Here is a 72,089-nt window from a genome sequence, read left to right on the forward strand (position 1 = left end):
AAACTGGCACCGGTTCTTAAACTGCTGCCCTGTTACTGCGTGCATGCTGTGCTTTTATAGCTGGCCAAAGCCACCTGAGGACAGTTTTATGCCTTCAATTACTGAGTGCTATTCTAAAATTAAGGCCTGCAATTAAAAGACACACCACTTACCCAAATTATATCATTGACTAAAGGTTAACAGCCAGCCCAGCCAAATGTAGTTCAACAGAAAGCGAGTTGAGAAAAGCTGAACTCTATAAGCGCTTTCATATTTTTTTTCCCCAGCGCAGTCCCCCAGCATTCGCCTTACATCGTAAGGCCATAATATATCCAGTTAACCCTCTGCCCAGATTTTATTGCACATATCCCCCAAGCAATGATCTATATCAAGCAGAGCCTCCTCACCTCCATTAGCACAAACACTTGATGAATTAAAGAATATGGTCTTCGTTATGCCCTACTTTTAGAAAATTAGTGTGTATGCATGTGTTAAGGGGTGAAACTGAAACTAAAGCTTGTTCTTCAGTGTACTGGTTGGTCTTCACCTTTAAAAGGATATATTCATACATGTATGCAGAATCACGGTCGCAGTGGACAGTGTTGTTGGTTATGAGAGTCTTTGTGGTGTCCATTGTCAGTTTGCTTATAGCTTATAGTCCATGCACAGTTGCGAGTCTGTATGGAGAGCAAGCTCCAGATCAATGGCAGCTATTTGATGTTGATGATGTATACAAAATGAGTAGTGCATGGGGCAAAGGATGAGTGACATATGTATGACGGGGTGGTGAATTAATTAGACAGTTATGCAACTAGACTATGGGATGTCTGTTATTGTGACCAATCATCATTTTGTATATTCCGCCACATGGAAAGCCCGGGGGTTTAAAACTGCAGTTAATTGTACGACCACTTGAGACTGGCTCACAAAGACTCCCATGTTCAAACCCCTGACTTACAGCAGTCTGGTAAACAAAATAATTTTGACTTTGCTCATCAAAATAATTCTTTATTGGGTGGATATTGTTATATCCCATTTATATGGAACACAAAACGCCAACACAGTCATGGCTATGGCTATGCCAGTCTGTTATACACTGTTTGTGTGCATGATAGGATAAGACTTGTTCTGAATGGACAATGTCTGCATATTTAAAAAAAAATAGTGAAATTATTTCTTAATAAATTATTCAACTTTTTTTTCAGATCTGTGAAGACAGAAACAAATCATAGGCTCACACAAAGACACCCGACAGCTGTGTGACCATCTTTGTCAGGCATTGCTTTCCAGCAAAGCCTTGCTTCAGATTTACAGCCCGTGAGTGAACTGTAAATCTCAAAGCTGTTGTTGCAGCTCGAGTCAGATCTTGATTCTTGTCATTTCTTATTTCAAGTGAAACAGTCATCCGATCATTTGTACACTGTGAGTGCCTTTCAGTCTGCGTGTCACCACTGCGACAGCACACTGTATCGTTATCGGTGAAATACCTTTATTCTCCATTACTAAGATTTCTCTCTGGACTCTGAGTCGGAACTGAGTTATCTTTTTTGAGAAGAGAATTTGCTTTTCTTAGCAGCAAACAGGTCTTCTTTCAGCAAACTATCCCTCCCACACACCTCCCATGAATACTTTTGTTGAGAAAAGTGGTATAAACTGCTTTTCTATATTACCAGAAGATTAAAGGACTTTGAACCTCTGGTCACTTTATCCATATTTGACAAAAATACTTTGGCTTTTCAACTTCCTTGAGACACTGAATTTCAAAATTTTGTGTATTCACATTCTGATCAATTCTAAATACTGTTTGACAAGACACTGTACATTTACTGACATCTCTCTCAATTTTTCTGTTTCATTGTTGTAAACAAGTGTATCATAAACAACTCTGCTCAGACAATTTATCTCACACAGTCGTCTTTTTTCTAAAAATGACCAATTGCTCATTTCTAGTTCCTCCCCGAGAAGCTGAGCGATAGAGAGACTTCCTCTAACTTAAAGATATATATCAGGAGTCTTGCAGACATGGAAATCTCTGGTAAACCATATGACAGACAGCTTGTCATTCGGAGGTTTTTACCTGCTGTCTGCCAAGACCCAAGTACAAGTTGGGACAGGCTCAAGCCCTGACCCAAAAATAATAATAAAATAGGGAGTCCAGAAACCCATGAATACTACCTTCCCCATGAGAGTGGATGTATATGCATCATTTTTATTCAGCAGCACAGTGAGAACTTGTGCAAAGTGTCACTGGGGTGATGTGACACTCAAGACAGAGCTATGCACCACCGCAGACAACACTTTCCACCCACTCCACAATGAGCTGTCCTCAGTGAGGAGCAAAGTTGAAAAGAACAAGTCAAGAGGTGTTACTCTGTGTCTTCTTGCAATAAATTCTCTATACAGGATGGTTTGTGCTAAGCATGAAAATAAACGCCATGCCCTTCCACTTTGGGTGACATGTGAATGTACCTGTCAGTACAGGTAATTGCTGGCTGAAATGTTCTCTATGTGTTCAGTTAGTACTTTTTTTTCTCTTATCTTTTCTTTCTGTTGAAATAGCATTTTCCATAATATACCATACACTGTCTATATTTGTCCAAGTCTTAAAAGTAATGAATACCCATGTTTTAACTGATTAGTGATCATGTTAGGCCTCAGTCTCATAGGCCCAGAGACCACTGGCCACTAGGGGGGAAGTGCGCATTGGTTGTGAATAGGGATGGGTATCGAAACCCAGTTCTTGTTGAGAACCATTGACTGTAGAAAAGATGGACGACGCGACACCGCCTCCTCCCATTGTGCAAAAATAAAGCCAAAATATCCCGCTTGTGGAGGCTGCCATCTTCCAAATTTGGAGCCAGAGTCTGCGCAGTAGTGACTTGAGGTGGAGTGACTGTGTAACACTCCCGCCCACACACCCGCTGGACGTAACCGCAAACACACCCCCCTACACTTTTTACATAGCCTGGCTGCTCGAGTTTTTTTGCTGGTTTACCGCGACTGACGACTCGTTAAATTAAGGTAAATACAACCATGTCACTGTTATAAAAAAAGACACACCTATCATCTTATAGTTCTAAAATCACTCTGTTGTTAATTCGTTAGTTAGATTAGCCGCTAGCATACACACAGTGTTGGAGGCTTGTTGCTAGCTAGTTAGCGATGCTATACACCGAATACTCTAATAGTCTCTGTTATTGAAGGATTCAGCACTTATGTTTTTTTTTATCCATTTTTAGACAGCGATGAGTTCATCTGCACACTCTACAGAGGCCCAGAATTACTGTTAATATCAAAAATATAATGCTGTCCTTTGAGATTTTAACATAAGACTGTGAGTGTAATGGATCTAAAACTGTTTAAATCTTCAGAGCCCTCTACATCCTGGTAACATGGAAACTTTAAAAACATCAGCAGAACGTTTCAGTAGTGTAGTCTAATTTGTTCTTTTCATTTAATAATAAAGTCCATATTATATCAACAGCTACATTCACCCTGGAGAGAAACTAGTGAGGGAGACCATCAGGACCAAGCTGGGTTTCCTGGGTCCAGAGGTTTGGAGAAACTTCTTCCCTTTCTTTCATCACAGCTGTCCTGTGCCAGAAGTTCTGTTGACCCACTGAAAGAGGCATCATTTAAGAAACACCAGGAACACTGAAGCTCATCACATTGATCAAGCAGGACTCATGATCTTCACCAGCAGCTCCCTCACAGGGAAATCTTCAGCACTCCTCCGTAGGCCCGCCCCAGGAGATGGATAAACCCAGCATTTCATGAACACTGTGATGGAGACCTTTGGTTTGTGTAATCTTATAAATACTCGGATACTCCCCAGAGGCTCCAGACCTTTACATAAAGATATTATATTCAGTCCTGTAGAAAGTTATATATTTATTTAAAAATATATGATCCTCTCTGGTTACTCTGGTATGAATAACTCTGAATCACTTTATGGTAAATAACCCACTATGTGCAAAAACTGTGAAATAATTCCAGATGACAAGTTTGTAGTTCAGCATACAAGTGATGACCTTTGACCTTCATCAGGTTTTATTTAATTGTGTTAGAGAAAATCTCATGTGCTCTTCATGCAGCTGAGTACATCGCCTCTGTCAGTGCGCCCCAGGGTGGCTGTGGCTACATTGTAGCTTGCCATCACCAGTGTGTGAATGTGTGTGTGAATGGGTGGATGACAGGTTGTGTAAAGCGCTTTGGGGTCCTTAGGGACTAGAAAAGCGCTATACAAATACAGGCCATTTACCATTTACATCAAGTGTTTAAAACGGAAGCTGTGCAGGTCTGAGATCAGCAGCTTTGTGAAACACCAAACTGAGGTCCTGTTAATGCTGATATATAGTGACACAGTTACATGGGTGATTAATGCTTTTGCTTTTTTGTCTTTAACTTTATCAATAAAGCTGCAGCTTTCACTGCAGCACGTGTTGTACTTTAACCTTTGCACTATTTTCATGGGGGGGCGATAGAGACGTTTTGGCTTCATTTTTGGGAAGCTGTCGCGTCGTTCATGTTTTCTACAGTCAAGCTGTGTCCCAAAACGTCGGCTGCATCCTCCAGAGGCCGCATTTGAAGGCCGATTACTCCAGAGCGACAATGAGCAACTGTTTACCGGTGCCAAAAACTCAGCCACTGTGGGTTGGAGGTACAGCAACAATATGCCGCTTTTAATCTGTTAGGTATAAGGGAGAGAGCTTAATCTGTCTTTTAGTCGGAAGTGTGTACATTTTGCTATGTATACTGTTCAGGAATTAAGAAGATTGATATGCTCTATTATTTTCTGTCTGTTAAGGCCATTCTTGAGAAGATGGGCCTGCAGGGTAAAGTCACCCCTTTGCAGGCGAAAAATGGGACAATTTAAAAAAAGAAATACAAAGTATGTATAGCTGTATTCAAATATGTTTTTTTTTTAGCAAGTTAAAAACTTATTCATGTAAACCTGTACTGTTGCTTTTTTTGTCAACTGCCACTTTTTATTTCCTTTGCCCTTAGGACTTCAAGTATCCAGGGTCAGGCGAGGGAGTGAGTGGGAAGCCCACTGCTGCTACATGGCCCTGGTTTGCCCTCATGGATGAGGTGTTAGGACGGAGGCCTTCTACCAAGCCTCCAGTGCTAATTGCTTCCATCCATGAGGACACTCCAGGGCCCAGTTCAGCAGTGGGCAACCAAGTGTTGGATGAGGAAGAGCAGGAAGATGAGGGCCAGGTGGAGCAAAGAGGGGCAAAAAGAAAGAAGGACAGGGATGAGTTTTTGGATTAATCAGAGAGGACATGAGATTGCAGAGGGAAATGGAGGAAAGAAGAGCACAGGAGGCAAAAGATAGAATGGACAGACTGTTTGGTTTGCTTGAGAAACTTGTTGAAAAAAAAAAGGATTAAATTTCTGTAAATGCTTCACCTTTATTTGCATTGTTTTTCCTTTTTTTTTAAAAAAAAAAAAAAGAAACTATGTACAACATAAATTTTATCGACACAATTAATTAAAATGTCTGAAAAAAGTAACAATAGAAAAAACAACAAAAAACATGAATTCTTACGAATTATTATTACAGTTAGGATTAACCTGAGTGTCCCAGTAAGCACAGGTACTTTTAACCAGGTCTGATCTTTGGCTGGGCAGGAAGGAAGTCTCGGGCAGTGCTGCTGAATGTGCTGCTGAATGTGCTGGACCAGGACCAGAGAGATGGAGGAGGTGCCACAAGCAAGACCTTGGTTTGTATTTCCAGCCAGTAAATGGAACATCATACAGGGTGATCTCCATAAGGTCTAGGGATGCTCGTTTCCACTGTCCACCGCATCATCTGTCACTTAGGTTTGTAGGGCTGATGTAACTGACGGCTGCCATGTCACTAAGATGTATTCAGAAAGATGCAAACAATCCTGTTAATAAAGATCTAACAAGTAATATCTAAAAAATGCTCTACTAACAGAATACTTGCCTGTTTAAAAATATTCATTGGTCGTGTCCAAATTCATGGGCTGCATCCTCCTGAGGACCCGGCCTTCGCGGTCTACGTGGGTCGGGTCCTCAGAAGGTCGGGTAGGCCGGAAGTAATTGGACGGTTTAGCCTTCTGATTAACGTCACCGCTGTCTCGGTGGAGTTTAATAAACTCAGCCGTCTGCTCCTTGCTATCTAAAATATAACAGGACACTGGTGTAAATTCTCGACCGTCTCATACTTCTGTTTAATCAGTTTTCTATTTGACGTTTTGTCACGGTTTGCCGGGGCAAGCCGTGTGGAATATGAAATAGGACCCAAAATGCGGCAGCTCTGGTGCAGATGAGTGTTTATTTGACAACCGAAAATACAAAAAGCAATGGTGTGGGTACCATGAAACAGGAAAACCTAAACTGGGTAGAACTAATAACACAAACCAGAAACGAGGATGCAGGGAGGTCCGGGGAAATACATACGGGAAGACGCAGGGAGACCGAGGGGAAACAACACAGACGAACCAGCGATTACTAAGACAGAAAATACAACTTAAATACACTCAGAACACAGGGAGATTACACACAGGTGGGAGACACAGCTGGGAGTGATTAACATGACGAGACCAGGGAGGCAAACTGAAAACACTCACATAAGACGCAGACCTTCACAATAAAACAGGAACACACGGGGGGGAACAGGGTAAACACCAATTAGAGGAGAACAGAACCAAAATCTCGAAGAGAAAACACAAAACGCTGGGTCAAAAGGACCCAGGATCATGACAGTACCCCCCCCCCCTCAAAGGCTGGCTCCAGACAGCCCAACAAGAAACAAAACAGCCAGAAAAAACAGAAAACAACCCGACCAGGGCGGGCGGCGGGGGCCCAGGAAGGAGGGCTCGAAGCAAAACAAAACCGGAGCACCAGAAGGCCAAAAGACAAAAACAAAAAACGAGACCAAAACCAAAAGAAACGAAGCACACCAGAACACAGGAAAAAACAGAGCCCAAAACAGAAGAGTTCAGGGGGCCGACAGCGCAGGAGTCCAAAACAGTTCAGGGGGCCGGCCAGGGGGCCGACAGCACAGGAGTCCAAACAGTTCGGGGGGCCGGCCGTGTGGAAGGCAACGGCGGCCACTCAGGCGATGGCGGTCCGGGGGCCGGCCGTGCGGAAGGCAACGGCGGCCACTCAGGTGATGGCGGTCCGGGGACCGGCCGTGCGGAAGGCAACGGCGGCCACTCAGGCGATGGCGGTCCGGGGGCCGGCCGTGTGGAAGGCGACGAGGGAGACGACGGAGCAGTTCAGGGGGCCGACCGCGCGGAAGGCAACGGCGGCGACTCAGGCGATGGCGATCCGGACCAGGCGAGGCTGCAGAGGCTGGACTAGGCGAAGCACAGGCTGAAGCCGGACCAGGCGAAGCACAGGCTGAAGCCGGACCAGGCGAAGCACAGGCAGAGGCCGGACCAGGCGAAGCACAGGCAGAGGCCGGACCAGGCGAGGCTGAAGGCTCTGAGGCCGGGCCAGGCGAGGCTGAAGGCTCTGAGGCTGGGCCAGGCGAGGCTGAAGACACGGAGGCTGGGCCAGGCGAGGCTGAAGACACGGAGGCTGCAGCAGGCGAGGATGATGATGGAGCTACAGCAGGCGGCTGGACGGGCTGAACGGGCCCCTCGGACCCTCCAGCGCAGGCAGGAGGCTGAACGGGCCCCTCGGACCCTCCAGCGGAGACAGGAGACGAAGGCCGGAGCGGTCCCTCGGACCCTCCAGCGGAGACTAGAGACGAAGGCCGGAGCGGTCCTACGGACCCTCCAGCAGAAGTCACCACTAAGCCAGCAGTCATGGAGTCCTCTGGCAAACACGAAGGCGACTGGCGATGCACTGAGCACTGGCTCTGCCCAGGCAACGCTGACATGGTGCAGTTCTCAGGTGGCTGCATAAACTTCAGGGGTCCAGAATCAGCCGGGGACTGAGACCTAGCCTCTGGGGAAGCCCTGGAGCGGCAAACTGTGCCAATGGCGGCTGAACCATGAAAAGCACCTTGAGGTGAAATTAGACTTTCTCCCTGCATGGAGTGAATGAGTGAAACCGGTGATACTGGAGCCAGAGCTACGGGTAGCGGGGGCACTGGAGCTACTGGGGCCTGCGCTACAGGCGGCACTGGAGCTACTGGGGCCTGCGCTACAGGCGGCACTGGAGCTACTGGGGCCTGCGCTACAGGCGGCACTGGAGACTGAACTGAGGGTGGCACTGGAGACTGAACTGAAGGGGACACTGGAGACTGAACTGAAGGGGGCACAGGAGACTGAACTGAAGGGGGCACAGGAGACTGAACTGAAGGAGGCACAGGAGACTGAACTGAAGGAGGCACAGGAGACTGAACTGAAGGAGGCACAGGAGACTGAGCTAAGAGGAGCACTGGCTGCGGGGGAGCTAACTGAGCTGAGAATGGCTGCGGGGGAGCTAACCGAGCTGAGAATGGCTGCGGGGGAGCTAACCGAGCTGAGAATGGCTGCGGGGGAGCTAACCGAGCTGAGAGTGGCTGCGGGGGAGCTAACCGAGCTGAGAGTGGCTGCGGGGGAGCTAACTGAGCTGCCGGTAGCTGCACAGGCGATAAGCAGCTCGCGTTGACATCCGCCACACAAAACGCAGCCCCTGAATGAACAGTCATGCAGTCCGAAAATGAAAAAGAGTCCTCACTCACCACAGCCGGCGATTTAGAAGCCCGAACGTCCGGCTGTGGGGTGGCGCGCTTGCGGCGCGATTGGCGTCTCCTACCCGCAGACGGCTCCGACGGGCCGGGCAAGATCACATCCGGCGAGTCGGGCAGCGAGGCAGGAGTGGCTGAGAGAAGGTGCGGTGTGAGCCGGAGAAAAGCCTGCATGGTCGGAGGAAGCGACTGCAGAAGCCATGGCAGGCCAGAAAAGAGCCGTTGTAGCCGACTTTCCACGGCACGACGAAGCTCCTCTGGAGGGTTCTCCAGCCATAGCCCGAGGAGAATCTCCACATTGTACGCAATGTCGTCCTGGAGCTCCTCGGACGGATTCACTGCTGCTGGGTCCATGGTGGCTGGTTCGTACTGTCACGGTTTGCCGGGGCAAGCCGTGTGGAATATGAAATAGGACCCAAAATGCAGCAGCTCTGGTGCAGATGAGTGTTTATTTGACAACCGAAAATACAAACAGCAATGGTGTGGGTACCATGAAACAGGAAAACCTAAACTGGGTAGAACTAATAACACAAACCAGAAACGAGGATGCAGGGAGGTCCGGGGAAATACATACGGGAAGACGCAGGGAGACCGAGGGGAAACAACACAGACGAACCAGCGATTACTAAGACAGAAAATACAACTTAAATACACTCAGAACACAGGGAGATTACACACAGGTGGGAGACACAGCTGGGAGTGATTAACATGACGAGACCAGGGAGGCAAACTGAAAACACTCACATAAGACGCAGACCTTCACAATAAAACAGGAACACACGGGGGGGAACAGGGTAAACACCAATTAGAGGAGAACAGAACCAAAATCTCAAAGAGAAAACACAAAACGCTGGGTCAAAAGGACCCAGGATCATGACACGTTTAGTCAGCTGTGTAAAAACCAAGGAGGAACCCACCCGGGGAATTAATAAGGTTTTATTTTATCTAATCTAATAACTTTAATCTCAGCCAAACCGATTTACTCACGAACAAACAAAACACTGAAAAAAGCCCAACAATAACATTTTTAGGTTGTCTAAGTGACTTATATATTTCGTTTAACCTGAGTAGCGAAAGAACGCGGTGATCTGAAAATGATGTGCCGGGAGTTGTGCCGTCCTCGGCCGCATCAGTAACCCTCGAGCTCCTGGCTCGCTATCGAGCTGGTGGGTAGCAGACGTCTCCGAAAATGTTGAAGCACTTTTGCAAATATGCGATATCTTGATAAACCGAGCAGATATTTGATGTTTACACAGCTACTTTCTCGCCTGAAAATATGTTAAAAGTGTAAAAGTGAGTAATTTTAAAACTTAGTAGCGGCCGCCATTGTTGGAAACTGGAGTTTGACTGGGCCACGCTATGAATTCTGGGATATGGTGGGCCACGAAGGACACACCCGACCCATCCTTCAAATTCGGGGAAAAGGAGGACGCATTTGTCGGCTGCATTCGGAGGAGTCTACGAATTTGGACAGCCTTTGGCGCGTCGCTGTGACGTAATTGGTCTACAAATGCAGCCTCAGGAGGATGCAGCCCATGAATTTGGACACGACCATGGTCTTGAGGTAGCTCCTCCAGGGCAGACACCTCAGCAGATAGCTGGTCACGCCAGGGAGCACCACTGACTGCCTCCAATACATATTTATCAACGTGTCAGAGCACTCCTTACGTTGTGGTACATCTTATCTCATGTTGCACATCATCCTCAGGTGCATCCTCCGGGTCCATAGCGTCACGAGCACCAAGGCAGATGTTGTATAGGACAGCACATGCTGTCATGACCTGAAACAGATGTTTTTTGTTTTTTTTAAAAGAAACAAATAAGGTGTTTATAAATGTACATACACTAAAGTTCCCATTACATCATTATAATTATTTGAAAAAGAATGGCACTATATTGTAATGACTTACATATGGTACAAAGGTGTGGTGCACCTCCAGCACTTGAAGGAAGATGGCCCGGAACCTCGTCTTCATCATTCCAAAAGCACTCTCTATAATAGAGCGTGCCCTGGAGTGATGAGAGTTGAAGCGCTGGGCTCCCACACCTTGAACTGGCCTCTTGTACGGAGTGATGAGGAGAAGTGGATGCTGGAGACATGGGTACCCTCCATCTGCTAAGATGAAATGCCCTGGAGGAGGGTAAATGGCCTGCCGGTACAGTGGGCTGTTGCATAGCACCCTGGAGTCATGCACTGACCCAGGCCAGCCCACATATGTATCGATGAAGCGGCCCTGATGGTCACAAACTGCCTGCAGGAGTATGGATGGGAACAATTTCCTGTTTCTGTAGCACTGACCATCAGGGCCGCTGGGAGGCTTGATGCGGACATGGCAGCCGTCAATTGCACCAGCAGCCTTTAAAAAGGCTCTGTGTCTTGCTAGCCCTGCAAACCCATGAGACAGGACATCTAGGTCTTCAGGAGTCCGAGGGAGATGGATAACCTGATGGTGAATAGCCACCACCTCCTCTGTGACCCTGTGAACGATGTGGTGAACAGTGGAGCGAGGAATAGCAAACACTCTGGAAACAACTCTGTAGGATGCTCCACTTGCCAGCCAGAAAAGAAACACAAGGACCTCAATAGTGGCACCCCAACCATGTGGCCGATCCTGGTTAAGGAGGTTCAGCAGCACTTTCAGAGACTCCCTGCTCAGATGAAAATCAGGCCTAGTGTCCTCATTATTAAAAAACCTGTCCAGGACTGGAACACTCCTTAATCCTGTTAAGCCGGCAGTACTGTGGTCTCACCTGGTGAAGGAAAATAAGGAAAATGTTTTATTCTTGTCATATGAATGTTGCGCTTGTTCTTTAAAAAAAACGTGTCAAAACTTTATTTTGATTATCATACTTAAGTAAAATTCACTGGTTAACTGATAAAAGAGTGAATAAAATCACTTCTACATCAGAGTTTTATTTAGCTAGTAAACAGATTTCAAATACACACATAAACGATGGGGAAAAAAACTCTTGATTTATCTCTTAGTCGGAGATAAATCAGTCGTCTGCGACGGCTGATTTGTTGTAACTCTTCGATTAACAAAAATAAGAGAAAAATACAGAGAGTTTCAACGATATCCATTATTTCACAGAGGGGGAGAAAGTGGTAAGGGCGGGAACAGCTGGTGACGCAAATCTGAAGGCTAGACCGTCCCATTTCACGTAGACCGCGAAGGCCGGGTCCTCCGAAGGATGCAGCCGACGTTTTGGGACACAGCTTCAGTGTTGAGAACCGGTTCCCACTGTTTCAATTCCTTGGAATTGTTTGTCATTTTTGCAAACAATTCCCTTATCGATTCCAGTCGCCCCGAATGACGTCACCACGTTGCAGAGCGTCATTTACCTGGGACGAAACATGGCGGCTCAAACGCTCAAAAGTTTGGTTATACTTTACGAGAACGGATGACAACAGGGCAACTTGCAATACTTTCAAAGTAGATATTTCATTTAAGGGAGGAAACACTATGAATATGCAAAAGCATTTGCTCACAAAACACACGATAACCTTAAACGAATGTCGTGTTTTTAATTCCGTTTCGGACTCGTGAATCTCAACCCAGCAGCAGCGGTAACGTTTGCACGTCCTCTCCCGTTAATGCGGCAGGTAAATCATCAACTAACAGTGCATATTATGTTAGCGCAATCTGCCTTATTACAAAACCTGCCATTACTGTGCATTTATGTGACCATGATGAGAGAGACAGACAGAGTCTGGCTGGCTCAGATGCTGGCACTTCTCGCTGCAGTCTACCGGTAGCGTCTCCTTTCAGGCCAGGATAGACGAATGTCACCGAGCAGTGACTAAGTCTGTGGTAAAAGGCTTGCACCCATTTGCCACAGCAGATGCCCCCGATTTTCAGTAAGTGAATGTGTTTAATTGTAGGCAGGGACATTACTGGATATTCTTGTGTAATTGCTACAGAATAATTTATGTTATACTTTGTTATTGCTACAGAAGATTTTTTTTCCTGGGCAAAAAAGAATCGATAAGAGAATCGATAAAGAATTTAATTGAATCTGCTTAGGCCGCTGCCCCCGCGACCCGGCCTCGGATAAAGCGGATGAAGATAGATGGATGGATGGATAAAAAATTGAATGGTTAAACAGAATCAAAAATGGAATCGGAGTCGTGAAAATCTTATCAATACCCATCCCTAGTTGTGAATGGCTGCTGAAAGTTGCTGGCAGTCTTCCATGTAAAGTACGTGGATCGTGGTATTCTGACAGCCACAAAGGGATGACTTTATGAATGATTTCACCAAGACAGCAACCTCCAACTACCACCTGGGAATACATATCTTTTCCTAGCAACCTCTAGTTGCAATGGGATTATCAAGTTGTCTCTAGGTCTGTGTGACTAAGACGTTAAGTGTTCCACATTCTTCTCGGCATTTATAAGCCATCTTTGATTAAAAAAAATAATAATAACGTAAGGAAAGAAGTGTGATCAAAAAGTGCTGGGAATTGTCTCATAACAATCAAAAACTACACCTGATTTAAAATTGGACAGTTTCTCCTTCAAGGCCACTTCAACAAGTATGTCTGGATAGCTTTAATCATAACTGCTATTTTTAGATCACACAGGTACTATTCTGTCTTATTGTACTTGTACCTCTATGATGCTTGCTGGACCTCATTCAAGGTGGCAAGACAGCAAGCCTAAAACTTATGTGGAGGTAGACAATCTGACAGTCAAAGTAAGTGATGTGAATGAATAAAGCCTGATCGGGTGTGGATAAAAATCCATGCATTTTCAGTTATTGGTACACAATGATGGATGCTACAGTTTTTGTCAAATTTTTCTTTAAAGGTTCTTCCTTGGAAGCTCCACAACATTATGGTCATACTCGCCAATTAATGATACCACTGTCAAGGTAATCAATGGTATCACAACTGGCATTTTTGAAATCAAAGATTGTTGAAATCAAAACACATCCATCCTTTTAGATCCATATTGAAATGCGAGCCACTCAACCTTTAAGCAGCCATCTAAAAAAAAAAAAAAGCAGTAGTGCTAAAAGCCTCCAGTTCCACAAAAAGTCACCTTTTCCAGAACTTTTGGATCACTCCTTGTATTTGGTATAGTTTCACTATTTTGTTGAGATCTAAAACGCTCAATCCCTTTCAAGCATTTTGAAGCATGTTGACGTGACTGTCTTCTGTTTGGTGACATCTGTATTGCCTCTACAAAGGGCCTCAAGGACAACCTAGCTGCTTAGCTGCTTCTTTATAGTGCATTTGAGTTCTCTTATCTAGCAAAAGATATAAAGAAAACTCTGTAGACAGATAAGCTTAAGAAATCCTTACAATACCTGTTATATTATGTTCTCATCTCTCTTTTTGCCTCATATCAAGTTGTTCCATAATAACTGTATCTATATTTCACACTATTCATCTGAGTCTCCTAAAAGATTACTTCTGCATGAGTCATCACAATTTCCACAGCACACGCCACATTTTTTTGTAATATGGGTAGGGACTCTCCAAATGTCTGAATAGATTTGTGAATTTGCTGCTATACAATGTAACAATAGATGGGCCCTATTTCAGAGTATTTCTCTTTTGTAAAGGTGAATATAAAGAAAAGGCAGTGCATGTCAGTTTCATTGTGACCTTCCATATTACATCACGCTGAGCTGTCCAAGTTTTCAGTGTGTTTCATCATACATTCATGGGATTATGTACATTTATGACATTCTTATTTATTTATTTTCAAAAGAGTGCAGTCCTAATTGAGTTTTTAAATCTTTGAAGCAAAAAAAAAGTCAAAATGTTGGATCAAAGAGGTGGAACATCATTCATCTCATGTGACATCTAGTTATAAGGTCTACCATTTGCCAAGCTTTGCACAGAATGTTTGCCATGTCATTCATCCATTCTGCCTTGGTACCCATTCATTGTACATGGGGACTTGGAACATTATCATTATGTCTCCGTGCTGTTCTCCTCAAGGCTATACAAAGCCTTTTTTGAATTTTTAAAATTTTTTTACTACTTCCAACTCATTCATTTTTCATCAGCCCAGGCTTGTTAATTAAAATGCTGAATGGCACACTTTAAGTTGCAAACACAAAATTTTGTTGTTTGACCTTTTCTTTTTGCCAATATGTGACGCTGCCTGAGTATGACGTGTTGATGAATGGATAATGTACTATGCAAGCTGACAGGACTCTTTGGGAAAATTAATGAGAACATAGTGAGCAAGAAAGGAGACTGTTGAAAAGAGTGAGTTTCTTTCTCTCTCTCTCTCTCTCTCTCTCTCTCTCTCTCTCTCCCCCCCCCCCCCCCCTTTTTTTTTTTGATTTACTCTGCAAGGATTATGTTGGTACTCTCACTCGCAACTGGTTAATGGATATAATGTTGTTATGTATCATGTGGACACTCAAAAGAGTGAATGATAAAAGAGATGGCTGAGAAAAAAAGGTAAACTCAGGCATGTCTAAATGACAAGAAATGGAGAAAGCTTGCCAGAGACAGGTAGAACAGTGCTAACCACCATGGATGTCATCTGTCTTTGCTACATTAGTGCTAATGTTCGCTGCACCCCCGTTTGTTCTGCTGAACGTTAAAATTAAATATGCAAATTGTGACACAAAAACAGCATTTCTGAAATGAATCGTTGTCAGACAGTGTCATTTATAGTACCTCGTCTGAGCAACAAAACAATTTCTTCCATCCAATTAGCTGCATGCTGTTTGAAATTCAGCTCCCTTCATCTAAGTGCTAGGACTTCTTTGTGAAGTGGGATTTCACTGACTCACGAACTGATTAATGAATTAACTGATTCCTTTCCTGTTTCCTTCCATCCTTTCTCTCGTCCTTCATTCTGTCAGGGAGCACTACCAAAATGAGGGGCTAAAATGGATAAAATCTATTATCTGGTGCAAATTAGTCAAGCCTTCTTGACTATCTCATGACTCATTACTGAAAAGGTGAAAATGATTCTCCAGTAGATTAACACATCTTCATGAAATGTAATAAATGGTCCTTAGCCTTGATGATGACCACATGTTTGGCAGATGAAGACTTTCTCCGAAGTCCCAATGGAAATGTGCGATAGCTTACTATATGTGCGGGAGCTTATAGCACTGATGTGCAGCATTAGAGGACAGACTTATTGGACAACTCTTTAATGGGGGCTCCTGAAGAGTGTAGTGTCGAGTTTGACATAGCCAGGTTTTCTTTGTGTTAGTCAGTCAAAAATACCGTTCAGTGCTCACTCTTAGTTATTGTGTTATTCTTTGCCAGGTGAAACTAGCATGTCAACATTGCTATGCACACTCAAGTTTTCAGATTTGTACTTTTCAAATAGGTTTATTTGCCATGGTAGACTGCTGCCACCTGCTCTCAGCAGAGGCACATACATTCTACCAGGTAACAGTAGTACTTAATATATATAAACTATCTTTGAAAACAAGAAGAAGTCAGGACCAGGTTGGTTGGCATAAGTTACTATGGTGAACTAGCTAGGTCGGGTTGTTGTATTTTTGCCCTACAATATAAAGCGGATGTTGTTGTGATTTAGAGCAGCGGTCCCCAACCTGTTTTGCGCCATGGACCGGTTTATGTCTGACAATATTTTCACAGACCAGTCTTTAAGGTGTCGCGGAAAAATACAGCAAAATAAAACTAGTACCAAACAAAGAAGATTTATTCCTAACACATGGGAAAAGACCCAGGGAAACCGAGTTAACGATAAAAACGATTAAAAAAAAATAACGCTAAAAACCGATAAAACGCCTGAAAACCATGAATTTCACGCCCGAGCCTCAACTCTTGCAGCTTGGTACTAAACGAGACCGGTCCATGGCCCGGGAGTTGAGGACCACTGATTTAGTGCAATAGAAACAAAACCGAAAACTGAGATAAAAAGAAAACATCTTTTTGTCACAATGTTATCTCAGACTCAGCATATAGTCACTCGCCACACTAGGTACAAACCTTTTATTATGGGGTTGGACAGTTACTTCAGATGTGTCAGCTGTACAGCTATGATGTGAATCTCCTGTTTAACCAGGTCCCAAAGGTCCTCTATTGGACTGCCATCAGGTAACTATAGAGGCCAGTTAAATAGTGAAGGTGATATGGTACTAAGAGACCTAAAGTAAGCCAATATCTCCCACATTATTAACCTGTCTTCTTCAAGGTTCATTCTCTTCTGCATGCCTTTTTTGTAGCGAGTAGCTATTTGAGTCACAGTTGCATTCCTATCAACTCATAGGAGTCTGGCCATTCTCCCTGACCTCAGCCTGTCAGTCACCAGCAACAAAACAAGCTGTTCAAAGTCATTTACAATCATCTTTCATGCCCGGTTTCCTTTCATCAGATTGTCTTGACCATGTCTTCGTGTTTAAATGCATTTGGTTGGTGCCATCTGATTGGCTGATTAGATATTTGCATTAACAAGTAGTTTTTCAAAATGTATCCCATAAAGTAGTGGGGAGTGTACTTTGCTAAACCATCAGTGGGTTCACATTCAAAATGGAAATCCAGTAGTATGAAGTAATATCAAAAGTCAGCATTAGTTAAATCCAATTCCTCCTGTGAATAGTTTACACAGAACATTATGGGGAAAATGGTAGGAAACAAATGATATCTTTAGAACTTATTCTCAAACCCAATCCAGAGTCAGTATGACTCCAGAAGCTCATTCACTGGAGATACTTTTCATATTGCTAAGGGCTTTTTAGTACTTATGAGCTTTGATGAACAATATATTCACTTGTGTCTTGAGGTTGTTAAGTTAACATTATGCATATGCTGAGGATGCTGACTATCTCAAGACAGCCTTGAAAATGTAGTTTTCATGCAGCAGGGTTTTAGCTTACATTAAGGGCACCAAGATCATGTACATATTTCTCAGTGGATTTGATGTTGGAGAAATCCATCGACTTGTATCTTATCTTCTTTAAAACTAATCATAACTATCAGCACCATTTGGGGATTTTAATTTTAGTAAAACTTACCCATAGTCTCACCTCTTTTGTATGTGGAGCAAACCGTGACAAGTTTAGTGAGTGCATACAAAAGAGTTTGTATGAGCAAATCCAGGAAATTCAGGTCACATTAAAGAAAGAGTGCACACAGCTGTGGTTAGCCCTAAGGGAGGGAACATACAGTCACTTAGTCACCACTACACCGCTAAAAGCAACTTAAACTTCTTCACACAGCACTTGAGAAAGTTTCTTTCTCCGATTTCACTAAGGTGGAGAAGAAGAGCTGTGACCAGGGATGGAGAGTGAAGCTTTTGTTGTTTACTCAGTGCTGTGCTAATCAATGCTGTTAACTCCACACATGCATAGGAAAGATGTTATTTTGCCAGGGCAATCCACCACTGTGGAGAATCAGAAGGTCCATAGAGGAGTTCTAGACTGTGGAGCACCCTTCATCTTTAATTAAAGCACCAAGAATATGTAGAGAAAATGGTCACTAATATTGGTCTAATTTACTTCTTGATTTTTTCATTCAAAAACAAAAAAAAAAAGAAAAATGAAAGAAAATTATTTTGTGCTAATGTAGATGAATGGGCGCCATGAAGGAGGACTGTTACACAAGCTATTACTGTGCTCTATTTAAAAGGGCATGACTGTGACAGCGCTAGAGGAGTCATTTAAAGTTCACTGAACCACAGTGAATATCACTGGTTAGTGCTCGGACTACTGGACTGTGTAATCACCTGAGATCTAAGCTAATCAGACCCTACAATTTTCTGCAACCAGCATGCTAACTTTCAGAAAACATTTGATTGATTGCTGCACAGTTTGTCCTTGGAAACAGATAATTGCCTGTTTTAGTTTTCTGTATACATTGAGCTCACTGACATGAGAGGCGTGGGGCGTTTGAACAGTCGCGGCCATTAGCTCTTTTCTCTCCGTGGCTTTGTCATCCGGTCGTGTCATTTGCCTCAGGCAGGGTTGAATGTGCTAATTGGTTTAACAAGTTTGAATGTCACTTTTAAATTGCAGTTGACAAAGATGACATTCTTTCAGCTCTCACACACATTATTGGTTTTATTTACTCTTCCGTACTAAAAAAAGGGGTCTTTTCTTTTATCCATCAATGTCTGTTCACAAAATTCCAGTTCAAATCAAGTGCAATCAAATGAGTTACTCTGTCTTCACTGTAATATCACCATACCGCAATGTTTACAGCTCCATGGCAGGTGAATTTATTGGACAACAATAAACATTGGTGCATCTGCAGTATCAATCATACTGTCATCTGCTCCTGATTGTATGTGTTTGTGCCTTCAAAGATCATCAGTGCTCCCGGGGGGGAAATGAAGTTGTTGTTGAGTTTGCCTCCTCGGGGGCCATCTTCAGATTTTGAAAGATCACTCATTTGTACAAGAAAGACAAAATGCATTGAGGAGGAAAAATAGAGAGTACCACTCAAGTAGGTGTGAGGTATTGATTTACCATTAAGGTTCAGGCTGATTGTCACGCAGTTCGTAGAGTACATTTGTGCCACCAAAAAGTGAGCCACTTTGGTCTATTATAACTAGGAGTTTCTTCAGTGTTCTTCACCTTGAGACTGCAAAGAAAACAAAGGATGCTTTCAGCAGCTGAACGGCAGTTATTATCCTTTTATTTTTTTATTTCTTATTTGAACACTAAATACATTTTAAAGAAATGCACTGAATAACATTACGGATTTTTCACCAAATTTAGATATGTAATTTGAGTCATTTTCAAGTCCACTTAAATTCAAAGATTCAAGGCATATCATCATGTGTGCAAAGAAAAAGCATCAAAGGACTAACTTTCTATTTATCTTTTCTTATTGCACTTAAAAACCAACATGAAAACTTCAAACTAACACCAAACACCCTACTGACTGGGATCCTGAACCCTAAAGCTGTACTTTGTGTGACATCTTACAGATATTTCCATCATTCCAGTTTTTCAGGTTTTAATCACACAACCTGCCAGTAGTAACTTTTGGTTCTCTCGTTGTGATTTTAATAGATGAAAATATGTATTGGGTACAGTCTCTTGGTCATTTTCAAAGACAGACAAAGATGCACCAAGCTTAGCCAAATCATATGCTGTAATTGGCTCTAGTGTGGTGGTCACAGTTTAGCGTAAACACAATTCATTTTGTTCATGGACAAATGAATGAGCAACTTAGAAACTTTAGTATACAAGTGTGTTGTCTTGTCAGCATAGAGAAAGTCCTGTGTAAAAATGTAAAAAAAAATGTTACATTTAAGGTTTGACTTCTTTTTTAAGTCGATTGATCTGAAGGTCACAGTTATAATAATGGTCTATAGAGTTATTACTACCATAGCCATTGATGATATATAGGCATAAAGGGAATGATATATAGGTTTGCTACATATAATAATATAGTTTACATCCAACTATCGTGTCACATTAGACCTGTTATTGGATTTGACCTCTGATCATCTTGTCTTTCTCCCATAACTGCAACCGATCGTAGCAGATTGCTGCCCCTCCCTGAGTCTGGTTCTGCCAGAGGTTTCTTCCTGTTAAAAGGGAGTTTTGTCTTCCGAACTGTCGGCAAAGTTTAAGCGAGGGGAAAGGGGAGCGGGAGATCAGCACACAGATTGGTTCTTCAGCTGAAGTGATGCGGACACTGTACCGGTCCGTTGTGATGAAAAGAGCTGAGTGCAAAAGCGAAGCTCTTGATTTACCGGTCGACCTACGTCCTTACCCTCACCTAAATCATGAGGTCTGGGTAGTGACCAAAAGAATGAGATTGTGGATACAATCAACTCCCAAAGGTCTGTGGCCTCTACCTTAAAGATAGGGTGAGGCACTTGGCCATTTAGGAGAGGTCCTGAGTAGAGTAGCTACTCCTCCACATCAAAATGAGTCAGTTAAGGTGATTTGGGCATCAGACAAGGACACGTGCTGGGTGCCTCCTGGGTGAAGTGTTCCTGGCATGTTCTACCAGGAGGAGGCCCCTGGGCAATCCCAGAACATTCTAGAGAGATGATATCTCTTGGCTGATCTGGGAATGCTGTGGCATTCCCCTGGACAAGCTAGAGGAGGTGGTTCAGGAGAGGGAGGTCTGCTGTTCAGGCTGCTGCGGCCGTGACCTGGGCCTGGATAAGCAGAATAAAGTGGATTGATGAACTTTCTCTGTTTTCTTTGTTTTATTGTAGGGTCTTTACTAGGGCTGGGCTATATCATACCGTTCACGGTAATACTGTTGTAATTTTGGGCAACGATAGGAAAATGAAATATCGTGATAGAATATGGGTAAAACGCGCATGCGCAGTGCCTATGTTTACATGCGCACATGGCGGTGACGCAGAATGAGAAGAGCGAAAGCGAATCGTTAAATGAAACGGATGAACCAGAATTGGTTTGTAAAAATGCTGCAACTTCAGTGGTGTGGCACTGGTTTAGCTTTCGTACGTCAGATACACAACAAAGCACTATTTTTGGTAGAGCATGCTAGCGGGCCGTCGTTATTACCGTATTGTTTGGAAAATACGGCACACTTAAAATCAATCCTTTGATTTTTCTGAAAATCGACAGTGCCCCTTATAATCCCGTGTGCCTTATGTATGAATTCTGGTTGTGTTTACTGACCTCGAAACAATTTTATGTGGTACACGGCGCTCGAAAATCTGTCAAATGTTTTATCATCATCATCATCATCATCATCGTTTATTTGTATAGCACTTTAAGAACACACCAGGCAGACCAAAGTGCTGAACAACACAGATCAAAACAACAACCAAATTAAAAATACCATAAAATCATTACAAACAATAAAATAAATAAGAAGGTGTCAGTTTCCTACAGAGTTAAAAGCCAGGGAATAAAAATAGGTTTTCAATCTGGACTTAAAGACCTGCACTGATGACGCTTGTCTAGTACGACTAGTTTTAGTACGACTTTGCTAAGCTACGAACCCGCACCGCTTGATGGATTGTCGGAGCATTACGGCTACCGTAGGCAGGAGCCTCGCGGAGTGATACGTACTGTGCTTCAACATAATATTACCGTATTGTGTATGTATAACCTCTTTTTAAGTTTTGTGGCTATTATACATGGTTATGCTGAGGATATGTCGGCCAATTTCCACTGGAAATGCCTTTTGGTTAAACTGTCAGCAAGGAATTTGCACTGTTACATTTTTATATAACTTTAATGCACATAAAAAACAGATGCTTGTTTAAGTTAAAATACATTAATGGGGTTTTTTGCACTAATAAAGTTGTGGAGTTGTAAAGCATTTTGTCTAGTGTCAATTATATCGTCAGTTATATTGTTATCGCAAATGTTCAAATGTATATCGTGATAAATATTTTTGGTCATATCGCCCTGCTCTAGTCTTTACCTTATAATATAACGCGCCTTACTTTTAAGTTGACCCCAAAATGTGCTGTTTTTTTCTGCAGTACAAAATTATTAAATAAAGCTTACAAAGAACAAAGAAAACAAAATGAATATCAGCAAAATACAATACTGTTACCTTAAAAGTAAATCCTGCACAGACAGTGATTTGCCTCGGTTGAGATTTGCACTCTCTGAGTACTTCTTGTTATCTTTATTTATGTGCAGAAACGTCTATGACGTTGCAGAACATATTATTTATATAAATTAACAAAAACAAAGTACAAAAAGAAATGCCTCTGAAGAATGTTGAGAAATTCCGTATTTAGTTTAGATAAGCAAGACCTTTTAGTAAGAAATGCATAGCTTGTAAATTATGTTTGTTTAATATTGCCGACTCTTTCGACGCTCATAACATTTAATTTTTTACTACCTTCAATCATTTATTGGTATTGAAGTCGAACCAGGTCACAGGTCTACCTAACCTGGTGCTTCCTCACATGAAGTCCTCAAATCTTATCTGATCACGATGGTAACACTTGGAAATCAACAGAATACACATTCACTGACATCTCTGCTCTGTGCCATGATCTGCCGACGTATGAGTCATGATGACTGAAGTGCTTTAGTCACTGCAATACTTAATGTAATGCCTGTGCATTAAATCATGCATGAGATACCGCTTACCCTCTGAGATCTAAACCTCACCCTCATCTCAACCCTATCACCAGATTTTCTGGAGAAAGTAAACAAAACAAAATTAAATTACTTACTTAAAACTAATGTTTTCTATCCCACGATGGCGAAGATTTGGGAGAACAATTTTAAAATGCAGAAATTCACATATTTGCTTGACGACTTCCACCTCAGGCTTAATTCGAGAGCATTTCTGATACTTCATAAGGCTTTCCATGAATTTATGAGTGTAAGAGTCCTTGATTTTGTTCTATAAGAAGTTTGAACAATGAATGCAATTTATTCAGAGTAAATGAAATGATGATAGGTAGGTATTTAGGTTCCAGTGTGAATTGTGGGATACTGACTGCAATTTGTGTGAAAGAAATGTATAGCTTTTAAAACACACACACACACACACACACACACACACACACACACACACACACACACACACACAATATGCAAGCTAACTGTGAGTAACAACATTTTAAAATGCAGTAATGTGATGTGATGTGAGAAGAAAAAAAGTTTAATTACTTTACAGTTTCTTACATTAGTTCAGTCAGTAGTCTTTGCACAGTACAATTGTAAGTCAGATGAAGGTTAGACATGTCACATGCATATATAGCCTTCTTATGAGAGTAGAACATCTTGATCAATCATTACAAATACAGACTCCAAACCAGACCGTGTTTGCAGTGTAACCATGACATTTTTAGGAGAAAGCCACCGACCTTTTTATTGGCTGCACAATAGCAAGAATGAAGATCTGGTTGCCAGGAGGAAGGATTGACGATAAACATGAAAAAAAATAGGGCTGGTGTATTAACCAGAACCAACAGAAACACACAGAAAATGCATAAACAGTGAGCAAGTGGTTGGGTGCTCCACAGGATAACAGGTTCAACTCCCACAAGCCAGCTCAAGTGAAGCAACACCACAGGAGCATAGTATGACTCACTAGGCTTTAAGTAAGATGTGCAACTTTTATTTGACATTCAATGTTACTGCCTTTAAATACTGTAGTTATATACTATATTATGTATAGCTTGCAATATAGTCTAAGTAAACAATGTACAACAAGTGTACAAACGGCTTTGAAAGAGTATTGCCACTATAGAATCAGACCAGATAATAATAAAAAAAAAAACCTACAAAAAATATGAAATGTATTTTGTAGAACACAGAGCTGGGATTGAATAATGGTCTTACGTATTTTACAGTGTACTGTATATTAGTTTCAACTAGGACATTATCCAAGAATTACTGGACTGCACAATATGAAGCCTCAGTGTCTGTCACGGTCTGGCTGGCAGACCGTGGGGATGTGGGGAAAGGAGGACCCAGGCGCGGTGCTCTATGTATAAACAGTGTGTTTATTTACAGAGTGGAACAAAAACAACAATAAATCCCCGTGTTCTCCTAGACTCCCGTGTCGTGTCTCTGCGTGAATAGTTCGTGTCTCTGTGCTCTCTGCTCCCGTGTCAGCACCCCCCGGTGCTCGCTGCTCTTCGTGCCTTCCACGCTCCTCCTGCGGGAAACAATAGACGCAGCCGTCAGGACACAAATAACCGCGGGCATACACTTACACACATTAACTCAATTCAATGGGACGACTAACGTGGAGTCTCAAGGAAATGATCCCGCGTCGGTGGGAGCTCCAACTCTCTCCTAAGTAGCTCCCCCGACGAGGCCTGATCAGCAGCAGGTGTGTGACTTCAGGTGTGGCCAGTCCTTCCGCAGGGCCACACCCCTCAGGCCTGCAGGTGGCTGAGCTCCATCCTCCAAGCATACCCGCAGACACACACACACACACACTCACATCTACAAGCATGGAGAAGAGCAGCAGCAACACCAAAATACATATAATAATAATAATATAATTCATAACTGCTCAGGGATCCTGGGTTGCTCAGACCCAGGACCCTGACAGTACCCCCCCTCTAAGGGTCGGCTCCCGACGACCCCAAAACCAAAACAAAAAACAGCACAACCAACCCAGGGCGGGCGGCTGGGGGAACCAGGACGGAGGGCCAGAACCAAAACAAGCAAAAACAACAAAACAACAAACCGACCCAGTCCACAGTCTCAGAGTCAGACCGCGCATCCCGCAGCGGTGCAAAAAGAAAATGAAAAGACGCCACAAACAGTCACAGGCGGCCCATCAACACAACAAGAGAGTTCAGGGGGCCTACCTCGAGCCCAACGGCGGCGACGTAGCAGCTCCGGCGGACGGCCAGCCACGGGTCCGGTGGCGGCAGAACGGTTCTGGTGGCCTGCCACGGGTCCGGTGGCGGCGGAACGGTTCTGGTGGCCTGCCACGGGTCCGGTGGCGGCGGCGCTGCTCCTCCGGCGGCCTGCCACGGGTCCGGTGGCGGTGGAACGGTTCCGGTGGCCTGCCACGGGTCCGGTGGCGGCAGAACGGTTCTGGTGGCCTGTCACGGGTCCGGTGGCGGCGGAACGGTTCTGGTGGCCTGCCACGGGTCCGGTGGCGGCGGCGCTGCTCCTCCGGCGGCCTGCCACGGGTCCGGTGGCGGTGGAACGGTTCCGGTGGCCTGCCACGGGTCCGGTGGCGGCGGCGCTGCCCCTCCGGCGGCCTGCCACGGGTCCGATGGCAACGTCGCTGCTCCGGTGAGCAACAGCGAGGCGTGGCAACAGGTCCATGACGCGCCGATCGCTGACGTGGACGCACCGGACGTGGACGGCGAGGAGGCCGCGCTAGACGTGGAGGTCCCTCCGGTCCGCTGACCTCCTCGGCTGGCAGCGAGAGCTCCTCCTCGGCCGGCAGCGAGAGCTCCTCCTCCGGCTCGCTGAGCTCCTCAGCTGGCAGAGCGGGCTCCTCCGGCTCGCCGAGCTCCTGCTCGGGCATGCTGAGCTCCACAGCTGGCGATGCGGGCTCCTCCGGCTCACTGAGCTCCTGCTCGGGCATGCCGAGCTCCTCCGGCTCGCTGAGCTCCTCAGCTGGCGGTGCGGGCTCCTCCGGCTCGCTGAGCTCCTGCTCGGGCATGCTGAGCTCCTCCGGCTCGCTGAGCGCCTCAGCTGACGGTGCGGGCTCCTCCTGCTCGCTGAGCTCCTGCTCGGGCATGCTGAGCTCCTGCTGCAGCTGGACGAAGTCTGAGGTTTCCCGAGCTTGCACTACCCCCCGGGCTTTACGCAGGGTGCAAAGGCAGGCGGAAACTCCCTTGAGCTGGCCGAGGTAGGGGTTTCCCTCCAGGATTGCCTCGATGGCGTTTAACCCCACCACTCTTGCCCTTGTGTTGGTGGTGTGAGTTACCCAGTCCATCAGGCGTTGGACGCGGGTGAGGTCGCTCTCTCCGGACAAGGCCGCTGGAGTGGGCAGTGGAATGGAGGCTGCTGCTGGTGGAGAAGATGGCTGAGCGTGTGATGTGGATGGTGAACAGGATGAAACGGTAAGCGGTGAGGTAGATGTCGCGGGGCATGATTCAGCAGGTGACGGCTGGATCACTAGCCGGGCGATAGGCTGAGGTACAGCGACCAGCTGGGCCGCGGGCTGCGCTTTGGCTACCGGCTGGGCAGCTGACCGTATAAACATAGCCCCAGAGTAAACAGTTGAGGTGAGTGACGATGAATTGTCCATATGACTCACCACAGCCGGCTGTTGAGATGTCTGTGGATTTAGCTGCGGTGAGGAACGCTGGCGGCGCGAACGTCGTTTCCGTGTCGGCGTCGGGGCCGGCGTCTCAGGCAGTGAATCCACCAGCTGTCCGAGCTGGTGGGCAGCCTGAGGAGGAGAGTGGAGGTGGAGGGTGGAAAGTAGGAAGTCCAGGACCACCGCATTAAGGGAGTCCACCAGCCAGGGGAATTTAAAAAGCATCTCCTGCAGCCGCCTCTCCACGGCGTGACGCAAACCTTCCGCAGGCTTCTCCCACCATAATTCACACATGCGGTACACTTTGTCCATAATTTCCCTCCTGAGCCTCTCCTCGGAGACCACTGGGTCCATAAGTGGCGGGATCATTCTGTCACGGTCTGGCTGGCAGACCGTGGGGATGTGGGGAAAGGAGGACCCAGGCGCGGTGCTCTATGTATAAACAGTGTGCTTATTTACAGAGTGGAACAAAAACAACAATAAATCCCCGTGTTCTCCCAGACTCCCGTGTCGTGTCTCTGCGTGAATAGTTCGTGTCTCTGTGCTCTCCGCTCCCGTGTCAGCACCCCCCGGTGCTCGCTGCTCTTCGTGCCTTCCACGCTCCTCCTGCGGGAAACAATAGACGCAGCCGTCAGGACACAAATAACCACGGGCATACACTTACACACATTAACTCAATTCAATGGGACGACTAACGTGGAGTCTCAAGGAAATGATCCCGCGTCGGTGGGAGCTCCAACTCTCTCCTAAGTAGCTCCCCCGACGAGGCCTGATCAGCAGCAGGTGTGTGACTTCGGGTGTGGCCAGTCCTTCCGCAGGGCCACACCCCTCAGGCCTGCAGGTGGCTGAGCTCCATCCTCCAAGCATACCCGCAGACACACACACACACACACACTCACATCTACAAGCATGGAGAAGAGCAGCAGCAACACCAAAATACATATAATAATAATAATATAATTCATAACTGCTCAGGGATCCTGGGTTGCTCAGACCCAGGACCCTGACAGTGTCAGCATTTTGGGCTGCACCCTGTTATGATTTAGGCCCAGACGTTATCATTATTTGGACTGACAGAAGTTTGATTAGCATGTTATACTCACAAACACCAGGATTGGAACATGTGCATAACTGCTAATCACTACTATCACTACTCAGTCCACCTCAGCATTATCCAAATGAATGATTTATATTAAAAAAATGAGTACTTAACTGTTTTATTTTATTTTTTATTTTTTGGTAAGGTGTAACTATCGATTTTTGTTTAGAGAACAATCCTTTTTGGTTGTTTTTTAATACCAGGCTGGGAGTTACTGTACCTGTGTTTAGTAGTGGCTTTTTTGGCCAGCCTTAAGGGGATATTTTTTCGGCACTACATGACACTTCAGTGGAGGTTGGATCCATTGCCTGTAATACAGTATAAGTGTCAATGTGACTACAGTATATATTGTAGTCACATAGTGCAATATGTATCGCAATATGTAATTGTAAAATACTTATTTTATAATCTTACATTTATTCAAGATTAATAAAAAAACCATTTAATAAAAGTACAAGCTTGAATTTATACTTACTATCGTTTCAAGAACTCAACATTTACAAACTGCAGAATTGGGACATTCTGCACATCTGGTGTATTGTTTATTATAAGAGCCAAATCAGCAGCAATATCAGAATTACCAGAGATGTTGATTGTCTCTGAGGGTTGCTTTCTAGTTTGTGCACTTACATTTGTTTCATTTTGTTTGTTTGTTTGTTTTTTTCATTTCTCTATGTGCATAAAATCGTAGGCCTGCCACCAACCCCTGCTCTCACACACTGTGAATCATAAGGACTGTGGGATTTAATAATAATAATAAAAAAAGCAACTCTCCTGAAGGGGGGGACTGCTGTGTTTGCACATGCATGTGCACATCTGTGTGTATCTGTGTATGGGATCTGACTCCTTCTTCTTATCCTTCTTGTTCTTTCTCTTGGGAAGCTGTTTGGATTTTCATGTCGCTTTTCCAAGTTTTCCCTTTTTGAAAAAAAAAGTAGGACACTGCTGCCTGCTTGATGTTTGAATTGTGGGTGGGGGTGGAGGGGTGCGGGTGCTTTAAGACACTGCTGTGCCTTCTGTTTTTGGAGGAACTGAGATATGATTCAAAGCCCTGACAATCGGATGCTGAGGAGAACAACAACAACTATTTCGGGTACAATGGCGGCACACCGAACACAGGATGATTTGTGTAAAAAAAGGGAACAGATCCTTTGCTTATTGCACATTAGAAGATAGAGTGAAGCGGGGGGATCAGGAGTTTGGGTTGCATCGTGGGTGGGCATGTATCAATGCACAAGCAACATAATCTGAAAGCATCAGTCACAGAAAGGAAACCACTGATTCAAGAAAGGATGGACTGAGCCAGAGGTAGAAGTCAAATTAGTGGCCGACCCAAGGAAGTCCCTCGCCTTCAATTCAATTCAATTCAATTTTATTTATATAGCGCCAAATCACAACAAAAGTCGCCTCAAGGCGCTTCATAGATACAGAGAAAAACCCAACAATCATATGACCCCCTATGAGCAAGCACTTTGGCGACAGTGGGAAGGAAAAACTCCCTTTTAACAGGAAGAAACCTCCGGCAGAACCAGGCTCAGGGAGGGGCGGCCATCTGCTGCGACCGGTTGGGGTGAGAGAAGGAAGACAGGATAAAGACATGCTGTGGAAGAGAGACAGAGGTTAATAACAGATATGATTCAATGCAGAGAGGTCTATTAATACATAGTGAGTGAGAAAGGTGACTGGAAAGGAAAAACTCAATGCATCATGGGAATCCCCCGGCAGCCTACATCTATTGCAGCATAACAAAGGGAGGATTCAGGGTCACCTGGTCCAGCCCTAACTATATGCTTTAGAAAAAAGGAAAGTTTTAAGCCTAATCTTAAAAGTAGAGATAGTGTCTGTCTCCCGAATCCAAACTGGAAGCTGGTTCCACAGAAGAGGGGCCTGAAAACTGAAGGCTCTCCCTCCCATTCTACTTTTAAATACTCTAGGAACAACAAGTAGGCCTGCAGAGCGAGAGCGGAGCGCTCTAATAGGGTGATATGGTACTACAAGGTCATTAAGATAAGATGGGGCCTGATTATTTAAGACCTTGTATGTGAGGAGCAGGATTTTGAATTCAATTCTGGATTTAACAGGAAGCCAATGAAGGGAAGCCAAAACAGGAGAAATATGCTCTCTCTTTCTAGTCCCTGTCAGGACTCTTGCTGCAGCATTTTGGATTAGCTGAAGGCTTTTCAGTGAGTTTTTTGGACATCCTGATAATAATGAATTACAGTAGTCCAGCCTGGAAGTAATAAATGCATGAACTAGTTTTTCAGCGTCACTCTGAGACAGGATATTTCTAATTTTAGAGATGTTGCGCAAATGGAAGAAAGCAGTCTTACATATTTGTTTAATATGTGCGTTGAAGGACATGTCCTGGTCAAAAATGACTCCAAGGTTCCTCACCGCGTTACTGGAGGCCAAGGTAATGCCATCCAGAGTAAGAATCTGATTAGATACCATATTTCTAAGATTTTCAGGGCCGAGTACAATAACCTCAGTTTTATCTGAATTAAGAAGCAGAAAGTTAGCGGCCATCCAGGTCTTTATGTCTTTAAGACATTCCTGCAGTTTAACTAATTGGTGTGTGTTATCTGGCTTCATGGACAGATAGAGCTGGGTGTCATCTGCATAGCAGTGAAAATGTATGCTATGTCTTCTAATGATGCTGCCTAAGGGAAGCATGTATAATGTAAACAGAATTGGTCCTAGCACTGAACCCTGTGGAACTCCATAATTAACCTCAGTGTGTGAAGAGGACTCTCCATTTACATGCACGAATTGGAGTCTATTAGATAGATATGATACAAACCACTGCAGTGCAGTACCTGTAATACCTACAGCATGTTCTAATCGCTCTAATAGGATATTATGATCAACAGTATCGAACGCTGCACTGAGGTCTAGCAGGACAAGCACAGAGATGAGTCCACTGTCAGAGGCCATAAGAAGATCATTTGTAACCTTCACTAAAGCTGTTTCTGTGCTGTGCTGAGCTCTGAAACCTGACTGAAACTCTTCAAATAAACCATTCCTCTGCAGATGATCTGTTAGCTGTTTGACAACTACTCTTTCAAGGATTTTTGATATGAAAGGAAGGTTGGAGATTGGCCTATAATTAGCTAAGACTGCTGGGTCTAGAGATGGCTTTTTGAGTAAAGGTTTAACTACAGCCAGCTTGAAGGCCTGTGGTACATAGCCGATTATTAGAGATAGGTTGATCATATTTAAGATCGAAGAATTAATTAATGGCAGGACTTCTTTGAGCAGTTTTGTAGGAATGGGGTCTAAAAGACACGTTGATGGTTTGGAGGAAGTAATTATTGAAGTTAACTCAGAAAGATCAATTGGAGAAAAAGAGTCTAACTTAATATCAATGGTACTAAGAGTAGCTGTAGATAATATTACATCTGTGGGATGATTATTGGTAATTTTTTCTCTAATGATAAAAATTTTATTTGTGAAGAAGTTCATGAAGTCATTACTAGTTAACGTTAAAGGGATGGTTGGCTCAAAAGAGCTCTGACTTTTTGTCAGCCTGGCTACAGTGCTGAAGAGAAACCTAGGGTTGTTCTTATTTTCTTCAATCAGTGATGAATAGTAAGATGCTCTGGCTTTGCGGAGGGCTTTCTTATAAAGCAGCAAACTATTTCTCCAGGCTAAATGATGATCCTCTAGATTTGTGACACGCCATTTCCTCTCCAGATTACGAGTCATCTGCTTTAGGGTACGTGTTTCAGAATTATACCACGGAGTCAGGTACTTCTGATTTGAGGCCTTAGTTTTCACAGGAGCTACAGTATCCAGAGTCGTACGTAGTGAGGAGGTGAAATTATTAACAAGATAATCGACCTCTGTTGGGGTAGCGTTCAGATAGCTGCTTTGCTCTGTGTTGGTACAGGGCATTGGAGATGATAACAGTGGGTGGATTATATTCTTAAACTTAGTTACAGTGCTTTCAGAAAGACATCTACTTTGATAAAGTCTACTCTTCACCGCTGTGTAATCAGTTATTGTAAAAGTAAATGTTATCAGGAAATGATCAGACAGGAGAGGGTTTTCAGGAAACACTGTTAAATGTTCAGGTTCGATGCCATATGTTAGAACAAGATCTAGAGTGTGATTAAAGTGGTGGGTGGGTTCTTTTACATTTTGAGAGAAACCAATTGAGTCTAATAACAGATTAAATGCCATGTTGAGGCTGTCATTTTTAGCATCTACATGGATGTTAAAATCACCCACAATAATTATTTTATCTGAGCTCAGAACTAAATTAGATATAAAGTCTGAGAAATCAGACAGAAACTCTGTGTAAGGCCCAGGTGGACGATAGATGATAACAAGTAAGACTGGTTTCTGAGTTTCACAGCTGGGGTGGACAATGTTAAGCATCAGGCTTTCAAATGAATTAAAAGTCTGTCTTGGTCTTTCATTAATTAATAGGCTGGTGTGAAAAATTGCTGCCACACCGCCCCCTCGGCCTGTGCTTCGAGATTTCTGGTAGTTAGAATGGCTCGGGGGTGTTGATTCATTTAAACTAACATAATCATCCTGCTGCAACCAGGTTTCTGTAAGGCAGAGTAAATCAATTTGTTGATCAATTATTAAGTCATGTACTAACAGAGACTTGGAGGAGAGAGACCTAATATTTAATAATCCACATTTCACTGTTTTACTCTTTGGTTCAGATGTGGATACTGTATTGTTCTTTCTTTGTGATTGTTTATGTTTAAGTTGTTTGTTGCTGGTTTTTAGTTTGTTTTTTGTCTTTTTGGAAGCTGACACAGTCTCTATGGAGATGGGTTTTTGGGGGGGTAGCAGGAGGAGAGAAGCTGCAGAGAAGCGTGTAAGACTGCAACTCTGCTTCCTGGTCCCAACTCTGGATAGTCATATTTTGGGGGGTTTAATAAATTTGTCCATATTTCTAGAAATGAGAGCTGCTCCATCCAAAGTGGGATGGATGCCATCTCTCCTAACAAGACCAGGTTTCCTCCAGAAGGTTTGCCAATTATCTATGAAGCCCACATCGTTTCTGGGACACCACTCAGACAGCCAGCAATTTAAGGAGAACATGCGGCTTCAAGTTGCTGAATTTCACTGACATTCAATAGTCTCTGGTCACTACAGTGTTTCTACATTACCCTATCCTAATGTGTGTAGATTAACTGAATAGCCCAGTTGGATTTGATTTTGAGTGAAATTATTGCCATTATTTTTAAAATGAATCTTCAGCTGATATATTGGTTTGTACACTTAATTTCTCTGTTTTTTATGTATTTTAGAAACATTTAAAAATTCAATTTTACAAGTTTTAAAACTACAGTATTATTTTCTAACTATAAAATGTTGCATTTGTCTCTTTTCCACCAAGAATAAAAATAAAAAACAATCAGTTTTAAGTTCAACTCAGTTTAATGCCCCAACAGTGTCATCTTAGTGTTGTTGCATGGTAAAGAATGGTTTGCAATAACTATAGGGATGGATTTGAAAAGGATTTTCAGTTTAATAATGTATTTATTAAGAGACTCAAGTAACCAAGCTATGGGGTTACATGAGCCATCCCGTGGGTTAACAACGATCGCCTTCACTGCTGTTGGGCAACAGGGTGCCTGTGAAAAGTGTGCTACTCTGAAGACAATGGAAGAAGAAAGGCAAAGGTTTGTTAAATAAAATAGGCACTTTAAATGTAGACACTATGACTAATCAAAAGATGTCCGATTTGATGGAGAGAAGAAAGGTAGATATTGTGTGCAGCAGGCCAAGCAAGAGCAGCAGTGAAGGTGAATTCAAACTCTTGCACCACAGTGCTGATACACAGCAAATTCAAAAGTGTTAAATGTTTTGGTGTTAATAGTCTTCTTGCAAAAGTAGAGTTAATTTTACTCTAAGCAGAGTCACATTCTTTTAATGTAACTCTGAGGTGTAAAATGATAGTAGTTAAAATCGAGTGTTAAAAATGAGTGTTTCTCTGTCAAATCTGGAGGTGTTACAATGGAAACATTAACTCTTGACCTCTTAACTCTGAACTCCTAGACGGGCTATGACACCAATAGAGTGAATTCACAGACTCCGCCCCCAGCACGGCTCCAATCGAAGCTGAAGTGAAGCCGTTTCAGAACATTTTGCTCTACATATTTGAGTTGTTTGCCATGCTTGGTAAGTCATTTTTTCAAAGATTGTTTCAATTATTATTATGAGCTTTTACTTCTGTGGCTCTTTGGAGTTGAGACAAAGCTGTGTGAAAGGCATTAGCCATGTTGCTCGGTGATAGCATAATATTCTGTTTTAGCTAGCTGAAAGGTATTGTTTGCGGGCAAATACCACAGCCTTAAAAAAAAGCTTGCATGTGAATTTTCAGTCAAACCTTTGGTCAAATACACCTAAAACAATGTCTAGAATGTGAAATGTTGGTATAATGGTGCTACTTGAAGCCTGAAAACGATCGCCCATAAAAAAAAAACAAAAAACGAGCAAACAGCAGTAGCAGACGTCCTGACTGGCATAGATCCCTCCAGAGTTTTGTGCACACGGTTTAGGTAAAAATGAAAAAGGTTGAGGTTTTACATTTAGTTCAGTATTACCTGTTGCCTGTGTCTTTGTCTTTTGGGAAAATACTTTACACAAGTAATGGCTCAAAGAGGATTCCTTTTTTTTTTTTTTTTTTACTGTGCTGCAACAATTGTTTACTGGATTATTTGTGCCATTAATTAGTGTCAACTAATTTTTATTCAATCTCCGCACAGGATATGCTTGTGAAGATGGAATATGGGGGAGAGCAGAAGTGCGTTGAAGTTCCACAAAGGGATGAATGAAGGACATGCATATTGTATTGAAGAAATAAGTTATGAGAATGCTGTTATTTGCATTTACCATGTCAGACCTTTTGATAAACAAAATTCTAATGAAAGTGAGAACATGTACACTGTTACATCTTTCAGAAAATGTTTTGAAATTGTGGTGCACAGTTCAGAATAAATGTTTTTCAAAAACCATTGCATCTTTTTAGTAAATGTTTATTTCCAAAAGAAATGTCTAGAAGTTCAGAACAGTAAAATTCCCGCTTTTTAGAATGAATTAGAAGATAACTCTTACGTAGTTAAACTAAAATACTCTTTGAGAGTTAATATATAAACTCTTAACACCAAGTGTTAAATTATCAACTCCAGACAGATTTGGTGTTTAACACTAAATCAGAGTTAACGTACCAACTCTCCAAAAAGAGTTAAATTAACACTCTCTGGTGTGGACCCATATAGACACTTTAATAGTGTTGAAATCAAATCCGACAGTGTTAATTTGGACATGCTGGATTTGCTGTGTAGGAAGTCAAACTGATTAGGGATAATCTTGAAGGAAGAGTACATGAATAGTGTGAAGGCACACAGCAAATCCAGCATGTCCAAATTAACACTGTCGGATTTGATTTCAACACTATTAAAGTGTCTATATGGGTCCACACCAGAGAGTGTTAATTTAACTCTTTTTGGAGAGTTGGTACGTTAACTCTGATTTAGTGTTAAACACCAAATCTGTCTGGAGTTGATAATTTAACACTTGGTGTTAAGAGTTTATATATTAACTCTCAAAGAGTATTTTAGTTTAACTACGTAAGAGTTATCTTCTAATTCATTCTAAAAAGCGTTAATTTTACTGTTCTGAACTTCTAGAAATTTCTTTTGGAAATAAACATTTACTAAAAAGATGCAATGGTTTTTGAAAAACATTTATTCTGAACTGTGCACCACAATTTCAAAACATTTTCTGAAAGATGTAACAGTGTACATGTTCTCACTTTCATTAGAATTTTGTTTATCAAAAGGTCTGACATAGATGAGCTGGTAAATGCAAATAACAGCATTCTCATCACTTATTTCTTCAATACAATATGCATGTCCTTCATTCATCCCTTTGTGGAACTTCAACGCACTTCTGCTCTCCCCCATATTCCATCTTCACAAGCATATCCTGTGCGGAGATCGAATAAAAATTAGTTGACAGTAATTAATGGCACAAATAATCCAGTAAACAATTGCAGCACAGTTAAAAAAAAAAAAGGAATCCTCTTTGAGCCATTACTTGTGTAAAGTATTTTCCCAAAAAACAAGGACACAGGCAACAGGTAATACTGAACTAAATGTAAAACCTCAACTTTTTTCATTTTTACCTAAACCGTGTGCACAAAACTCTGGAGGGATCTAAATGCTACCGTAGAATCCAGTCAGGACGTCTGCTACTGCTGTTTGCTCGTTTTTTTTTTTTATGGGCGATCGTTTTCAGGCTTCAAGTAGCACCATTATACCAACATTTCACATTCTAGACATTGTTTTAGGTGTATTTGACCAAAGGTTTGACTGAAAATTCACATGCAAGCTTTTTTTTAAGGCTGTGGTATTTGCCCGCAAACAGTACCTTTCAGCTAGCTAAAACAGAATATTATGCTATCACCGAGCAACATGGCTAATGCCTTTCACACAGCTTTGTCTCAACTCCAAAGAGCCACAGAAGTAAAAGCTCATAATAATAATTGAAACAATCTTTGAAAAAATGACTTACCAAGCATGGCAAACAACTCAAATATGTAGAGCAAAATGTTCTGAAACGGCTTCACTTCAGCTTCGATTGGAGCCGTGCTGGGGGCGGAGTCTGTGAATTCACTCTATTGGTGTCATAGCCCGTCTAGGAGTTCAGAGTTAAGAGGTCAAGAGTTAATGTTTCCATTGTAACACCTCCAGATTTGACAGAGAAACACTCATTTTTAACACTCGATTTTAACTACTATCATTTTACACCTCAGAGTTACATTAAAAGAATGTGACTCTGCTTAGAGTAAAATTAACTCTACTTTTGCAAGGAGACTATTAACACCAAAAAATTTAACACTTTTGAATTTGCTGTGCAGTGTAAGACAGGATCATGGGTCTGATGCAGAGACGCTAAGGGGTGATGTTGAATGTTTTTACTATGAATGCCCCAGAGTTTGGATATGTTAGAGGAGAAAGAAGGATTCTGGGGGAAGTTGGATCAAATTTTAGAGAGTCCCCGGGAGGGGTGAGAGACTGGTGATTGAAGCAGACTTTAACAGATACCTAAGTGAAGGCAACAGATGTGATGAGGAGGTGTTTGATAGGTATGATGGTAAGAAAACAAATACAAGGACATATAGTGGTGGATTTTGCGAAGAGGATGGGAATGGCTGTGGTGAACACATTACTTTAAGAACAGGGAAAATATAGGGTAACAGATTGGAGGTAGGTGGACTACATTTTATACAGATGATGATCTCTGAATGAGGTAGGAAACAAGGCAAGGTGGTGTCAGGGGATAATGTAGCTAGGCAGCAATAGATGGTATTCTCTAGGATGACTTTGGACACCAAGAAAAGGAAGCAAGTGAAGGTAGAGCAAAGGATTAAATGGTGAAAGTTGAAGATGTAAGAATGAAAAAAAAAAGAAGATGTAAGAATGTTGCACAGAGTTGAAGCGGTGAAGAGTTACAAGATGACTGGGGGAAATATAGTGCTAAAGGAAACGTCCAAGAAGGTGCAATCTCTGGTCAGAGAAAAAAGGGCAAAGAGAAAATATTTAAATGAAGAGATCATCAAAGAAAATGACAGTCAAAGATTCAGTTCAATTTAGTTTTACTCAAGACCCTACAATAATAGTGAGTTGTATGTGAAGCTGCACACTAAGGAGATGGCTTAGTGTGCATGGGTGATTTCGCTCAGAAGTAAGAGTGAAAGTGATGGTTCACAAGATAGTAGTGAGGCCTGCTATGATGTGTGGTTTGGAGATGGTGGGACTAATAAAAGAGATGGAAGGCGGAGCTGGGTGTGGGAGAGTTGAAGGTGGCAAGGTTTTTATTAAGAGTGACCAGGATGGACAGGATTTGAAATAAGTACATCAGAGGGACAGCTCAGGTTGAGCTTTTTCAAGATAATGTTAGAGGGGCAAGGTTGAGATGGTCTGGACATGTGCAGAGATTGGATTGTGGGTGCACTGGACAAAGGATGTTGAGTATGGAGCTGCCAGACAGGAGGAAAAGAGGAAGACCACAGGGAAGGTTCTTGGATGTAGTGAAGGACATACAGAGGAGGATGCTAAAGACAGGGTGAGATGGAGGCAGATTAGTGAAAAAAGAAGATGAGGCTTAAGTCCAAAAAATAACTCTTATATCACAGTAAGTGAATATTATGCAAGTATGGTTCATGGTTCATAGTTCATGGTTTGGACTGTGGGAGGAAGCTGGAGCACCTAGAAAGAACCCACAGAGGCACGGGAAATACATGCTGCTAGTTAATTATTTATCTTTTTGTTTCTCTTTGGTTTTACTTTGGTTTATTTTGCGTTGTTTTTTTTTTCATTTCCTGCTTTTGTTCCTTTACCTCGCTTATGATTTTCAACCCCAATTAATTAGTGTAACTGTTGTTTAGCAGGCATCCTATTGACATATTTACATGCCCATATGTGGGCAACTGTTCGTTCGTGGACTCTAAAAATAATTTACTGCAAGAAGCAAATACAACAACAACAATAATAAAAAAATAATACCAAATCTTAGTTCTACTTTAAGCATGATTAGTTATGTCACTAATATCATCTAAAGAATATTATCATTATTTTTATAATTAATAATAATAGTTATTGCTACCTCTAGTATCTGAATAATCAAGTAATTCATCAGATTTTCAAAAACTGTGCATGTAGGTAGTTGTATAGTAAAACTGCAACATTAGAAAAACAGCAACAGCTTTCTGTGAATTTTAAACTAGCATATTTTACACAAACTAAGATGCTTTACATATATGAGTGCTTTTGTTTCCATCTGCGTTAACTCTGAAGGCTGCAAGATATGGTAAAAGGGTCCACAAAACATTTTTTTTTTTGTATTTTAAGGTCAAGATATTCTGAATAATCAATATTTGACCTTGGTAGAGCTTTTCTGCTTCAAGTTGTGAACATTTCACTGCAACTCTTATAACACTTTCTGGATGAGTAACCTCTGACTCACAGGAAGTGATGCATTTACTGGTGTCAGAAGCAAACTGTTGAATAATGGTGACCCTTTTTATGTACACAATAATGAAATCAAATAACAATATACAGAAATATGCCTTTACTTGAAATAAAACTAGCATGAGAAGAAGGTCCTTACTGTACAGTTCTGTCCCCACTGTCCCTCTGATTTACCCTCAGAGGGACTAATTCAATGTGACCGAAAGAACGAGATCGCGGATACAAGCGGCAGAAATGAGCTTCCTCCGAAGGGTGGCTGGCCTCTCCCTTAGAGATAGAAGTTCGGCCATCCGGGAGGGGCTCAGAGTAGAGCAGCTGCTGCTCCACATCGAAAGGAGCCAGCTGAGGTGGTTCGGGCATCTGACAAGGATGCCCCCTGGGCGCCTCCTGGGTGAGGTGTTCCAGGCATGTCCCACCGGGAGGAGGCCCCGGGGCAGACCCAGGACACGCTGGAGAGATTATATCTCTCGGCTGGCCTGGGAACGCCTTGGTATTCCCCCGGATAAGCTGGAGGAGGTGGCTGGGGAGAGGGAGGTCTGGGCCTCTTTGCTTAGGCTGCTGCCCCCGCGACCCGGCCTCGGATAAAGCGGATGAAGATGGATGGATGGATGGATGGATGGGACTAATTCAACCAACCAATTATCATTCCTCATAGGTCAGCCTAAACCTTCCTTACTTACCAGTTAGTGGCATTGTAAGGCAGGCCTTAGCTCTATATAATTCCTTCAGTGTATTTTCAAAGTAAAAGCCATTTATATTGTCACTTTTAAGGTTTAGCCAACTTGCACTTAATTTGTTTGGAAAAGAAAAGAAATTTCAGCAGCCTGGGCATCGGTGACCTAATAGCTAGTTATGGTCATGGGGGTGGGACACCAGAATGACTTGGTTGAGCTTAATAGTCTCCATAACCAGGTCTCCTACTGATTACACTGATTAAAATGCATGGTAATGCACCTTCTGCCCTGAGATTACGTATGGATGGCTCCTACTGGTGATATCTATGGGAGTGATTACAACTATAAATGGCTATTCAGCGGGATGATGACAGTGTGACATTGGGCTCTTTGTCCTGCTAGATGGTTGACTGTGATTTTGAGAGATACTTTGATTATCTTAGTCAAAATCAGATTCTGTCTTACATTTTACACCACTGCATAGTGAGCTGCAAGTGGGAGCCTATTGGCAATAACACAACACCCACAGGGAGTAAGGTCACCTACACCTACTGCTCTGCTAACAATCTCGGGGATGTGCAGTGCAAAGACAGCACTGAAAGGTGTATTACAGATTACAGAAATGGAGGGCAAGAAAAAAAATAAACAAATCTTGAATATATGGAGAGATTGGAGGGGATAAAAAGATTGTGGGTGAAAATGGGAAGGGTTAGGGCACTAGATGTAAAGACAAAAAAGACAAGTAGTAGTGAATGAATAGGGACGGGTGAATAAGAATGGATGATAGGGAAGGATAATGATAGGGCAATATTAAAGGAGGAGCAGGGAGATGGTGGGTGTGGGGGTGCAAGAATAAAGAGGATAAGAGGATAAACACACATCATGCTGGGATTTAGGGTAAAACGCAGTCAACTCATACTATGTCAAGAATAACCTCTCTTCCGTAATTTGACTCTCTGTTACAATTTCATTGATTTTTTTTTTTTTTTACAGTTGTGCAAAAGACACGCTTGTGAGGAAACAAAGTGATTAATCTCTGTGGTTAAATAAGAGGAGGCTCTTTTTATGGTGTCTAGGCATTTTGGGGTGTGAAGCGTTGGTCATGGCCAGCTGGTAGATTTTAAACTACTTAGGGAATTAGAGGCTGCTACAATCGGCAAGAAGCTGGATTAACTTTTTAGGCTTTTAAGCCTGACTTAACCCTGCTGTGTTTCATCTGAGACAAAAACATTGCCACCACATCATAAAAAATTCAAACAGCATTAATGATGCCCCCCTGCCCACATTTTCTTTTTTTTTGGGGGGGGGGGGTTGTTGTTAAGCAACCAAAATAGAGGAATTGCATAAAGTGCAGAATTATATGAAAGTCATTTGCAAGAGGAATCAAACATTGCGTTTTACAAGCCTCTATCCAAACTCCTCACATACAATATTAATTGATAATTGCACTCTCTACATTTCTCATTAATACAGATATGTAGAGAGTAAAGAGGGCAAAAGGGGGGTTTGAAGGCCAGCACTTATATTATAATAAATGAGGAACACTTATTTCTTTTTCTCTTTCTTGTCCTCTGTTAGGTTTGCCCTTTGGTGTCCACAGTACGGGCACCAAGGAGACACATAGGAAAGGTCTTAGTCGTATGCATCGTTTGTGTTCATTAGTGTCACTATTAAAGCAATGTCGTCTTTCCCACTGGCTCGCGAGGCTGCGACTGCTTCCAATTTGGACGTTATCTAAAGATCTGCCTTCAGTGTAATATGACCTTAGTGACGCAGCGGTGAGAGTCACGGGCAGCACTACACTATGGAAATGTGCATACACAAATCCCAAATGACCACTTGCTCTACATTAGGGCAAATAAATAGCAGAGCACATTGCAGGGACCACTCGCACAACAGCGTTCCCCATTTGCGAAGCAATGGCGTGTCAAATGGAGAAATTCTTCGAGCAAAAAAAAAAAAAATACTCGCAACTTTGAATGTGCTCTGGAAAATCAGTTTTCTGCATCCATAAACTGTACTGGTGCATCATTCAGACAAAGATAGTTGCTAATAAGCAACAGTGTAACATGCATATAGAGTTTCACTCAACAGAATTGGAGAGCTGACTTACTGGAGGGTCTGTAGGTACAATAAACTGCACAACAAATACAATTCTTTGTAAGATAATGAATTTAGAAAATGCTTTAGAGGGCACACGTTGTTTTTAAATGTTTAATTGTGGTCTTTAAATTCTGTTGATCAAAACATTTAGAAGCACAAGTCAAACTGAAGCCCTGCTCTTTACTGACCTGTTGCCATGATGAACCATAGTATTTGAGCACTATAGTTGATGGCTTTTGTTGACACCCCCACCCAACACAGTTGGGTATACTTAATTTGTGTCCATATAAAAAGCATTTCCCAGTTCATGTAGTGAGCACAGAGAGTCAATAGCATTTAAAGCATTTAAAATAGCATGGGAGTCAAATGCAGGACAAGGGACCAATGATGAATTTACTGTTATTATAACAGGAACGGTTTTCAGTAGTTGGGAATAAAACTGGTAAGGTTTTTAGGAGCAAGAGTGGTAATCTCCAGATGACTGCCAGAGGAAAGAAGATAGGTTGTTGGGATACATTCTTGCCAATATTACTTTCATGCATAACAGGTTTGAGATGACTGTAGACTGAGAGAGTTCTGTGACCGGATGTGGTGAAAAGTGGACACCCAAGTGAGTTTGTTGTGAGCATTAATTCAATTATACGGGTGGAAATGTTACAGGTTCAGCAATTTGAGGAGCTACCTTAGAAGGCAGAAGAGGAAACCACTGATTGTATTTATTACCCAGTCATCTGTCATAGAGCAACCTAGGCAACTTAAGCCGGGAAGATCTGTGATGCATAACGAGTGAATCGCTCCCCATGTGGAAGCCCTTGTAACAGCTTGTACAAGCAAAGGTTCTGTCTGACATCTGGCAGGCTTGTCAACCCTGGTATATTCAATTCAGTTCTAGAAAAAATGCAAAGGATCAGTCTCCCCAGATCAACCCATCTCAGCACCAGCCCACATTAGCGCATACCTTTCTACAGATCTAATTGACCAACTCCTATAGCCAATTAGATCTGCTTTAGTGGGGGTATAAATCAGATTAACTAAAATTGCTGTGCATCTGCAAGCTGCTTCGCAACCCACCTCCCTGCTCCAGCACCTCCTTTGATCAGTACAGGGAGTGCAGAATTATTAGGCAAGTTGTATTTCTGAGGAATAATTTTATTATTGAACAACAACCATGTTCTCAATGAACCCAAAAAACTCATTAATATCAAAGCTGAATGTTTTTGGAAGTAGTTTTTAGTTTGTTTTTAGTTTTAGCTATTTTAGGGGGATATCTGTGTGTGCAGGTGACTATTACTGTGCATAATTATTAGGCAACTTAACAAAAAACAAATATATACCCATTTCAATTATTTTTTTGTACCAGTGACACCAATATAACATCTCCACATTCACAAATATACATTTCTGACATTCAAAAACAAACAAAAACAAATCAGCGACCAATATAGCCACCTTTCTTTGCAAGGACACTCAAAAGCCTGCCATCCATGGATTCTGTCAGTGTTTTGATCTGTTCACCATCAACATTGCGTGCAGCAGCAACCACAGCCTCCCAGACACTGTTCAGAGAGGTGTACTGTTTTCCCTCCTTGTAAATCTCACATTTGATGATGGACCACAGGTTCTCAATGGGGTTCAGATCAGGTGAACAAGGTGGCCATGTCATTAGTTTTTCTTCTTTTATACCCTTTCTTGCCAGCCACGCTGTGGAGTACTTGGACGCGTGTGATGGAGCATTGTCCTGCATGAAAATCATGTTTTTCTTGAAGGATGCAGACTTCTTCCTGTACCACTGCTTGAAGAAGGTGTCTTCCAGAAACTGGCAGTAGGACTGGGAGTTGAGCTTGACTCCATCCTCAACCCGAAAAGGCCCCACAAGCTCATCTTTGATGATACCAGCCCAAACCAGTACTCCACCTCCACCTTGCTGGCGTCTGAGTCGGACTGGAGCTCTCTGCCCTTTACCAATCCAGCCACGGGCCCATCCATCTGGCCCATCAAGACTCACTCTCATTTCATCAGTCCATAAAACCTTAGAAAAACCAGTCTTGAGATATTTCTTGGCCCAGTCTTGACGTTTCAGCTTGTGTGTCTTGTTCAGTGGTGGTCGTCTTTCAGCCTTTCTTACCTTGGCCATGTCTCTGAGTATTGCACACCTTGTGCTTTTGGGCACTCCAGTGATGTTGCAGCTCTGAAATATGGCCAAACTGGTGGCAAGTGGTATCTTGGCAGCTGCACAGCTGCAGTTCATGGGCAGTTATTTTGCGCCTTGGTTTTTCCACACACTTCTTGCAACCCTGTTGACTATTTTGAATGAAACACTTGATTGTTTGATGATCACGCTTCAGAAGCTTTGCAATTTTGAGACTGCTGCATCCCTCTGCAAGATATCTCACTATTTTTGACTTTTTTGAGCCTGTCAAGTCCTTCTTTTGACCCATTTTGCCAAAGGAAAGGACGTTGCCTAATAATTATGCACACTTGATATAGGGTGTTGATGTCATTAGACCACACCCCTTCTCATTACAGAGTTGCACATCACCTAATATGCTTAATTGGTAGTAGGCTTTCGAGCCTATACAGCTTGGAGTAAGACAACATGCATGAAGAGGATGATGTGGACAAAATACTCATTTGCCTAATAATTCTGCACTCCCTGTATGTTGTCACTACTGTGCTTGGGTTTTGCTCTAGCTTTCCATGTATGAACATGGAAGGTCCGGGAGGTCCTGGAACAAATCCATTCCATCAAATGTCAAACTCCATTTGACCATAGTGTTCCTGATTGACCAACCTAACATATATTTTTCAGCGTTGTACATTTTTTCCCCTGGAAGATGTTTCCACTGATGTTTAAGATTTTCTTGTATGTTTTATCCAACTTTATATCATTCAAAGACTATTGCTTTTAGCTATATTTGTTTATATTTTATTGCCTACCTTTTGGTTCTATTATCTATCTATTACTGTCCCTGTTTCAACTCACTTTTTTACTGTACTGATCTTGACAAACTATAAACTGGCTTGACTTGAACTTTCTTTGCACAACCACACCAAATGCAACAAAATATTAAAGTCAGTCTTTTTTTCCCATTTAAAGACACTCTGTAGCCATTAAGCCCTGATCTGTTATTACCCTGCATTAGTGTTGCTGAAGTGCTCTTGAGGCTCTCCAGGCTCAGGCAAATGCAGTCACAACTGTCAAAGGGGGACAAAAGATTCACTGACAATTCAGTTTTTAAGGATTTAATACACAGTTTTTACTTAAACCTGAACATAGTACTATTTTAAAAGTGTAACATAACTACACAAAACTGTAAGAAAGTTATCTGTATTAAATTTCAGACTTACAGCATTAAAATGATATTTAATTGCAATTCACTTATTTTGTCTGCATCTTGGGTCATGTGTAGAAGGGAAATATATAAGCGCATGATGTTACATGCAACATCATGCGCTTATATATTTCCCTTCTACACAGGAGAATGAAACTTCATTATGAATTATTCCCTTTAGAAATAAGGAGCTAGCAGTGTGAGATGCTGATGGCCTGGGGACAATTGAGCTTGTGGAGACATGTGTAAGTGTGTCATATCATTTGAGGACAGAGAGAAGGTAAAACTATGCAAAACAAGCTTGAGCTGCTCTCATATTCACACTCATATTTGTATCTTTCTTAGACTTGAATGCAAGATTGTAAAACCCCTTTGTTAATATTTCATTGTTTGCAATACACTTTCACTTTCTTTATATCCAGGAAAACTATGGCTAACCTTTTAAGCCAAGCCAGAAATGCCTCATGGATTTCATCTGAAATTGGGGGTTGTTTCTTTCTTCTGTATGACCCACTTTTTAGAACCAAATCAGTGCCTTTCAGATGGTTTTTGGGTCATATTTGGACTGCCACAAGCACATAAGGGAACCAGTTGGTAATTGAGAAAGCGTCATCAAATGCTTACAAAAAAGCAAAGTTACGTTGAATTTCTGTTAGCCTACAGCATTTAGTGTCTAGATCCATAATCAGCGACTTACAAAACATGAACATGAGTTGTAATTTTTCAGGGTTAAAAATATAATAAAAAGGTAAGGAAGGAAAGACAAGTGGAGAACTTTTTAAGGCAAAAAAGGAACTCTTATAACTGCTGGTACACTCAGACACTTACCTGCTGATTCTCTTAGTCCATCCCCCCACTGTCCACAGGATGACTTGGCTCACGTTGCCATAGAAACAGGAATTACAAAAAGCTCAATAATATCTGGATGGAGGGCAGAGAGAGAGCGAAATGGAAAGAGGCTTCAACACACAGGCAGTGAGTTAGTGGGTTTTTTTATATACTTTGTGATATGAAGGTGCTCTTTTCACAGAAGTTAACTCTCCAATATAGGTAATAAATCAAGAATAAAACTGTCACGATGCATTATATTTTACATTAAATAAAGTCATGAATCAAAGTAATGATAAAGGGAGCCTTAGACAGACTGTAAAGTCCTTTGAGGCGACTTTGTGGGTTTTGGCTTTATAAATAAAATTGACATTGGCGTATCCTACAAAAATCAAGCACAGCGTTAGTTCAGGCATGCCACAAAGTCAAGTTCAGCTACAGTCCTGTCAGAGCAGCTTATCTCAATATAATATAAGGTGATGCCTTAGCTAATGCCTTACAGATCCAATTCACTATGTCATATAGGATATGCTATTTAAGATGCTTCAGGTTGCCCAGGGTTGCTGTAATTTTTGAAGCCACTTTACAGCCCCCCGTCTACAGTGGGGACAATTTATATAACACAGCTTTATATGTTTGTAACATCCTGAATGATAAAAACCATAAGTTTGTTACACAATCCTACTGTTTCCCTTTATGTTTACAGAGAAATGGAAACATCACTCGAGACATTTGCATCTCTAAACCCAACTGATGACATCATTGGGGTCATAATTAATTAACTAGTAACATTAGTAAAATGATAGCAATTCAGCATACATTAAAATACAGCATATAAGGCAAAAACTGTGCAAGTCTGTGCAATTCTGACAAGTTTGAAAGTCAACATTTGACATGGCCACCTTCATTTATCAATACAGCCTGAGCTGTCTTGGTGATCACCATTGGCTGAAGTTTACAACTAACAGCTCTTTGGTAATCACCTTTTTGGTCCAAAAATGCAATTTTTTAAAAACTGTGTTATCTTTGTCACAAGCAACTTTTAAATACAAGAATTTCAATTTACAAATTGGTTCTTAGTTGAGTTTTCTGTTGTGCATTGAATAAGCCGAAGGGGAGTGTTAAGTGACTCCACAAAAAAAGCTGACAATGTCCAACGAAAAACTTTATAAGACCTTCAGAAAGCCTGGACAGCTACTGCTACTACTGACAGTCTGACTCCTTGAAAGCAAAGTGACAAGAGGTGGCTTAAGACTTCTGTAATTCCATTAAAAATATTCCAAAAGACACCACAAACACTGAACAATCACTGCGGCCTCATCTAGGTGATATACCCAAAAGACTGTTTAGGAATGTTTCTTAGGAAAAGAGGAAAGAGTTGTAGTCGTTAGCCTGGCTCCGATAGCAATCGAGCATCTGCTTGTTGTAATGGGGTGGAACAAGCACGATCCATGAGGGTCCTATCCTGCAACCCACAGGATCCAATGGATCCAATGTCACAGTCCACTACAGAATCCCTGCAGCGGTCCAAGTCCTAAGGGGTCATGTATTTCACAGAATGAGGGTAAATTCTATAACATTAGGCAGATGGTTTCACTGAGTACGACTTAACATAACAAGTAAACTGATTTGCATTTCTGAAAACACTACTTATGTTCAGCAGTTTCGGGCTGTATTAGTCTTTGGTGTTTTATTGTCTGTTTTAGTAGCAGTTTGAGATACGGTGCTAATGAAAATTATTTTACTAATAAATTCCGTCTCCATTATAAACCGCAAGGGAGCTGTTTTGTTAGGCCCAAGCAGTTTAAAATGAGAAACATTCAGCTGAGCTGCAATCAGAGGTCATCAGATTTTAATATACCAAACTCTGTGGCCTACATATATTGCAATATTTTTCCTGAACACTGTATTTTCTCTCTTTTACAGGTATTTGCATTTTTTTCTCACGATCATGACAACAGTCAACTTGGTCTTTTGGCTTTTAGTGTGTTTTTGTTTTTGCTCAACACAACTCATCCAACAAGCACACATGTGGGCTGTGGCACATTTCCATCTTTCCCTTCCACGCTATCACATACATTATCACATGCCTATAGCTGCCACGTTAGCAGGAACACAACTCCCCCACCCCCCACCCCAATGAATTAATCTGTCAAGAGCAGGATCGCAGCGTTCCTCTCTCCCTGCTCCCTTATCTCCGCTCTGAGGCAACTTCTTAAGTAGGAACAGGAGATAAGATGAGTCGAAGGAATGAGATATCACGAGCTAAACTGAGATTTAATTTGTGATGGAATTTCTAAATGTGCGCCGGGGATGCCGAGCAGGTAACACTTTGGGAGGTATGAGCTCTCCATCTGGCAAACAATTGTCCTCCGCCTGTGCAAACAATTCCTAATTACTTCTGTCTGATTAACTGGCAAATTTTTGAGCTGCATCCCAGACACAAATAAGCCACAGGTGCGTGCAGGGGTGCCGCCACACGATGCACCGCACAACCTCGCACACAGCTGATTTGTTTGTGTTACGCAACTGCTTTTTTCTTTTCTTTCCTTTTTCTTTCTTTTTTTTTTTCAAATGACACAAGTCAACATTTAAGTAATCCAGCTTAGACTTGTGCTGTGAAAGTGACACTGAGGTCTGTCATACTTTTTTTTTTTTTTTTTTGACATTTTTATGGTTTTCATGAGAAATTATTGACACCTGAGTGTTCAGGAAGTTTGCCATGAGCTCATATTTCAGGTCTTGATAGGTTGGTTTTTTTTTGTAATTACATTCCTGGATGACACTAAGGGTGGCTTACTTACTTTTGCTGAACTCCACCGTAATGGAGTCTGCTGTCAGATCACACTACATTAAACCTCTATGAATAACTCCAAAGCCATGCACACAAAAACAAGCCTCGCTGCCATCTTATTTCTTTTTGCCTCCCATCTGTAGTCCCCTCCCCCCCGTTACCGCCTGCTGTGTTAGGGCAGCCCTGGGCAGGGCACCGTGCCTATTCTTGTCAAAAACATCAAACAGGTTTCATCACTAACGAACCTGCTTGAACACTCTTTCTTTCATTTAGATGTTTGCCTGAATATTCAAAAATCGCTTTCATCCGCAACTGCCGATACAGACGTGTCATTCTCTCGCCGAAAATCTTTATGCGCCTGCTCGTCTTTAAAAGCCCGAGCTGCTCTGATCAAAAGGTGATAAAAATAGTGCGCAGATAAATGCGACAGATTGGATTCAGGCCCGTATTATAAATTACAAAAGAGCTGCAGCACAACCTTTATGTTCTTTGCATCTTATATTCCAAACTGGGAGGCATACCTTTTTCTTTAAAAAAAAAAGAGAAAGCTCAGGGACAAAGACCTTCTGGATATGTTATTTAGGTACAGGTATAATAGGAGCTTTTTAAAAAAAAAAAATAAAATCCCTTTGACAGGAACCTTTCAAAAACAAAGACAGGCTTAAGAAGCATCCTTTGCTCTACTGAGGAATAAATGCTTGCATGCATTACCCCCCACCCCACCACTTCTTTCCTCTGCAAAAAATGGTCCTTTCAATCCGTCCGGGGAAATTCGTGTAAATGTGTAAATTCTCTCGGCTACAAAACTAAACAAAAGTTATTTTTTTCCTGGAACTTCTCACTCCTTCCCGCGGGCCCTCTTCTGCTTCAAAAATGCCCCTTTGCCCTTCTAGGATTTGTCCCTCCCTTGTTCCTCTCCTCTCCCTCAGCCTCTTCCTCGCTCAATCTCACAAGTGTTGCCCTGAATGCTTTTCCTTATATGGAGGTCCCCATGGTCACACCAAATCCAGCGTCACCTAGGAAAAGACTGGATAGATTCCTTTTTCCACTTGCGAAGGGCACTTGCTCAGATCCTGAATCTTAATTTGGCCAGCTCTCTCCCGGTGGAGCTATCCAGTGGTGGTGGGAGTGAGTTGTGCCTTACTTTGGGATAACAATTAATGACTTGCCGGGCCTATACATCTTCAAGTGGAACCAATTTGCTTTGTGGATTAGATACACTTGTTTCGCGCAAGCTCTCTTTGATTGAGCCGGTTGATACAACTGTTCAGCAGCGAGCCAAGGCAAACACCACATCGGAGTACTTCACCAAGGCGAAAAATAAAAAGTGCTGCATTTGCTACTTTATAGATTGCAAAGCAAATATTTCACGGAGTATGTTACACAGACACCAATATACAGTTTATATTGTACAAAAAAAGGGAAAGAACGTGATGAATTTCCCCGCTACACAACAGCACCAGAAATATGCATTCACGGTGCAGTTACACACACTCCTGAAGTGGTTGCCTCAGTGCGATTTGCATTTGATTTGAATGCATTTCTCCATTTAGCAATGGATGTAACTCCAGCATGTGAACATTGTCGAACGAGTATCTCAAATGTTCTGTGGAGAAATCCCATTTCAGGGTTCAATGGCTCTTCTCAAGCTACTCATCCGGGAAGCCATGAAATATATGCTCGTGTAAAACTTGTCTATTCAATCAGTTTCCCTATTTTCAATTATTGTCATTACTGCTCTGCATGCTACTGGTTTCCTTCACAAAATGGAATAAATAAGCTGTGGGTCGATCAAAAGTGAGGACAATTAAGGTGGCCGCATATTAGACGATGGGGATTACAATGGAGTACAATGGCCCTGAGGTTCAAAACAAAAGTTCTCGCTTTACAGGAAGGGCGTTGGTATATTATTTATTTTTTTCACCTTTTTTTTGGTGGGGGGGTTATTTTGTAATTTCCTGTTTCTATCGTAATACAATATTCTTTAAAAAGATGTTAGGAATCTACAGACAGCCAAAACATTACCACTGTTGAACATTACAAAGAAAACCGTATTGTTGATTGTATAACAAGGCTCTTTGGCAAGCACGGTGAACTCGGCATAACACAGGCGGGCAGAACTCTGCATAATGCCGTCAACTATCCTCATGGTGTTAAAATATCTCTTGCCACCCTGAAAGCATGTTGTAAAGAATAAGGATTGCCATGTTAAAGGGATACTGAAAATTGCAAAAAGTGATTGTCCTATCATCAGGGTACATTTTAACAGTGTCCTTTTCCATCCTTTCAAACTCTGCAGTATACACTGATCTATTAGCAGAGCAAGAAATATTGTCCTTTACTGGAAAGTGAAATATTTTATTCAGTCAACCACAACAATAAAATCATTCTCTCTCTTAGCAGAATATTTTGATTCAATTCAGTTTTATTTATATAAGCCCCAATCACAACAGTTGCCTCAAGTCTCTTTTAAGGTAAAGACTTTACAATAATGGAGAGAAAACCTTACTTGGAGACAGTGGGAAGGAAAAACTCCCTATTGACAGGAAGATGTCTGACTGAATGGGATGTGCTGGAATGTTCTAGAACAACCTTGCTTACAACACAGTGTAGGACCAACCCTGAGGTCCTGTGTCCATTTGTGACAGATCCACTTTCTGCTGCACAAGTGTAACCCACATACAATGAGGGTACCACTTTAAGGACTGATATGAGGAGAGATGGACAGCCTGCCCAATCAATCGAAATGCACAGGTCCCAGTATGCTTAGACCAATGGGAGAGCAGGCTGCCGCTGTATTTCCCACCCACGTTCGCTGTGTTAGCTGCTATGTGTGGAATAGTGATGGGATTTCTGGCTCTTTTTAGAGAACCGGCTCTTTCGGCTCGGGTCAATAAAAAGAGACAGCTCTTTCGGCTCCGAACCGGCTCTTTAGGTTGTTTTGTTGCTTTAGTTAATTTATTATTAACAACAATATAAAATTATGCACAAAAGAATTACTAATGTAAAAAAAAAAGTGGTTTTATTTATATATGTTTATATATAAATATATACGGTGGTCCCTAGAGACAAAGCACGTACAAACTCCAAAACACATTTCTAGCATTAACTGAACTTCCAAAACAGCTACCTAGATCACTTAAATTACACATTGAAAGCATATGTGTTTTGTTTGTATATTTATACACAAGCACTCATATATATTCAAACAATTCAAAAAAATGTTCATTTACCTGTTACTACCACACACCAAATCCGGTCGTTGGTACTTGCTGGCTTGTGTAGCCACTACACTGCGCCTAGCATCCTGGAGCACTTCTGTTGTCTTTTGTACGTGTTTTGGAGTTTGTACGTGCTTTAGCGTTTGTACGTGTTTTGGAGTTTTTCATGTGTTGTGGAGTTTGTACGTGCTTCAGAGTTCGGACATGTTTTGAAGTTTGTACGTGCTTTGTCTCTAGGGGCCACCGTAAATATATTTTTATTTATTCACTCCACATAAAATGTAATAAATAAATCATATAATACAAAAACCAACTATTCACATTTCAACTTTTATCTATTTAAATTTTCAGCTTTTCCTTTTAAACTAATTTAAAGTGAAACAACACAAAACACTGCAAACCACAACACAATTAAATATAAATGAAAATATGAAAACAAAAAGAACATGCATATTCTCTGTCATATAGGCCTGCATGAATAAACTTTCTGTATCCTTTATTATCTGCAACTGAAAATAGTTGTGGATGATTACTATACCTTTCTAATGTGATGTTGTCGTCCCTGGCTCTCTTTCTCTCTCTTTCCCTCCCTCTCTGTTCCTGTGCTACTGCGAGTGTAACTACCGCCCCTCCCCCCTCTCTTCCCAGCGCTGGGAAGAGTGGGGAGCAGAAAAAAAGTGTGAGAGAGAGAGAGGGTGAGAGAAAGAAAAAAAAAAAAACCCACCGGCTGGCGATAAGGTGCCGGCTCGCGTCGTTCACGTCAAAGATCCGACTCTAACGGTGTGTTCACACCGAACACAATGGACACGAATAGAGCGTCAGGTTTACATGTAAAGTCAATGGAAAAGCCCGTGAAAATTCGGAAGCAGATTTGCGTCGCCAAAACACGTGAAACGCGCATCAGTGTAGCGCGTCTGGCACGTTTGACTCGCGAATAAAACCACGCGCGTGAGTTTTTCTGTTGCATTTTGTGCATACGAGCGTTTCGCGTCTACCGCTCGAGTTGGAAAAATCGGAACTCCAGCGTCAAATCGCGCCACGACAACCAATCAGGAGCCTGGTGACGTGGCTGTGACCTAGGTCAAAGGGGCAGATCCAGCCAAAGCCCTTCATACTTCAATGGAGGGAAGGCTAATCAATGCTGTAGCAAACAACCCGGAGCTGTACAACACCAGCTGCTTTCTGTACCGAGACAGGAATATAAAGGACCGAGCTTGGAGGAAGATATGTGACGAGATCGGGCAACCTGGTAAGTTCATTCATTTCTCTTTTCTCTAAAGTTTTCACTGACCCGGGGAAGCCGCACAAAAGCTAGCAAGCCACTGCTATTTTCCCACTGATGTACAAATACCGTTCTGCTTTTATGCATGTTGTCATTTAGGAATATATTTTATTGTTTATTAATAAACAGCACACAGTGGTCCCGCTCATCCGTCACTGCTTCGCTTTTTCGCTGATTGCATTCTGCAGCCTGATTGAGAAATCTGCTCCGTGTCGTGTCGCCTGCACGTGCCAAATTAATCACGTTTGGTTTTGATAACCATCACGTCCAATAGAAAAAACAGCACAAAAACACCCATAACTACGACCCTCATTTGGAAATAGACACCTGCACCACGAGGGAAAAAGGCGCACGAAAGTGGCAGGCAGATGAAGACAAAACGCGGCATAATAATACTTTTACGTTTTGCAATCTACAAAGGTTTGCACTGTGAGAATCAATTGTGAGAACTGTGACCAATGTTCATGTGTGTGGGGAAAAAAGTGTATAAAGTGTGTGGCGAAGGGCTAGTTATTCTGAGAACCCCTGCTGCAATAAATGAGGGACCACTGTCTACTTTATGATTATTATACTCAACCTGTTAACATTTAATACTGTATTGATAGAACCAACTGATTCTGCAGCAGAGCATCCCCTGTTGCTTCTCCTGGCTCCCCAGTCCCTGAGCTCCTGCTGCTGCACCACAGGTATGTAATTGTAGCATCAGATGTACAGCAAGCACTGATAGCTTTTTACTTGGTGGGATTCCCTTGTAAATCACCTTTACTAAATGTCTACAACCAATCTGATTATATCCTGTTATTGTTTTTTTTTTTTCAATGTTGAAATTAAAATCTAGTAGCAGCCTTCTCATTTCTTTGTGTTTTGTGCTGTTTTACAGGCCCACAGAGGAGGACGGCTCCGAGGCAGATGAGGGACGGGTCCCAGGACGGTCCATCGGCGGTGGAGCTGGCCATCCTGGAGTCCTGAAGAGGCCACACCAGTCTCCAATGTAGCATTTCCTCCTCAGCCTTGTTCCTGCTCTGGAGAGCAGCTGGGTCCTTTTTATTCCTGTCTCTCTTTAAATACTTATATTTTATATATTTATGTTTAATGTATTTCTGTGTGAGAATTTTAATATTATTTCAAATAAATTTTTATAATGACTAATGTCTCGGTTCTACTACACAGCAAATGTTAGCACACGACTTGACACATGTAGAATTTATTTCATATTATACTAATAACAAAATATACTAATACAGTGGGATGCAAAAGTTCACTGGATTTACAGAAAGTGTGCAATAATTGTTTAAATAAAATCAAGCAGGTGCATAAATTTGGGCACCACAAAAAAAGAAATGGAATAAATATTTAGTGTATATCAATGTGTGTGTCTCCTATATGATATATGGGGTTCCTTTGGGCGTGCTCCCCATCCAGAACTCCACAGCACAGAGGGAAGTTCCTGCGCTCCTGGAATCCCTCTGTGATGGACCGCCAGACTTCAGTTGAAGGCACAACCATGAAATCGTCCACTAGACAGTCCCAGATGGCCGTCGCTACCTGGGGGATGATGTGGCTCACCGTGGACACACCAACTCGAAAACTGAACGCGATGGTCCTGAAGGAGTCCCCAGTGGCAAGGAACCTGGACAAAATAGTTTAAAATGAGTATTATGTGTACTGCAGTTACAAAATACATTATTGAAATTACAAAATTACAAATTACAAAACATAAATCTTACATAAAACATTTTGTAATTATAAGGATAATTACATGATATATATTAGATATAATCTAAAACAGTCTGCGGTGATTATATACAAATATTCAACTATCCCAGAATTAAACCAGGTCTAAATAAAAAGGAGTGAGTATCACTACAAAGGTTAACTCAGTGGTCCTAATGCTACAGTTTGATATCAGCAAACACCGAGCGCATACATTGATATGACACCACAGCCATGCTATCATTGCAAACACTGATAACAGCATAAAATAGTAAATGGCCTGTATTTATATAGCGCTTTACTAGTCCCTAAGGACCCCAAAGCGCTTTACATATCCAGTCATCCACCCATTCACACACACATTCACACAGCATAAATCGAATTAAATCGGGACTTGATGAGACCTTCTGAGTATCACTAGAAATATTATAAACAGTCGTCTCCGTACCACAGTTTGCTATCAGTAAACACCGAGAGCATTCATTGTTAGCATAGCACATCCATGGGCACCAGTGTATAAATGGATGGTTTAGCATATATTACCACAGGTATCAATAAAGGACTACCGTATTAAATACTTTTACTAACCTCAGGCAGATGGACAGGCGCTCTGCAAGTGGGATTGAGCGCCTGTAATTGGTGTCTAGGCGGGCGATTCTGGGACCGACAGCGTGGAGCTAAACTGTTAGCCTTCATTAGCTCTAGTTGTTATCAACTGCCTGAAAGTTCATCTCAATCCGCTTCCAGAAGTTAGGTAACACTTGAAGCGCAACTTATGTTTATTTTCCTCCATGTTGTATTACAGTTATTAAAGAGAAAAACAACATGTCCTGTTATGTTATTTAGAGCCCCGCATTTTCTGACCGAGAGACACCATACCATTGTCTTCGGCCGTGATGCACTGAGATCGGTGAGCACATATTGTATGTCTCAGTTAAGTCTGTTTTGCATTTTATTGTTGAGAAACTGAATTTATCTTAATTGTTTCAGTAATAACTGTCGTATATGCACTGACTTTACTTGGTTTAATGCATAGTTTGTGTAAGAGAGATGTTTTATTTTTGCAAATTTGAGTATTTTAATTGCAAATTTATGTTGAATGTGATTTCAACAAAATCCTAAGTTGTGAATTATAGCTAGAACAGCATAATTAATATTTGAATTGCTCTTCTGACCCTGTCTGTTGACAGGTCAGGGGTTTTTTTTTTTTGTATGCTGAATTGTTCCTGAGGTGGATTCCTCCGGTGAAATAGATGGCGAGCCTTCCCACCTGGACTTAGAGAGACTGACCCATATGGAAAAGATATATATAACTCTTATAAAGTTTGTATCTGTCTTGTGTGAAACTTGTATGAAAAGCATACAAGAGTGAAAACAGATATAAGATCCCTTGAAAAAATTATATAATGAAACTTGTATGTTTTGGATACTCACTAGAACAATATATGAAAGTAATGAGAAAGTGGCCACTTTCATGAGTAAATCATATAAGTTTTTACTATTTCTTTTCCATATGGGTAGATTCGCTTCTTTTCCACTTGATGATCTGCTGCACCTTGCGGTGTGGTAGGACTGTATCACTCACACTTTCACACACAGCTGGTTATACATGAGACCACTGACTGACATTCTCTCATCCCTATTTTCTTTCACACCCTGGGAATTTTTTGGACTTTACCCCTTGGACATTTTTTATTTGGGACTTTAAATAATGAGCTGTTGTGTAGAACATTCTCCACATGTGAAAAGAGTGTGAGATTTTCATTTGAATGTACATTGGATTTGTGTAATTTGTTTCTATAAGAGTTAAGGAGTCAGGTTACTAAGGTGCACCCGAGCATTGAAACCCAACATTGAAAACCAAAAGTAACACTTGGCCAAGTCATTGCTTTAGTAGTTTATGTATTTTATTTTTCTTTTAATTTTTGTAAGTTTAGTAACCCTTCTACCATTGTAAAGTGTCTTTAACCTGTGCTTGTCAACCTTATGGTTTATTTCACTAAAATTGTCTGGTTCTTTCTTCATATATTCTTTTCAACAATTCCCCTTACTGTGTTACACAAGGGTTACAGTTTCACAATAAGACCGGTATTTTAGCTTGGAACTATTTTTTTTCACTAATGTGTTCTTTATGTTTTAGAGCATTAAAAGGTTAAGCTTGTACAACGAGTTAAGAACATACCATTTATTTTCTGTGCTCCACTAAAAGAATCTGTATCAGACATTAAACAATAGATGACAGCAAAAGTTAACATAATCAAAGAGCTTGTCACCTTGGTGAAGCTACAGCGAGGATGCAAAGTTCAGAATCAAAGAACAAATAATGCAGCTGTGAAACTGAAGCTGTGCATCCTGGTAAAAAAAAAACCAACAAAAAAACAGGCTGTACAGAAATAACAGAAAAATGAGAAGATGAAAATCTGAGAACAGGTGGTGGAACTGTTGTTGTTTTTTGTAATCACACTCTGGAATATGAGATAAATTAATATTTGGAATTAATATTCACAAAATATTGGACTAAACCGAAATTCTAATTAGACCAGAAATCTTTTTTTCTCTTTTCTCGCCTTTTCCCATCCTCCCACCATATTCACTATTGTGAATAATTTTCACATATGCTGCTCAAATGAGAGGTTTTAGAACTTAGTTTGCATTTGAATAGCATTTTATCCCCCTAGGTACATTTTGTCACATAAAGCATCAGTAAAATACCATCAAAGGAAAAACGTATGCCTCCAATTACTATTTCCCCTTCATCATTTTAACTGAAGGTAGCCATATTCAGCGACAAGGGAGAGATATAGTTGCCTTGGCGGCTTTGAAATACTGTGGGAGCGAGGGGCTAAAGCTGTGAATCGCATTTTATTTGAAAGAAGCAGGGTTTAGGGGACATGAGATGTGACCTTGTCTGTGGTTTTTTGTGATTGACACAGAGGGAAAGAAGCATGAGGACACACTGAATCCGTTATTGCCTTCCTATCCAAAATGACAGGCATCTTTTTTTCATGTTCAACTCAATCACTGGCTTGGAAACTGACAAAATCAGTCAGAAATTACTTATTTGGCAGTTTATTTTTAATGTCACACTTAGTGGTCAAGTTGGTAAAGGCACACCCGCATGTGGCAATATACATATGTACAGGCAGGGAGCTCAGGAAGTCTGACAGAGAAACAAGAAAGTAGGTAAACCTGGAAACAGGGAAGCACTGAAATAGCAGCAACCTGACAAAGACTGAGTTTACCTGTACTTTATTATCACACTCTTTGGACTGTCTTTTAGTTCTCCTGCAATCCAGATGCTGGGAAAAAGTTAACAACAATGTGGAACTGTTTATCAAAACAAAAGAGGAAAGAAGCTCGAACAGGGACCAAGAATAAATTCATAAAAATAGCAGTGAGATGCATGAAGAAGAAGAAGAAGAAGAAGAGGAAGACGAAGAAATACTCAAACTAATGATTACAATAAAAAAAAAAATCCAATGAACAGTCAAGAACATAAAGGAGGGTAAAGATTCAAATTTGAAGCTGTAGATGATTACAACAGCAATGCCATTTAAATTTAAAAAAAAAAAGAAAGAAGCTTTTTCTTCATCAGCATTATTAATAGTGCCTACAAGCTGGCAGCTGGCAGTGTAAGCCAGTGTGGCATCTTCTTCATTTTTACGCTGCCACACATTAGCTTCCTCGTATTGTCATTTTTCCTTTTCTTGCATATCACATTGCAGACTAAACCTGAGCCTGACCGGCGCAGGAAGGGAAAGGAATCTCATCCCTCCCTTTTGGAGGGTTGTAAACGTATACATGGCTCTGCGTGTGCCAGCCGGACACACAGAGGAAATGACAGGCTGCCATATGGACCACCAGCAGTGGTCCGGCGCAGCAAGTCAACCTGGTCACTTTAGAAATCTGTTCCATCCATACGACTCCAAGCAGCCCGCTTGAATCACTCCCCGTCCTCATGATTAGCCTGTCATTACTGCATTAAAGGCCCCACGGTGTCCATCAGGCTGATCAACCTCAGCACTTTCTCTGTGCCTGGATTACAGCGCTGCGTCGTGCCGTGTCAGTGGGCCGCATCCAATCCTGACGGCTCAATGTGTAAATAAAAGTAAATCTGAAAATTCCTCGTTGTGTTTGCTGCTAAGTAGGACGCACTGAAACGTAAAGTGAGCACAATACCATGCATCTATTTATTATCTCTACTCAGCAGTTTATTTTGGAATAATTGGGACAGATGATTAATTATTATATAACCCACGACAAGCCATGGTAAATTGGAATTAAATGACGGGCTGACATTGTATGTCCCAGTTCAGTTGTGCAATAAGCTAAGAAGGATTCATTTGCCTACTGTGATACATTGACTGCTGTATTCATCTTCCCTCTGCACTTATTCACAGATTAGCAGCATGACTGGATAGTAAACTGCGTGTTTGGAGGTAAGCACTGGGGTGTTTTATTCAAGCATCAGTCTGTAAGGGAATACAGCAGACCTACTAGCTGCTGGAACAGAATCCCACCTACATGCAATGACTGAATGTTAAAGCAGCATCATTTTTCTTTGTAACAAAATACTAGGAAACTATTTGTGATAAACAAGTAAATTGTAAAAGATTCTTATGTTTCAGTACAGGAGTTTTAGCTTTAGTTTCCAATGTGAGGAACAGCAAAAACCCACAATAATCCATATCAGGAGAGAGGTGGGATGGTAGATGGCTTATGTCAGTTTGCTTAAATGAAGGCCATTAATTAGACATTAAATGATATGGCTAGGACGGGTTAAAGTGAAAGAAAACTTCGTCAGTCTTGAGATTGTCTTCACTTGGAGCTCGGTGTGGGAGTGGAAGTCATGAAATGTTTCTCCCACTGAAAACGCTACGTCCGGATGAACAAAATCAATTTTCTGGTATTTACTGAATAAAAGCTCATCTATAATTCAGAAGAGTTAAGTTCTTATCTTAAATAATGATTTAATAATCTCTAGAACCTCATTCAGCAGCAATGACTGGGCGACCGTGGCTCAGGGGGTTGGGAAGCGTATCTGTAACCGGAAGGTCGCCGGTTCGATCCCTGGGCTCTCTGTCCTGGTCGTTGTGTCCTTGGGCAAGACACTTTACCCTCCCGCCTACTGGTGTTGGCCAGAGGGGCCGATGGCGCGATATGGCACCCTCGCTTCTGTCAGTCTGCCCCAGGGCAGCTGTAGCTTGCCTCCACCAGTGTGTGAATGTGAGAGTGAATGAATAGTGGCATTTTAAAGCGCTTTGGGTTCCTTGAAAAGCGCTATATAAGTCCAATCTATTATTATTATTATAATTTAAAGCAATGGGTTCTTTATCCCTCTCTCACACCATTGTGGAAGAACCTTGGCCTGCTCTTCTTTATAACAATTTTTCAGTTCAGCCTTGGTTGAGCTCTGAACTTTGACTGGTCCATTGGAGCACCTTTATCTTTTTTTTCCAGCCATTCTATGGTAGATTTGCTAATGCACCTAGGTATCATTGTCCCAGTTTCAGCTGAGCTGTAGCTGTTGGACAGATGGCCTCACATTTGACTCTAGAAGACTTTGGTACACAGAGATGAGCTCATGCTTGACTCAGTGACGCCAAGTTGCCAGGTCTTGTACCTGCTAAACAAACCCAAATCATCACCACTGTGCATGATAGCTGGTAGGCGGTGTACTGTTTTCTAATTGTAAATCCATGTCCCTTAATACTGAAGATGCTAACTGAGGGCTGGAGGGTGTGTGATGGACCTCTTGGGTTTAACCCTCCCAGATTAATGGGAAGCAAAAATTGTTTCTCTAAGATCACTACTGATGACTTTCCTCCTTGGCATTATGTTAACACATACATGCTTTTATATAGGCGCAGACATCCAGATAATCAATTAATCAAGTGCATTTGATTATCAGCACCTGGGTTCTATTTGCCTTCTTAAAAGATAATCAATTGCAATATAGCACATCGTGTTTTGGAGTTTTTCTCCAGTTGTGTTTTCCCAATTTTAAGAGCAGATAACCTTTATCAGGCTCTGAAAACTTTGGAATTTAAAGGTGTACTTTCTTTTTATGATTTGTTGACTTAATAGTTGTGACCAAATATTTTGTAAAGGTGCTGCCAATTTATATGAAGTGATGGGAAATAGAAAGCTGCCTATTTCAGTCTCTCAACAGACAGCCATTCAAGTAATGTTAGTCAGATTGTTTAAAACCCAAATTTAACTACTTAGTAGCCACTGGTACTTAAACTTTGCAAAGTAACTCAGATTAACTATCAATTAAATATTAACAACAATGGATATTTAAGCAGATTGAATTATTTAATTTTATTTTAGTGTGATCTAACTAATGGGGGTCTTAAATATGTTTATCACACTGTAGCAGTTTTACTGTGAAACTGTCATCTTTTGTCTCCCATCCAGACCCTCCCACTGTCGATAACAACAGAATTTACTGCGCCTCTCTCCCCTCCCCAATTCAATTTCTTCACTCTCCGAAGTCACTGGCAGGCTGGAGGAAGACATATGCACTGTCAGTGCAAAATCTAATCAAGTCTGGGGCTCCGTACCTGTTATGGTTGCTGATATTCAAAATGGTCCTAATGGCGCTGTTGGTGCTGTTTGTGTGTCACTGTTGACACTCCTAATGTGGGTGATATGCACAGTTGCACTCTCCCTGTGCTCTCAGTGACACATTGCATTTTTCACACAGTAGATGGTCAATAAGTTTCCGCATAATGTCACTCTGCCTTGCCCATTTCCCTTTTTGCTTCCATGATAGCTGTCTGTTGCATTCCTTTAGGATTTGTGAACAACACCTAATAACCGACGGATGCACGCCTGCCTGATCTTTCTCGCCTGCCCACCGCCTTTCTCCCTCTTCTTCTGCAGTGTCTCCATTTCTCTCCATCTCTAAATAATTACTTAAATGTATCTATTAGTGGCCAGGCGTTGGCGCAGGATTAACTGAAATGCCAGCCTCTATGGGAATGCAATGCATTCCAATGCAGGTATACTGCTCCACGGCAAAGATCCTGTGTTCTTGTAGTAAAAAAAAAAAAAGCACATCTGAGGAAAGTGGACCATCCTAAACTGAAGAGTGATGATCACTGTCAAAGAGATTGATTGGCAGCTTCACTGTCATGATAGCATGTACGTTTCCTGTTATTAAATCTCAAACCTTTGATCAAATGAATGTTGGGACTGACTACTACTGAGCACTTCCTTTGTTCATGTCCCCATGTGGCTTCTTGATCTCACTTCCAACTAACAGTGATGCACACACAGATTTTTTTATTGCCTTATTATCAGTGACAAAACACTCTGCAGCATCCATGTACAAAGAAAAAAGTCTTTCAAGTGTGCAACAAGGAGTTTGGCTTATCATTTATTTTACCTTTCAGAAGTGATCGTTTATATAAATTCACATCATATCCCAGAGTATGAAAATAGCTGCTTTGATCAAAGAAAAAAAATGTAATGGTCTATAAAAATACTTTATTTTGCAGTTTTTGGGGAATATCAGAATCTTTCAAAAATGCCACAATGTTTCAATGACATTTGGAAAACATAAAGTAGGAATTGCCTGGTCTGACACAGTAACTACTGTTTTCGAAAAGGTAGGGACATTTTTATTTTCTTGATGGGTTCATTGCCGTTTTCTGTTCCTGTACTACAATGTCCTCAAAATAATTTTAATACTGAGTTTTAAAGGCTAGGAAAGACACGGAGAATATCAGCATTTGTCAGTGTAGCCATAGTAACTACATCCGTTGGTTATTAACTGCCTCAAAAACACTGTGGGCCACATTATGGCCCCTTTTTGGAGCCTGACCTGACAACATTTGTCATATTTCACAAATATCACCTTGCCTGCTTGAGTACTGGCCAAAAGCCTCATTGACTTCTGAATGAATTTTAATTATCATTGCTTCAATACAGCCATTGAATGAAAAGAACACATAACTTTTTTCCATACTTCACACATTACAGTTGGATTATGAGCCAGATGACATACTGTGTCACGGATTTTCTGGTTAAGTTAACAATTGCTCACTCTTATCAGTTTATTGGTGAATCATCTAATTCAACCAGGTGTATACATAACCTGTTGTCTAGTTGCAGAAGACTGCTTTTTTTTTCCAACCTAGAATTAGAGTTTTTGATAATGTGCTCTTGTCTTAGTTATCAGAAGTGTTTGTATGAGAAGTTTTATTAGATTAGGAAGCTTTGTAGGGGTTTCTTGGCTCATTCTTCTTCTGGTTACATAGATAATTACAACTATTAATTTTCCAGAGAGTGTGGGGTTTTATTTGTTATTTTGACCTTGAAAACCCAGACGTTTATTTGCTTCTTAATAGGAGTTGGCTCATCTTTGTTATTAATTACTGGGTTGTAAAATAAATGGCATTTCATTTCATTTCATAATAAAAAAAAGATTATTTTCTTGTTTTATCTGCTTGCACACATATTTTGGGGAAAGTGTTTCATTATGTGTCTTTTGGTGATATATACAAACAGTACTTTTCCCCCAAGGTACACCAATGGCCTAGCCAAACTTTCAAGGAGTGCCTGTATTCATATCTGCTTGAATAGCATTTATGCTAGCTTACGTACCAGTGTCAGTTCTTGTTTTGGTTGCATTAGCAGGAAAAAAGGGGCTTTTGATTATCTGAAGGTAGATTATCTTCTTTTTCAACAAGTGCCAAAACAACATAAATTTAACCCAGGTCAAATTTTCTTTGGAGAAGAGTTTGGTTCTTAGTTCCTCATAAATAGCCTGGCCCACAGTAGCTTCTCCCAACAAGTGATGCACTTGAGCTGAGGTCTGTTTTACCTGGTATTTTACTTCTTTTTTCTAAGTAGTGGGTGGCACAGATTTTGTTTGCTGACTTAAGAATATTGTCTGTTTTCTCCCTGACATACTGTTATCCTCCTCTCTGTTAATACAAGCCTTTGATGGGTCATGTTTTGCACCATCTGTACAAACTTCCTGAATTTCACCTTAGCAAAAAACTTTTTTTTTTTCAGTTTTCTAGTATAGAAGTGCATATTTGCAAATTAGTAGATACAAATACAGATACTGACTGCAGGGGAATATATAGTGGAATAATATGTGGATATCACAGTCCCTGGAGACACAGGTATTTGCTTCCTGGAAGACAATTTAGGAACCACTGGTCTAAATATTCATGAAAAGCTGTAAAAACTCATTTCCATGTATTTTTTTTAAATTTCATTTTCTAAATTTGTAAAACTTTTAGCATAGAAAGCAAAAAACACATATCATGTATCTATCTTTACTTATTTTTATTTTCTTTCAATTTTTATATTGAAGATGTAAATTCTTTAAATTATTGTAATTTAGTAATGGTGCAACTAGATTAACAGTCACAGCATGTTTGTAAGTGATTACATTTATGATATAAACATTAACGTTTAACAAGAAACTGCAGATCAGTTGCAATCAAACAGCGTTATTGTTACAGGTTAAAGGTAGAAAAGTCACCAGCACCATTTTGGGGCAAATGACCCCCATTTATTTGTGGCTGCGCTGAGCGGGGCTCCCCTCGTAGCTGAGGATTTAGGGAGAAATAGTCTGTTTTTTAATTAGCAGTATATGCAGGAAAATAGATTTCTCTGACATAGCTTTGCAAAAACTTTGCAGACAGTGACGTTAAGATAACAAAGATGGGAAAAATCAAAAAGTCCATTTTTTCTTGATTGCTTCATTGATGGGCTGTTTCTCAGTTTGCGTCTGTGGCCAGCTTTTCCTGTGCTGCATCAGCATAGCACCTGTTAAAAGCATAATTTACAAAAGGGCTTTGACAGAAGGAGCTGAAATTTCACATTCTACTTCTGTTTAAGAGTAAATCCTTATGAAAATGACTCATCATTTTCTGTTTTGCCCCATGGTTTGTTTTGCTAAATTCAATCATCAGCTTGGATTATTTTTTGTAATATTTACCAATAAATTACAACCCCCAAATATATAAAATTAAATTATATAGAATAAAATAAAATAAGGCAGCTGGTAGTTGCTGGTAGTAGTCCCGGATTTTAGCTACAAACCAAAAAGAGGGTCTACAAACGTACATTATTTCTCATCTGTTCTTTTAAGTGAATAATGTTCTTGGATGGGAGAGAATACTAATAGTCTAACCTTAATTGTAAGCAAAAGCTCCCACTCTGTTTAAAAGTTGGATGTGTATAAGCTTTATTGCAGCACTTTCATGCTTTGATTGGATGAACAACGCCTGGAGTGTTATAGTTCAGTACTTTTAACACAAGTGCACACAAACACACTAATAGCCACTTGGCTTAAGGGACTTTGCAGGAAAGAACAAAGACACATGTGCACACTCTGGTTCTGCAGTTGTCATCCTATTTTTCAGAGACACTTTAAACAATCAATGATACACATACACACACACACGGGAACACACACAAACTTTATTCCAAATGTGCATGCAAGCTATGCTTCTTCCTCCTTTCCTTGCCTCAGACACACAAATACCCCCATCTTACACATGCACACACACACATTCACCCCCATAAGCAATCCCTTTTTTTTTTTTTGAATTGGAAAGCGGGGGGGCTGAGAGGGGTTTGGAGCGCAGCTTGCTAGCTAACGTACATAATGAAAAGTGCAAGCTCTGTCATTTTCTGCAGATAAAAGTGTTCTGATGAGAGTCGGAGACAATAGCAGGGCATTAATCTCCTTGGCATAACAAGCTTTGGCTTTAAAACACTCACTTCCCCCATTCAGAGGCCCTCTAACTATCTAAGGCTATACTCTCCAAAAATATATTAGGAGTTCACATATAATATATTCACATACACAACATGTGCAAACTGCAATTACACTAATAGTAACTAAATATAGGTATGTGTGGTATACATGTCAAAAACAAGGGTCAGGTATTATTTTTTTAAGGCTTGCAATTATTGGTTGTTATTGATTAGTTTATTTCTTTTTTTGGTTATTGGTAGTAAGCACCAGGCAAAGTAAACTGCTGATTAAAGTAGTATAGTTATAAGTTATGAGTACACCCAAAGACAATGATTTAGCTCAGGTTTTGAAACCCTTACAAATGAAAGCTATTAACAGAGCATTAGGACACAACTGGTGTCCAAAACATCAGTGTACAGCCATTTTCAGATTTCTCCAGAGATGGTTAATTGGGTTCAAGTCTGCAGATTGGCTAGGCCTCTCAACGAGATTCACACAGAGTGGTCATGAATCCACTCTGTGTTATCTTGGCTGTGTCTTTAGGGTCATTGTCCTGTTCAATGATGAACCTTCGTCCCAGTCCGAGGTCTAGAGCACTCTGGAGCAGGTCACCATCACCAAGAATGTCTTGGTGCATTGCTTTATTCTTCGTTTACACAACCCTGAATAGTCTTCCAGTTTCTGCTGCCAAAACAAGATCCCAACAGCATGATGCTACCACGACCATGCTTCACTGTTGGGATGGTATCAGCCCAATGATAAGTCATGCCTTGTCTCCTCCAGACGTGATATTTGGCATTTAGGCCAAAGCATACAAACCTTCTTTCAACAGATCAGCGAATTTTGTTTCTCATGGTCTCAAACTTCAGGTGGGCTGTCACGTGCCTTTTAATAAGAAGTGGCTTCTCTCTGGTCCTCCTCTATGAACAGAGCAACACTGGAGCTCTGTCAGAGTGACCACCGGGCTCTTGGTCACCTCCCTGACTGAGGCCCTTCTACACTGATTACTCAGATTGTCCAGGTGGCAGGCTCTAGGAAGAGTAATGATGGTTCCAAACTTCTTCCACTTATAGATGATGGAGGCCATTGTTCTCACTGGGATTGTCAATACTGCAGAAACCTGTACCCTTCCCGAGATCTGTGCCTCCATACAATCCTGTCTCAGAGGTCTGCAGATAATTCCTCAGATTTCATGGCTTGGTTTTCGCTCTAACATGCACCATCTACAGATTAGTGCCTTCCAAAATCATGTCCAATCAATTGAATTTACCACAGGTAGACTCCATCTGACAGATGATCAGTGGAAATAAGATGCACCTCAGCTCTGTTTTGAGTGTCATCAATGTCAATAGTTATGAACATGTCATATTTTTGTTCTTTTATTTTTAATAAATCTGCAAAAACTTCTAGCAAACTTTTTCACTTTGTTATTACGGGGTAGTATATGTAGAAATTTGAGGTGAAAAATTGAAAAAATTTTGGGATAAAACCAAAAGCTTTTTCACTTGAATGACAATACTCTGGAAAGTCAGAAATTATTAGTATTATTATTATTAGTAACTATTGTTGTTACTATTAATATTTATTCTTGTCAGAGGGGAGGATAGAAGGTGAAAAAAATACAAAAGTTGCTAAACATGAATGCTCTAGCAATGTAAAGCAATTTGCACATGAAGTAAGTAACTGGTTGGGAAGACACCTGAATTTAGGAGATAAATCCTTCACATTATGTATATACTTGAATTTTTAGTATTTAAGCATGTAGAAAACAGCAGGATTCTAAAAGCTCTTTATGCAGTGATGTGATGATTCTCTTTGAGTCCAAATGTTTTACGCAAATGTAACAAACATTCACATTTAAACAACTGACACAGGAGTTCAATAGAAAATCAAATACCTGGTCATGCTAATTATCCAGTTATCTGTCACTGACTCGTTGCAGAAGAAGGAAAGAAAATGCAGTCTGTAAATGAAAAACTTGAGAAACTTTCTAGTTCAGTCCAAATGTTCGCCCTGGCGTTGGTCTTGTATTGACATTATCTGCTTGTTAAGTGATGACATATTGAACCTTTTTCAGGATCCAAGCCTCTGCTGAGTTGGCTGAGGTCCTTGTCCTTTCAGCATGCTGCAGCACTGTGTCCCTTAAATCTCAGTCAGTTGTCATTCTCCTATATACATTCTTTCCTTCTTAATTTGTGCTTTACATGTGCAGCACACCTAAGCTAAACTCTTACAAAAGAAAGAAAGCAAAGGATGGCCTGCACTACAGATTTCTGCCTCACTGTGTTCCAGACACTGTGACAGGTAAGAAATGAATTCCATCCGGGCCAACTAAGATTTCAGTATAGACATCATGACTCTTTGAAAGAACTAAAAGAGGTCATCTCAGACAATTTCTTGGCTAGACTTTTGTCATTTTTTTTATTTTTCCTTTATGTCATATGATGATTCTTGACTCTGCCCACAGGGCGCTGGCAGGTGCTGCACCTCACAGAGAGCTCTTTATTGTGTATTTATCAAAGCAGCAACCTGGGGCTAAAAAAAATAAAGCCACAAAGTAACAAAAACTGAAGCGCTAGTAATGGCAACTTAAGTGAGTCTCATGCTAAAATGCCCAAAGCATAAAAACAGCATGCTGTATTCTTCCTACCAATTTTTTAGTAAATCATCCATCTTGATGCTGGAGTTAGGAGCATAGCCATGTTGATTAACAGGTGTGCTGATGCAGGCAGCTGCTAAGCTACACCTTCACTAAGTGGAATCAGTGAAATGACCCCTTGATCATTTTTGTTCCATTAAAAAGGGACCAACAGCATAAACTGACTAATGATATCACTTGCTGTGTGCCACCCATCGAGAAATTTGAGCTTCAGTTTTTGGTGAAATTCTAATTTTTTGGTTTCAAAAAGTCCAAAACAAAATGTAAGGTATCGGCGTCGCTACTTTTATCCAATCTGTGCTACTTTCAGTGGGAACAATCTAAACCGCACCCCAAAACGTTTTATCTGTTTCCTGTGCTGCTGCGTTTGTTAAGCTGACAGTGCATCTGTAGCTGGCCCCGGGCTGGCACAGCTTTAGGTGTCAAGTAGCCCTCAGGACTATAGTGTAATTCAATTTTCATCTTTATTTTTATCCAAAATCCTATTTTTTTTTTAATTTATTTATTTACCCTATATATTTATTGTTTGCTTTTGGCAACCATAGACGAATTTGGACCTAGAAACAGCTAATCAAGTTAGGCTATAAAATCCAGTCAAAATGTTTTCTGCATTTTATTTTAAGTTATCACTAGCTATACACTCATAAACGCACAGGTTAAAGCTCAGATTGATGTATTTCTCAAAGCTGTATTATGCTATAATAATAACAGATAGGCTCATAATAATATATATCAAACAATTTTAAGAGGACATAAAGCTATCCACAGCTTCTCACCTCCTCAGCAGCTGATGGTAACTGCAGGCAATATGAGATATATTTTATAGATACCTTTTATAGTTTCTGCGGATTTCTCAGATATTTTCGTACAGTGCAGATTCATCTCAATATAGAAATGTGACATATACAGTGTGACTGCCTTTCCCACCATAACACCTTATATCAAGGTATATGCTTACCCTTGCTACTTTTTTTTATTTATCCATGTATTGCTCTTTAATCTTCAGTTGCCAAGTGATGCATGGCTTGCAGGGGGGCAAATTAATTGGCTGAAAGTTCGAGTTAGTTCGTGCACACTTGTGTTTTTATTTCTTCTTGCATTTGAGAATTGTTCAGATTCAATCACGGGTGTTGAATTTTGAAATTGAAGGTACAGATAGGACACATTTTCCTCATTTTCACTGTCTTGAAGGTTTCCTCCAATGGTTCCGTTGCACTGTCTAGGTCCATTTTGCTGCTGGTTCAGCATAATGCTAATTTGCATTTCATGCCCTACAGCTGCACAGCACAGCTACAGTCCTCTTGTACAGCTTAAAGCACGTTCCCTTGCTCAAGGGCATCTTTAGAGAGTTACTCATTGCTTGCTTTTAAAGTATTACAAAAGATTCTGGTTGGGATTAAAAGCTGACATGGCAGCAGCACTGAAATAAGCACTCAGCAAGTTAAATGCCAATAAAAAGGTGTTTTGGTGGGTAAAGCAATATGGCATGTGAGGAGGTAGCATTTGCATTCCTTGCTGATACAAAGCCGTTACTTTTTATTTTTTCCCCCCCATTAAATTCTTACCTCTAATGGCTAAGTACCAGATAGGCAGCTGATTTGTTGCCTGTGCTGCACGTCACACTGTACTTGACAAGGGAAATTCCTTTAAAACGTGTTACAGAATGCTTCAAGCAAACATGTGCTGCAGAATGACCCCTCTTGGCTGTCTTTGACCTTCATTGACGTACTCCTTTGATACGATGAGTGCACTGCTGACCCCTCCGTAAATTCCTCCATGACTGACAGAGGCAAAGAGGAGTTCATAGGAAACTCCTAATGCGGCTCCTGACAAGTGCTTCCAACCTCGCTAACGATGACAGAGGAACTTCCCACACAATCAGCCACTGCATCAGTCTCCCGGGGGAACCGGGGGAAGAGCACGAGGTAGCGCAAGAGACAGGGAGAGAAAGTGTGTGTGTGTGTGAGTGTGTTTAGGCTGGAGGGGTGAGGAAAGGCAGTTGACATTTCTTTGGCAGCACATGCAAACTTAGGTTACATGTCTTGGCTGCAGTGAGCGAAATGTTGACAGGGCTTTGCTTGTTGGTTGTATCACATCAAATAATATTTAAACTGATAACACTTTTGGTTCCTAAGCTAAAAATTAATAGAAGCTATATATGAAAATTATAGACTTTAGATTCATGTTTTTAACTCATTTGGATATATAAGGCTTTGAATAAGATCCTTCTGCTCATGTTGGGGTTATTAGCCTTATTTACCAAACACATATGGTTATCTACATCTTTACTAGGGGAGGAAATTGTTAATGAAATCGCAACAAATTGTTGTTGTTCTTTCCGACTGGATTTGTTTTTAGATCAGACGTCAAAATTTGAAGTATGTTTGTGTATGTATTAAAACTAGTGCTAAGGTTCACGTTATTTTCATCCCATTATTATGTGCATTTTTAAAAAGTTTAAGTGGAAATGCTATAAAAGAAAAGAAAAGACAAGGCGAGTTTATTTATGAAGCACCTTTGAACCACAATAAAAAGGGCTTTTTCCATAAAATACATTAAGTCTAGAAGTAGAAGAAACACAGTGAATACGATATTCATGTAAAAGCCACACTGAAATGGGGTGGAATACTGAATAGTGTTTTTTTGGTTTTGTTTTGTTTTTAACTTGGTTGAGATGGAAAAGTTTTTTCCTGGTGCGCTGCAAGCAGATGTTGCGAATAATTAATGACATATAGTTATGCACTCAATGATGAGACCAAAATTCAGAAAATAGAAATTTGGGATAAATTCTTGTGAAATTTGCACTACAACTGTACAAAACAACTGAATGTTGACAGTTGACAGTAAATTTGAAATTAGTGATGTGTTGGTCGCAAACGAAACGGCTCTTAGAGCCGACCCTTTGAAGTGAGCGACGCCTTTTTTCTTTCTTTCTCTCACCCTCTCTCTCGCATTTTTTTCCCCTTCACTCAGCACGCGAGCCTTGTGCTTTGCGCTGGGAAGAGGGGGGAGGGGCGGTAGTTGCAGTCGCAGTAGCACAGGAACAGAGCGGGAGGGAAAGAGAGAGAAAGAGAGCCAGTGACGACAACGTCAGATTAGAAAGGTATAGTAATCATCCACAACTATTTTCAGTTGCAGATGATAAAGGATTTATTCATGCAGGCCTATGACAGAGAATGTGCATCTTCTTTTTGTTTTCATATTTTTTCATATTTATATTTAATTGTGTTGTGGTTTGCAGTGTTTTGTGTTGTTTCACTTTAAATTGGTTTAAAAGGAAAAAGCTGAAAATTTAAATAGATAAAGTTGAAATATAAATAGTTGGTTTTTGTATTATATGATTTATTTATTACATTTTATTTGGTGTGAATAAATAAAAGTATATTTACGGTGGCCCCTACAGACAAAGCACGTACGAACTCCAAAACACGTAAAAAAAAAAAAAACACAACAGAAGTGCTCCAGGATGCTAGGGGCAGTGTTGAGCTTTTGTTACCTGAGTTTTTGAGTTTTTGAGTTTTTTGGCACCACAGGGGACTGTCCTCTCCCCCTTCCTCTTCACCCTCTACACCACAGACTTCAGCCACTGCACAGAGACCTGCCATCTTCAGAAGTTTTCTGATGACTCTGCGGTGGTTGGATGCATCAGCAGGGATGATGAGACAGAGTACCGGGCTGTGGTCGACTCCTTTGTCACGTGGTGTGAGCAGAATCATCTGCAGCTCAACGTGGCAAAGACCAAGGAACTGATCGTGGACTTCAGGAAGACCAGGAAACACTTGACCCCTGTTTCAATCCAGGGGGTCAGTGTTGACATTGTGGAGGACTATAAATACCTTGGAGTACACATTGACAATAAACTGGACTGGGCTAAAAACACCACAGCACTTTACAGGAAGGGCCAGAGTCGTCTCTATTTTTTGAGGCGACTGAGGTCCTTCAACATCTGCCAGAAAATGCTGAGGATTTTCTATGAGTCTGTTGTGGCCAGTGCGATCCTCTATGCTGTTGCATGCTGGGGGAGCAGGCTGAGGGTCGCAGATGCCAACAGACTTAATAAACTAATGCGTAAGGCCAGCAATGTTGTGGGGATGGAGCTGGACTCCCTCAAGGTGGTGTCGGAGAGGCGGATGCTGTCCAAGATAAAGACAATGTTGGATAACACCTCCCACCCACTCCATGACATGCTGGTCAGTCACAGGAGCACGTTCAGTGAGAGACTGAGATTACCGAAAAGCACCACTGAACGACACAGGAAATCATTCCTGCCTGTGGCCATCTCCCTGTACAACGCATCCACTTAACACACTGTTTGCTGCTACAACTACACGTTTCTTTTCCAAATATTTATTTATAAGTGACTTATGTATGTATGTATGTATATATATGTATATATTGTACTATTCTTAGTTAGTGTATTGT

The 72,089-nt window shown here is 41.4% G+C and overlaps 1 protein-coding gene across 1 annotated transcript; it reads right to left on the reverse strand.

Annotated features, from left to right (window-relative positions):
* Positions 1-24,045: 24,045 nt before the first annotated feature.
* On the reverse strand, positions 24,046-51,911 carry LOC309700182 (uncharacterized protein; the record flags this gene model as incomplete). The annotated part of the gene is made up of 7 exons (XM_082523630.1): positions 51,823-51,911; positions 45,270-45,362; positions 27,553-27,640; positions 26,930-27,134; positions 24,819-26,839; positions 24,442-24,447; positions 24,046-24,154 (listed from the first exon to the last, which is right to left on the reverse strand). Exons 5-7 carry the CDS (start codon positions 26,600-26,602, stop codon positions 24,046-24,048), a joined length of 1,899 nt encoding a protein of 632 aa, XP_082379756.1. The 5' UTR covers positions 26,603-26,839; positions 26,930-27,134; positions 27,553-27,640; positions 45,270-45,362; positions 51,823-51,911.
* Positions 51,912-72,089: the final 20,178 nt, after the last annotated feature.

This window comes from Aulonocara stuartgranti (genome assembly GCF_965226115.1).
Source record: "Aulonocara stuartgranti genome assembly, chromosome: 23".
In the NCBI taxonomy this organism is placed as follows: Eukaryota; Metazoa; Chordata; class Actinopteri; order Cichliformes; family Cichlidae; genus Aulonocara; species Aulonocara stuartgranti.